Genomic DNA, 72,089 nt, shown 5'->3' with positions numbered 1-72,089 from the left:
TGATGCCAGCATTTCTTCATTCCTTGAAAATGAACACTCCTTTGATGGACCTACACCCCCCACACACCCACCCCACCCCAGGTCATGTTCTGTGGTCTATCTGTAGAATCAATTTCTTATGCACAAAAATGGATCCTTTTTTAAATTCTGCTCTTTGTTACTCCCTTGAAAAACTCCCAATCCTACTGAACTTGAACCCTGCCTGCTGCATTCTCTAACTCATGCAGTTCCAAAGGCTGGAGAGGCATGCCCCTCCCCCAGTGCTTGTTCTCACTCTCTCTTTATGGTGACTCATCTCCAAGGATGCCGACCTCTGCCTGAAAACCAGACCAGCTCCTCCATTCACTCCTCCTCCACTGAATGCCTACTGTACACCAGCTTTCCTATCTTTTAACCACCAACTCTTTCCCCACTGTCTCTTGATTCCATTTCCCATATGAAAGTAGCAACAGGAAGAAAATATTTTTAATGATGTTCAACAGAAAATGAGATATAGTTGTTATTCGTATCCTTTGGACCTATTCTATTCCCAGTAACAAACCTGGCACCAGCAGAGACCCACACTTCAGGTCTATTTTTTCCACCACACGACAAAGAGTTTACATTCCAGTGTAGGGAAAGATGTAAACAGGAAGACACTAAAAGAAGCATCAGCCTCATGATGAAACCAAAGCATGTGCTCTGGGGTCAGCAGTCAGGGAGGTCTTTTTTCTGAGAGGTGACTTCTGATCAGAGCCCTGAATGCAGCCAGGAAGAAGCCATGTGAAAACTAAGGTTGGCAAAGAAGCAGCACACGCAAAGGTCCTGAGGTTGATTCATTCCAGAGAAAGAGAGAGGTTAGTGTGACTGAAGTCAAACTCTTTGCCTCTCTATTTCTCTCCTAGAATCTCCTCTCTAAATGTGCTTTTCTCCTCCTCTTTGACTTTCTCTTTCTCCTTCTCCAATATTATACCCCCCTATTTTCTCTGCTTTTTTCCCCATTTTCCTTATTTCTTTTCTTCTCATCCATCCTTCAATACAGTCTGATTTTTCAGGATCTCCAGAAAGCCCATTTGTTTAGCAATCAACACATTTTATAGACAGGCCCTGTTTTAGACCATTGGGGAAAGAAGAATATGAACACTTTAATATTCAATTTAGTAGCTTTAGAAATCCTATAAACCGTTAGGCATGTTGAATGCAAAGATCATATATGCATTATTTCTGCTCTGTTTCCTCTGTTCTCAGCACTGTCCCTAACATATAGTGTATGATACATGCCTATTGAATAGTGAAATAAATACATAACCACTCTTTATGTGGGACTGTTAGTAAGGCATGATCCAATTGAGGCTATCTCTTCTTGCTTATAAAACAACAAAGCTTCGTTTCCTTGTATCTCATAAATGTAGTTTGAGGTCACCTTTGCACAAGTTAGTTAGCATTAACTGCCTCCCTCACCTGTAAAGGATTCCATAGTGGCATTGTTTTACATTTCTCAAATCCATTTAGTGTCCTCCTTAAAAAAGAACAGCTGGTTCTCATAACGGCTTCTTAATTCAAATACTTGCAAAATTACATCACACAGAGAAAATGAGAAGGAAAAAGACAAATAAAATCTTAATTTTTTAGGAAAATAGTTTGGAAATTGTGAACCCCCTTAAAGGGTCCTTATTTCCCCAGAAGTCCTTCATGACATTTTGGGAACTACTGGCCTGGGATATACAAATAATACACATGAAAATATAAATGGAGATCATCTACATATGTAAATGAGAGGTTATTAATTAAAGAAACAATGGGACATCCACATTACTTTCCTCAGCTTAGGTCAGAACAGACCCTCCCCCACTGCCTGTTCTCACTCTAATTCCTTGCTGACTCATCTCCAAGAACACTGAGAGTTTCTCAGCAACAAAACCAGCTCCTCCATTCTCTCCCCCTACCATGAATACCTACTGCAATCCTGCTGTTCTATCTTCATACCTGCAGCTGTCTGCACAGGTACCCTGGATATTTCAAATTTGATGGAAGCACAGTATTCCACATCTGTCTAGTACCACATGAACTAACAGGTCTAGTGGTTCACAGTTTCAACATTAGATCTCTCTACATTCCCCTGCTGACATTACATCTTTGTGATGCTGGGTTGTCAGTGGTTGCTGTGAAGAAATCCAGGCATTACATGAAAATCAATGTGGATGAGGGAATAAGGGTGGCATAGTCCAATCTGATGCCAAGGTTCGAGAAGCTGTGCAGTACCCAACAGGAACATATATCCCATTATTAAGTATTCATCATTATTAAAGAATAAAAAAAATTGTTTTTTTCAATTCAAAAAGAGAAACCACCCTCATACCCAATACAATGGCTACTAGCAAGAAAACAGAAAATAACAAGAGTTGGTAGGATTTGGTGAAATTGAAACACTTTTGCACTGTTGATGGGAATGTGACATGTTGCAGTCACTGTGGAACACAGCATGACAGCTCCTAAAAAAGTTAAAAATAGCATTACCAAATGATCAGCAATTCCAATTCTTTGCATATATCCAAAAAAAAATTCAAAGCAGCACCTTGAAATTATATTTATACACCATGTTTATAGCAGCATTATTCACAATACTCAAGCCTGAAAACAACGTAATTGTTTATCAAAAAATAAATGGATAAACAAAATGTGGTACCTACATACAATGGAATTTATTTCACTTTTAAAAGGAAGGAAATGGTTATTAGCAAAGTATTGTGTATTACATTATGGCTAGAAGAGGGACTCTGAATGTTCTGGCAACAAAGAATACTGATGGCGAATGATGGAGATTGTGCCAGAACGATGTGAACGTATTATAATCAATGAACTGTACACTTAAAAATAGTTAAAATGGTAAATATTAAGTTATGTATATTTCGGGGCCGGCCCTGTGGCGCACTCGGGAGAGTGCAGCGCTTGGGAGCGCAACAGCGCTCCCGCCACGGGTTCGGATCCTATATAGGAATGGCCGGTGCACTCACTGGCTGAGTGTTGTGCAGACGACACCAAGCCAAGGGTTGCGATCCCCTTACCGGTCACAAAAAGACAAAAAAAAAAAAAAAAAAAAAAAAAGTTATGTATATTTCACCATATTACAAATAAATAATAATAAAGCATTTGAGTTATTATTAGGAAAAATAAATACCTAGGATGATAAATTTTGTGGTATGTTTATTTTGCCACAGTTAAAAATTGAAAAGTTAAAAAAAAATGTAAATGCAGATTTGCTTTTTCATAATTCAAGTGCCACCTAGTGACATCAAAGGCACTTGACAAATTCATAAATTGCCTCAAACTAGAGAAGAGAAAACAAAATAAGATACTTTCAGAAGACACAACAATCACAACAATGCCTTGAACTTTTTAAGACACGTGAACAGATATGATGTAGTGGGGGAGGGGAGGGCCGGAGGAAGAGGAACGGGTAAAGGATCATGAAAATCAACTACAATGTATATTGAGAAGTTAAAATAAAAAATAAAAAAATAAGATACTTTAAAAATGGGTATATTTATATATGTTTGTTTTTAGTTTAAGTTCCTTTTCCCAAATTACAATAATTTCCCACATTGCTAGGAAAGGCTGTAGAATTTTGAATGGACTAATGTGATGCTCTCATGGGATTCCTCAGGCCTCACATAAAAATAGCTTGTGAAGAGATAGCAGGCTGAATTATACTTCCTGCTCATGTCCTTGGATGCATGCCCAGGTGCACAGTAAAATATGCACAGCTATCCCCAGCAACCCTGGCTGTGAGCGAGGTCTAGGAGGGTCTACATTTTACAGAGAACACTGCACTCAGAGAGGAAAAGTGTCTCCACGCTGTCTGTCCCTGATCCCAGCCTCCATCACCAGCTCCCCATCCTGTCTCTGAGCATCCAAGGAGAGGTGTCCTGGGCACCTCCCAGAAGAGCGACTCCAGAGCTGCTGTCTTTCTCAACCCACAAACTTGTGCACTGAAGTTATGCAGTCTTAACAAGGTAGATACGGGGCAGAAAAAGTGGTGAGACTCCAATTTGGTTGTCCATGGAGCAGTCTCCCAAATTCCTCTTCAACCACACACACACACACACACACACACACACACACACACACACACACACACACACACACACACACACACACACACACACACACACACACATGAGAGAAAGAGAGCGCAAGCATGCGAAGATGTTTCTATGTTCCTGTGGGACTTGCACAAGATGGAGCTTATAAATATTGAATCAGAAAGTTTCACACAAAATAGGTAGTAGGATTAAGAGTTGACTATCACTGAAAAGATAGTCTGTTACTCACATTCATATAGAAAGTAGGTTCATCATGCCAGTACAGTCGACAAGAGAAGGGCCAGAGCTGGTCGGAAAGCAGAGGGGGAAAACGAAGGCAAATTCTTCATTGTGGTGTCTTCAGGGAAGAACAGGTAGAGCAGAGTAAGCAGGCTTAGGATTGCCTAGTTTAAACAATTTCAGGGTCCCTAGTTGTCTGATGACTGGTCCTTGAGTGATGAGAGTGGATAATGGCCCAGAGTATGCAAGCTCAATAGAGAAGGTGGTTGGAAAGTGAACTCTGGATTGAGTGGTTTGAATATAAAAGACTTCCTCTAAGGTGAATTGTTTACTTCACCTAGGAATTAATTGACTAGCCCTGGGAGGGGCAGTCCCTCCAGGGTCAGCAAGACCCCAAATGTCAAAGCATCAAATACAGAGAGTAATAGACATGGTTGAAACATACATCCACATGAAAGTCCCCTACGTCTTGTGAATCTCAGCCCTCTGTGGTTGTGATCTGTCACCCTTACCAACACCACTTCCATCTAAATTCCAAGCAATTTTAATATTTATGTAGATGAATATTTCTATATCAGGAGTAGATTTGCCCCCAAGGCACAAAAAAAGGACATCTTCCTCCCAACACAAAGAATTATCCAGGCCAAATTTTCAACATTGCCCAGGTAGATAAGCCCCAATATACATGATCCTCCCAACACTCTTGACTATCTACATGTCGACCTCCTCTTCCACAGTGCTAGTGTCCGACCTTTTGTAGCTGTCCATTCCCGTTAGCCTTGTCGTTACCAATAACTGAAATTGTTCCATCTCTTCATTTCAAGAATCCCCTCTTTGATCAAGATGGTGGAACAGACAATTCTCAGTGTTACTCCCCCCGCACACACACACATACAAGCAATCAATTTACAACTATTAAAAAGCTAAGACTGCCAACCTGGGACTGCTGGAGCTGGGGGAGGAGGATAGATTCACAGAATTTGTGAAAGTGCTAGAGGCCACAGTGAGAGAGAGCAGAAACAGCTCTGACAGTTCTAAGCCCCGGTCACTTCTGAGCCAGCCTGGTACAGGGCACAAAGTAGCTGCAGAACACCAGCTGGTCCCCGGGAGCCAGCAAAAGCACAGTGACACACTTCATGTGAACTTGTTTGGAGTCTGCGGGGGAGAGGAGGGCTTTGGAGTGTACCATATCAGCTCACAAGCCAGAAAGACCACTGGCAGAGTTCCCCTGGGCCAGCATAGGAGTGAGGGGCTACAGCCAATCAGAGAAAGAAGCCACTCAGAGGCCAGTGAGTCATCATGAGGGCCATGTGCATGGCATGCCCTGTGGAAAGCATTTGGGGTGCAGGAGAAAAGCTGGCCCTCTGGGGGAGTATTTGCATGCAGTGGGGGCAGCTGGTCTCAGTTGAGATTGGCCAGGGCAATAGAACTACAGCGGGGACAGTCTGCAGGAAAGACTAAGTCCTGGGCCAAAATTTCCAAACAGTCCAGTGGTATCTATGGTGAATTCACAAGACCCGGACGTGATTAAAATGCCAACAATTAAAATCAGATTCTCGCAAGGAGGATTCCTCAGAGAATCAACAGCAAAGCAGCAATTTAGCTTAAACACAGAGCACAAGTTCTGGTCCCCACAAGAAGTTCCCCTGATTCGGAAATTAACAGGACAGCATATTAGTTCCAGGGCAAAGTCTAAGTGGTAGTGGTAGCTATTAATACCCCACAGAATGGGGGGAAAACCACCAACCAGAGACAAAGCTCTGATATTAACCAGTAAAGGTCTAATACCACCAAAGAACACCTACAAAACACAGAAGAGGTAGCAGCCAGCCTCCTCAATGTCCAGAGATCAACATAAAGACACAAAGATCGAGAAAGAACAGAGAGATATGTTGTCACTAGAGGAAAGCAACAAAGTAATAGCAATGGACCCAGAGGAACAGCAAATCAATGAAAAGTCTGACAGAGAATTCAGAATAACCCTCTTAAGGATGTTCAAGGAGTCACAAGAAAATACAGACAGATAATTAAATGATATCTGGAAAACCATTCAGGAGCAGAATGAGAAACTTCCCAAAGGAATAGAATCAATTTTAAAAACCAAACAGAAATTCTAGAAATAAAGAATACCTTATCTGAATTGGAAAACTCCAACAGCAGACTTAATCAGAGGAAAGAATCAGTGAGCTCAAAGATAGAACATATGAAAGTATTCAATCAGAGGAGAAAAAAGAATAAGAAAAATGAAACAGAAATATAGCAAATATGGTACTCCATCAAGCAAAATAACCTCCACATAATTGGCATACCCAAAGGAGAAGAAAAAGGAAGAGATCTAGCATGCAATGCATATGCAAGGAAATAATTACTGAAAATTTCACAAGTATGGAGAAAAAATGGCATCATCCAGATGCAGGAAGCTCAGAGGTTACCAATTAAATTCAGTCCTGTTGCTCTGCCTCACACAGATTTGTCACCTCTCTTCCCCTGGGTGACAGAGATGCAAAGAATCACTCAAAGCCCATTTCTTCTGAGCAGTGAGAGATCCCAAAGGGGTTAATTTCCTGGAACCCTCAAGAGAGAGGCATTCCTTCCTTTGGAAATTAACCACGAACTGCGGTTCTTTCCCCGCATTTATTCTCCAGACCAGGAAGTTACAGGAAAACATAGGTGGGGTTATGACTAATTATAGTTTAACAATAGAGGCTGGTAACATCAGTGAAACAAGCAAAGTGACATTCCATAATGCAATTTACAAAAGGTTGAGTTGATCCACCAACAAAAGCTTGATCTTAGCAAACACTGTTTTTCCCTACAGCAATTTCCCCAGTATTTTTATATATCAATCAAGTGACTTGTCTGTCCTTGAGCCAGCAACTTTGCTGTGTTACAAAGACTTTAGCCTGAGGAAAGTTTCCTGTCTTTTGCAAGGTTAACATTTCTATATGTAATTCCAAAAGGATAGGCTGAGAGTACAGGGCTTTGGAAAATAGGCCCCGTGAGATACATTTGCTTTATAAATGTTGGTGCTCTCTACAAATCCGAAGAGGAACACCCCAAGACACATTATGATAATAGTACTAAAAACCAAAGACAAAGAAAGAATACTGAATGCAGCAAGAGAAAATAAACACATAACATTCAATGGAACACCAATACATCTCTCAACAGGTTTCTCAGTAAAAATCCTGTAGTGCAGAAGAGAAATGGGGTGATATATCCAAAGTGCTCAAGGGAAAGGACCGTCAGCCACAAATTCTGTATCTAGCAAAACTAACCTTCAAATATGAAGGAAAAATAAAGTCTTTCCCAGACAAACGAAAGCTCAGAGAATTCATCAACACTAGATCTACATTACAAGGAATGCTAAAGGGAGTTCTTCAATCTGAAAGAAAATAATGCTAGAGAGTAGCAAGAAAACATTTGAAGAAACAGTAATCATTACTAAAGAAAGGCACAGACAACTTCAGAATACTCCAATGTTGTAAGGGTGATGAATAAACCACTTATATCCTTAGTGTGAAAACTAAAAGACAAACCTAACAAGACAATAACATATAGAACAACCATGTAAGAGAATGGCAATATTCAAAGATGTAACCTGGAACAACAAAATATCAAAAAGTGGAGGTGAACGATGCCAAAGCATACAGTTGGCTTTGGTTCTTCCTTTTTTCTTAGATATCAAAGTTAAGTTGTTATTAGTCTAAAATAATTTGTTATAACTGTAATATTTTTGTAAGCCTCATGGTAACCATAACAGAAAAAATTATGAGGCATACTAAAATAAATAGTGAGAAATCAAAATATACTGCTAGAGAAAACCACACAACCACAAAGGAAGAAAGTAAGACTAGAAAAAAGAAAAAAAGGATCTACAAAACTACCAGAAAAAAATAACAAAATGACAGTAACAAGTCCCTATATATTAATAATAACACAAAATGTAAATGAATTAAATGCCCCAATTAAAAGACACAGAGTGGCTGAATGAATTATTTTAAAGAACAAACTATGTGCTGCCAACAAGAAATTCATCTCACCTATAAAGACATACCTCAACTGAAAGTGAAGGGATATAAAAAGATATTTCATGCAAATGGAAACAATAAAGAACAGGAATAGCTATACTTACATCAAATGAACAGACTTTAAGCCAAGGAAAGTAAAAAAAAAGACAAGAATAATGGAATCAATTCAACAAGAGGATATAACAAATGTATACGCACCTAATTCCAGAGTACCAGCAATTACTATTAGACCTAATGGGAGAGAGAGACTCCAACACAATAATAGTTGGAAACTTTAATACCCCACTCTCAGCAAAGCACAGATCATCCAGACAGAAAATTAACCAGAAAAAATCAAAATTAATCTCTACTATAGGCCAATTGGACCTAACAAACATTTATAGGACAATGCATCCAACAGCTTCAGAATACACATTCTTCTCAACAGCACATGGAACATTCTCTAGAATAGACCACATTCGGTCAAAAATAAGTCTCAACAAATTTTAGAAAATGAAATCATATCAACTACCTTGTCTGACCACAATGGAATAAAATTAGAAATCAACAACAAAAGGGACACTAGAGACAGTGCAAATATGGAAATTAAACAGTATGCTCCTAAGCAATGAATGGGTCAAAAAAGACATCAAAAAGGTATTTAAAAATTCCTGGAGATGAATAAAAATAAAAACACAGCATACCAGAACTTTTGGGATACAGCAAAAGCAGTTCTAAGAGGAACATTTATAGCAAAGAATGCCTACATAAAAAAAGATTTCAAATAAAAAACCTAATGCTACACCTCAAAGAGCTAGAAAAACAAGAACAAACCAAACCCAAAATCAATGGAAGCAGAGAAATAACAAAGATCACAGCAGAAATAAATAAATTAGAGACTTAAAAAGCTTTACAGAAGATTGATGAAACAGAGTTGTTTTTTCCAAAAAGATAAACTAAATCAATAAACCTTTAACTAGACTGATGAAAAAAAGAGATAAAACTCAAATAAATAAAATTAGAAATGAAAAAAACATTACAACTGATACCAGAGAAATATAAAGGACATAAGAGAATACTATGAACAACTACATGCAAACAAACTGGAAAAACAGGTAAATTCCTGGACACATACAACTTATCCAAGATGAATTATGAAGAACTAGACTACCTAAAGAGATCAATAACAAATAATGAGATTGAAAGAGTAATAAAGTCTTCTAACAAAGAAAGCCCTAGGACCAGATGGCTTCACTGCCAAATTATACCAAACATTTAAAGAACTAATGCCAATTCTTCTCAAACTCTTCCAAAAAATTGAAGAGGAGGGAATATTCCCAAACTCATTCTATGAGGCCAGCATTACCCTTATACCAAAACTGGAAAAAGACACAAGAAAAAAAGAAAACTATAGGTCAATATCCCTAATGAACATAGAACAAAAATCCTCAACAAAATACTAGCAAACAGAATCCAATAACACATTAAAAAGATCAACACATTAAAATGATCAAGTGGGATTCATCCCAGTGTTGCAAAGATGGCTCGACATATTCAAATCTATAGTGTGAATACATCACATCAACAGAATGAAGAGAGGGAAAAAGCATATGATCATTTCAATAGACACAGAAAAAGCATTTGATAAAATCCAACACCCTTTCATGATTAAAAAAAAATTCAACAAATTAGGTATAGAAGTAAAGTACTTCAAAGCAATAAAGGCCATATACAGACAAACACAGCTAATATCGTATTGAATGGACAAAATTTGTAGGCTTTTCCTCTAAGATCTGGAACAAGACAAGGATGCTCACTTTCTGCACTCTTATTCCATGGTACTGGAAGTTCCAGCCAGTGCAGTAAGGCAAAACAAAGATATAAAGGGCATACAAATCAGAAAGGAGGAAGTCAAACGACCCTATCTGCAGGTGACATGATCCTATACATAGAAAACTCTAAAGACTCCACCAAAAAAATCACTAGAACTAATAAATGTATTCAGTATAGTGGAAGGATACAAAATCTACACATAAAAATCAATAGCCTTCCTATACACCAGTAATGAAATAGCTGAAGAAAAAAATCAAGAAAATAATCCCATTCACCACAATTACCAAAAAATGAAATACCTAGGAGTAAATTTAACCAGAAGTGAAAGACCTCTACAATGAAAATTATAAAACACTGGTGGAAAAAACTGAAGAGTACACAAATAAATGAAAAGATGTCCCATGTTCATGCATTGGAAGAATTAATGTAATCAAAATGTCCATATTACCCAAAGTAATCTACACATTCACATTCAATGCAATCCCTATCAAAATACCAATGACATTCCTCTCAGAAATAAAAAAAGCAATCTTAAAATTTGTTTGAAACCACAAAGACCCCATATAGCTGAAGCAATCTTGAACAAAAAGAACTAAGTTGGAGGCATCACACTTCCTTACTTCAAAATATACTATAAAGCTGTAGTAACTAAAATAGCATGGTAGTGGCATGAACACAGACAAAGTGACCAATGGAATAGAATAGAGAGCCCTGAAATTAACCCACACATTTACAACCAACTGATTTTTGACAAAGGTGCCAAAAATATGCACTGGAGAAGGTACAGCCTCTTCAATAAGTGGTGCTGGGAAAACTGGACATCCGCATGCAGAAGATTAAAACTAGACCCCTGTCTCTCACCATACACAAAAACAACTCAAAATGGATCAAAGACCTAAATTTAAGATCCAAAACTACTAGAAGAAAACATAGGGGAAACACTACACAAAACAGAAGTGGGCGGTGTTTTTTTGAACAAGACAACAAAGGCACGGGCTACTAAAGCAAAAATACAAAAATGGGACTATGTCAAACCAAAAAACTTCTGAACAATGAGGGACACTATCAACAAAGTAAAGAGACAACCTACAGAATGGGAGAAAGTGTTTTCCAACTACACATCAGACAAGGGATGAATATCCGGAATATATAAGGAACTCTAAAAACTCAACAGGAAAAAAAAAAAACCCCAGCAAATAACCCAATTAAAAAATGGGTGAAGGACCTGAACAGACATTTCTGAAAAGAAGACATACACATGTGCAACAGGTACATGAAAAAATGATCAACATCGCTAATCACCAGGGAAATGCAAATTAAAACACAATGAGATATCATCTCACTATAGTTAGAACAACTACTATCAAGACAAAAAGTAACAAATGCTAGTGAGGAAGCAGAGAAAAAAGAACTCTCTTACATTGTTGGTGGGAATGTAAATTGATACAGCTACTGTGGAAAACAATATTGAGGTCCCTCAGAGAACTAAAAATAGATCCATCTTACAACACAGCTATCCCACTACGGGGTATATATCCAAAGGAAATGAAATTAACATATCAAAAAGACACCTGCACTCCCATGTTCATCGCAGCACTATTCACAATAGTCAAGAGAAGGAATCAACCTAAATGTCCATCAAGGAATGAATAGATTTTTAAAACTGTGGTATATATACATGATGGAATACTATTCAGCTCTTAAAAAAAAAAAAAAAAAAAAAAAAGATATCCTATCATTTGCAGCAACATAGATGGAATTGGAGATCATCACGATAAGTGAAGTCAGTCAGGCACAGAAAGACAAATACCACATGATACCACTCATATGTGGAATCTGAAAAGAAAAAAGTGGTTCTCATAGAAGTAGAGAGTAGAATAATGGTTACCAGAGGCTGGGAGGGGAGGGGTATTGGGATGGAGTAGAAGTGGTGGACTGCTAGGTACAAAACTTTGCTATCTACCCTGACTGAATCATTGTGCAGTATATGCATGTACTGAAACCACACACTGTACTCCACAAATATATACAATAAATGTTTAAAAATTTCTTAAACTTTTAATTTAAAAAAAAAGAATCCCCTCTCCAACATCGCCTTCTACCTTCCAGGTCACTTTTCCTCCTCACCTGTTGCCAATGTACCTTCTTCACCCCTTGAAGACAAACACTCCATTGATTCAGACATTTTCCACTGACCTTTGCCTTGCCCCCAGGTGACCTTCTGTGCTTGATCAGCAGAATCAATGTCTTATGCACAAACATGAGTCTCTTTTTCATATTCTACTTCCCTTTTGGAAACCCCTAACCCTTCTGAACTTTGACTCTGCCTCCTCTATTCCCTCACTTATGAAACTGCACCTGGCTTGGGAGAGACAGCCCCTCCCCACCGCCTGTTCTCACTCTATTTTCACAGTGACTCATCTCCAAGCATGCTGACCTCTGCTTGGAAACTAAATCAGCTTTTCCATTTACTTCTCCCCCAATGAATACCTACTGCACATCAGCTTTCCTATCTTTTATCCTCCAACTCTTGTCCCCACTGTCCCTTGATTCCGTTTCCTATATGAAAGTAGCAATAGGAAGAGAATTTTTAGTGTTCCACAGAAAATGAGATATAGTTGATATTCTTATCCTTTGGACCTACTCAATTCCCAGCAACAAACCTGGCATCAGCAGAGACCCACACTTTAGATTCATTCTTTCTACCACACTCCAAAGAGTTTATATTGCAGCAGAGGGAGAGCAGTAAATGGGAAGAAAATAAAAGCATCAGCCTCATAATGGAACCAAAGCATGTGCTCTGGGAATGGCTGTCACAGTGTGCATTCCTGAGTAGTGAAATCTGATCGGAGTCCTGAATGGAGATAGAAAGGAGACACCTGAAGACCCAGGTTGGCAAAAGGAACAACACATGCAAAGGTCCTGAAGTTAATTCATTCCACAGAAAAAGAGAAGTCAATATGGCTAAAGCTAAACTCTTTGCCTCTATTTCTCTTTGAATCTCCCTCTGTCTAAATATACTCTTCTCCTTCTCTTTGACTTTCTCTTTCTCAAATGTTAAACCCTCCCTATTTTCTCTCTCTTTTTCTCCCATATTTCCCTCTTACTTTTCTTCTTATCCATCCTTCAATACAGTCTGATTTTTCAGGGTCTCCAGAAAGCCCATTTATTTAGCAATCAACACATTTATGGACAGGCCCTGTTCTTGTCCATTGGGAAAATAAAAACATGAACATTGTAATAGTTAGCTTAACACCTTTTAAAAACCCATAAACTGTAAAGCTTTTTTGTTTCAGCTGGCCAGTATGTAGGCCATTTTGAATGCAGGGACCCTATATGCATTATTTATTCTCTGTTTCCTCTGTCTCCAGCACTGTCCCTAACACATGGCATATGCCAATTGACTGCTGAGTAACAAATTAAATGTAGACTTTATGTGTGGCTGGATGCTGGGAGGGCATGATCCAATTGGAGCCCTCTCTTCTTGTTTGTAAAACAACAAAGCTTGGCTTCACTTGATTCCACAGATATAATTTGAGGTCATCTTTGTACACATTAGTTAGCATCAACTGCCTCCCTTGCTCGTCAGAAAGTCCATAGTCTTAATATGCCCTTCATCACTGTGGACAGGTCCTAGTCACTGGTGGGGCTTGATTCTTAAATCAAGAGTTTAACCAGGGAAACATTTACCTACTTTTGGAATGGTATATGGCAGCAGTGCAGGTCTAGTTTCATTCATCTGCATATGGATGTCCAATTTCCCAGCACCATTTACTGAAGAAGCAGTCTTTTCCCCAATGAATGTTATATGAGGCTGGCACCACCCTGATACCAAAACCACACAAAAAAGAAAACTACAGGTCAATATCTTTCATGAACATAGATGCAAAAATCCTCAACAAAATATTAGCAAACAGAATACAGCAGCAAATTTTAAAAGATTATACATTATGATCAAGTGAGATTCATGCCAGGAATGTAAGGATGGTTCAACATACATGAGTCAATAAATATGACACACCATATCAACAAAAGCAGGGACAAATCTATAAGATTATCTCAATGGACTCAAAAGAATGTGACAAAATTCAACATCCCTTCATGATAAAGACTCTCAGCAAATTAGGTATAGAAGGAAAGTATCTCAAGACAATAAAAGTCAAAAATGATGAACCCATCACCAATATCGTCCTCAATGTGGAAAAGCTGAAAACAAGTCAAGGATGCCCACTCTCACCACTCCTATTTAACATAGTATTGGAAGTACTAGCCAGCACAATCATGCAAGAGAAAGAAGTAAAGGGCATCCAGATTGGAAAAGACAAAGTCAAAATGTCCCTGTTTGCAGATGACATGATCCTTTGTATAGAAGAACCTAAGGCCTCTACAAAAAAACCTCTTAGAGCTGATAAATGATTTCAGTAAAGTTTCATAATACAAAATGAGCACAAAAATCAGTAGCATTTTAATACTCCAACAATAAACTAGCAGAAAAAGAAAACAAGAAATCAAGCCCATTTACAATAGTTGCCAAAAAATAAAACACCTAGGAATAAGTTTAACCAAGGATGTGAAAGATCTCTACAATGAGAACTATAAATCACTGCTGAAAGAAATCAAGAAAAGCCCAAAAAGATGGAAAGACATTCCATGCTCTTGGATTGGAAGAATTAACATTGTAAATGTGTCCATACTACCCAAAGTGACCTACTGATTCAATGCAATCCCCATCAAAATACCAATGATATTCTTCACAGAAATACAAAAAACAATCTTAACATTCATATGGGAAACAAAAGACCCCAAATAGCCAAAGCAATCCTGAGCAAAATAATAATAATAACAATAATAATAATAATAATAAAGCCAGAGGCATTATACTACCTGAATTCAAATTATACTACAAAGCCATTGTAACCAAAACAGCATGGTACTGGCATAAAACAGACAGACCAATTGGACAGAATAGAAAACCCAGAAATCAACCCATATACTTACAGCTAACTGATCTTCAACAATGGCACCAAGAACATATGTTGGAGACAGGACAACCCCTTCAATAAATGGTGCTGGGAAAACTGGATATTCATGTGTGGAAAAACAAAACTAGACCCATACCTCTCACCACATAGTAAAATCAACTCAAAATGGATTAAAGACTTAAAGATAAGACCTGAAGCTATAAAACTCCTAGCATAAAACATAGGGGAAACACTTCAGAAGTAGGACTGGGCAAAGACTTTATGAATATGACCCCAAAAGCACAGGCAACAATAGAAAAAATAAACAAATGGGATTATATTGAGCTAAAAGGCTTCTGTACAGCAAAAGAAACAATTAACAGAGTGAAAAAACAACCTACAGATTGGAAGAAAATATTTGCAAACTATGCATCTGACAAGGGATTAATATCCAGAATATGCAAGGAAATCAAACAACTTTGAGATATCATCTCACCCCTGTTAGACTGGCTATTATCAAAAAGACAGAATAACAAATGCTGGCAAGGATGTGGAGAAAGGGGAACTCTCCTACATTGTTGGTGGGACTGTAAATTTGTGCAGCCATTATGGACAACAGTATGGAGTTTCCTCAGCTTCAGATAGAACTGCCATACAATCCAGCAATCCTGCTGCTGGGTATATACCTAAAGGAATGTAAATCATCGTGTCGAAGGGATACCTGCACGCCCATGTTTATTGCAGCTCTATTTATAATAGCCAAGAGTAAGAACCAACCTAAATGTTCATTGATAGATGACTGGATAAGGAAACTGTGGTATATACACTCAATGGAATACTACTCAGCCATAAAAAAGAATTAAATTCTGCCATTTGCAGCAACATGGATGAACTTAGAGAAAATTATGCTAAGTGAAAGGCACAGAAAGAGAAATACCACATGTCCTCACTCATAAGTGAGAGTTTAAAAAATTAACAGATAAATAAAAAGAGAAAGAAAGATACTACAATCACAATAATTCTTTGAACTTTCAAGAGGAGAGAACAGAACTGAGGTTACCAGAGGTGGGAAAGGGGGAGTGGGAGGGGGGTTAGCAAGGAATTGGCAAAGGGCCATGAAAAATGATTACATTTTGTAATGTTGAATATGCTAATTATCCTGATTTGAACATCATATATTGCACACAGATATTGATATTCAACTCTGTACCCCACAGATATGCACAATTATGTTTCAATTAAAAAGAAAGAAAGAGACAACAATCATAATACGTTGAATTTTCGAAAGGAGAGAACAGAACTGTGGTTGCTAGTGGTGGGTTAGGGAATTATCATGAAATTGGTTAATGGACACAAAGACTGATTACTTTTTGTAATGATGAATATACTAATTATTCTGCTTTGAGCATCACATACTGTGCACAGGTATTGATATTCAGCTCTGTATACCACAAATATGTGTAATCAATTGTTTCAATAAAAAAAATTAAAGAAAGGAAGAAAAAGAAACTATGGGACATCTATGTTACTTTCCTCAGTCTTTGCAGCTGCACTTGGCTAGGGCAGAACAGCTCCTCCCCTACTGCCTGTTCTCACTCTAATTCCATGGCAACTCATCCCAGAAGACACAGAGTGTTGCTTGGCAACCAGACCAGCTCCTTCATTCTTTCCCCCTCCAATGAATACCTAATGCATGCTTGCTTTTCTATACTTACACCTCCCACTCTCTGTCATTGTCAGTTGATTTCTTTCTCCCTGATAAAAGTGGCAATGGGAAGAGAATATTTTTACTGATGTTTAATAGGAAATCAGTTATTGTTTTTATTTTTGTCCTTTGGACTCTTTCAGTCCCTACTAACAAACCTGGTACCAGCAAAAACCCAGAACCTTGAGTCTATTCTTTCTTCCACACTCCAAGAAGTTTATATCCCAGTGGAGGTAGAGTAGTAAACAGGAAGCAACTAAAAGAAGCATGAGCTTCACAATAGACACAAAACATGGGTGCATTGAGGGCCTCTGAGGGCAGCAATCATGGAGGGCTTCCCTGAGAGGTGAATTCTGCTCAGAGCCCAAAATAGAGACAGGAAGGAGCCAGGTGAAGACCCAGTGGAGTGAATGAAACAGCATGTGCAAAGGTCCTGAGGTTGCCTCCTTTGAGGGACAGAGAGAGAACAGTGTGGCTGGAGCTTTGTAATCAAGGTAGACATGATGTCAGCAAGGGCTTGAGGGTCACAGCAGGACCTGACTGGCCATAGAAGAAATTTAAATTGTATTCAGAGGAAAGAGAGAAGTCCATGGGGGGTTTAAACCAATGTTGTGCCTTCACTTCATTAACTCTGGAAAGCTTCCTCTGTCTGCTGAGAGGAGACTCAAATGAAACTGAAGTGTAGTGGAGGGGACAGGAGGTAAGTGAAGAAGGTTTGTGGTCATTCAGGTGAAAGAGGGAGGTACCTGGATAAAGTAATGATGAAGGTGGAAAATTGGATCCAAGGCTCAAGTAGAAGCAGCCACCTAGAATATGGAAGAGGCCTTCGACCTTCTCCTTGTGTGACTTCCCTTCCTCAGGGGGCACTTCCCCAAACCCATCAAGAGGGTTTCCCTCAATCCTTCTTTTTCTTTGCATTCACTCATTCTCTTTAGAGCACTGACTACAACTGCAATTAAATAATTATGCATATTTTTGTTCACACAGTAAAGCCCCTTATAAATTTTATCACCTCCAACACTCACAAGTTGCTTTCTAAATACGAAGCAAGTCTCATACTCATAGGACAGCACATAGGTGAGGCTATTCTACTCTTTGGGTAATTGTTTCCCATTGCCAATTAGCGCGTGGCATCCAGGACACATCTGCTATCTTATGTAGGTTTCCTGAGCCCAGGGGCATCTATCTAGCCTGAATAATTTCTGAAGAACTGACAAAATGGATTTCCTGGTTCTTTGGATTGAGGACACCAGTGTGGCCTGGAGTGAATCCCTCCCCTCTTTGCTTCCTTTTATTCATAATAATAATTATTTTATTCCAGGAATGGAATGGTTAAAACAATTCTTGTTCTTTCTTGAATGATGCAAGAATGCCACCTAAGGACTGTTAATAGCTAGAGGAGCTTATAAACACTCAGTAACAAATCTAATATCTGTTGTAAACCCATGAACAGCTTTTTTTTTTAACCATTTCAGATTTATTTTATTTGACTGTTAATCATTCTTCTATTTAAGATATATGGAATACAAAAAGAATCATTTATCTTTTTCTTATGCAAAGTAAATTTCAAGTTAGATACAGAAGTATTATGGCTCTAATTTTCCTCTTCACAAGTTAAAGTACCAATGATTCATTCATGAAGGTGCTGCACTCCCAAGATCACACACTTACAATGAGCTTTTTAAATCTTATTTTATTCTTAACTGACGAATAATAATTATATATATATTAAACATGTACAATGTGATGTTTTGATATATGCATACATTATGGAATGATTAAATCAAGCTAATTGACAGGTCCATCATCTCACATACTTACCATTTTTTTGTGGGAAGAACATTTAAAGTCTACCATTTTAGGGAATAAAAGACTTAAATATAAGACCTGAAACTACAAAACTCCTAAAAGAAAACATAAGGAAAACACTTCAGGAATTAGGATAGGGCAGACTTTATGAAAATGACCCCAAAAACACAAGCAACAAAAGAAAAATAAAGGAATGGGATTTTATCAAACAAAAAGGTCCTGCACAGCAAAAGAAACTATTAACAGGGCAAAAAGACAACCTACACAATGGAAGAAAATATTTGCAAACTGTCATCCAACAAGGGATTAATATCTAGAAACATACAAGGAATTCAAACAAGTTAACGGTAAAAAAAATATATATATATAGTAACCCAATTAAAAAATGGGCAAAGGAGCTGAATAGGCATTTCTCAAAGGAAGATATATAAATGGCCAACAGACACATGAAAACATGCTAGCATCACTAAGCATCACAGAAATGCAAATCAAAACCACATGGAAACATCTTCTCACCCCAGTCAGACTGGCTATTATCAAAAAGACAGAGAATAACATATGCTGGCAAGGATGCAGAGGAAGGGGAGCCCTTCTACACTGTTAGTGGGATTGGACATTAGTGCAGCCATTACAGAAAACAGTATGGAGGTTCCTCAAACAACTACACAGAGAACTGCCATGTAATCCAGCAATCCCACTGCTAGGAGCCTTACCTGTGAGGGAATTCCTGAATTTTACAGAGGAGAGAACAGGAGAACAGAGAGGGGAGGTCTCTCAGGATACCTGGCCACAAAGCCCATGTCCTTTTTACCACCATTCTATCTGGTCTCAGCTTAGGAAAGGTGCTGTGGTGCGGATATAATTTTCCCATACCAAAACTCATGCTGAAATCTGATCCAATGGGGCAGTATTGGGAGGGGAGACCTAGCGAGAAGTGTTTGGGTCACGGAAGTAGATCTCTTACAAATAGATTTATGCCCTCCCTCCAGGAGTGAGTGAGTTCTCGTTCTATTAGTTTCCACCAGAGCTGGTTGTTAAAAAGAGCCTGGCACCTCCCTTCTCCCTCTTGTTTCCTCTCTCAACATGTGATCTCCTTGCACACACCAGTTCCCCTTTCACTTTCTGCCACAAGTGGAAGCAGCCTGAGACCTACACCAGATGCAGTTGCCCAGTTGTAGATTTCCCTGCCTCCAGAATCATGAGCAAAAGGAACATCTTTCTTTATAAATTACCCAGTCTAGGGTATTCTGTTATAGCAACACAAAAATGGACTTAGACAAAAGGTAACCCAGCTACCTCTTGGGGGAGGGATTCTGTGCTTGGCAGCCCTTCACCACCTTCTGGCTAGAACCTTGTGGAATTAGCCTGGACCCTGAGAAGCCAGAGTTCAAAGCAGGGGAATGGCCTGAGACCCCATACCATCTGGTTGGCCACAAAACAGCACCCAGGATCCACCTCCAACCACACACTCACTTGCCCAGCCACACCTGCACACACACAGACACACAAAATTCTCTCTGCACATCCTCTAATCTGTTTCTGGAAGTCACTGACAAAAAATCAGCAAATTATCCTATATATTTAAATTTGTCTCTAAACTGTCCTTCACCTTCATAAATTCTGATTTGCCTTTGAGGGTGCTGGTCCCCCTTCAGCCCTCTCAAGTGGTGGTTTTCTATCCCATAGCCTGAAACTCACTGGGACTGAAGTGGGGCAGGTGTACTGCTACCCCTTCCATGTCAATGCACCTTCCACCTTTTAGCCACCCCAGCTGTGGTGCTCATGTTGACAGGTTATACCACCTGCTACCCTTGTTTGCCATCATTTTCTATCTATCAGGTTACTCTTCCTCTTCTTATTCCTTGAAGATTTCAGCCCTTGATGCACTGTCACTGTCTCTAAACAGCTCCTTTCATAATTTTTGATGAACCTATAAGCAGGTAGAGCACTGCTACTCATAGTGTGGTGTGGGGATGTCAGCATCACTAGGGAGCTTGCTAAAAATGCAAATGTTCAGGCTCTCCCCAAGTCCTAATGAATCAGAATCTCTGGGGGTGAGACCCAGTAATCTGTGTTTTTACCAGGCCCTCAAGGCAATTCAGATGCTCCCTTGGTTTTAAGAAGCCCTGAGGTGAATAATCCTTCTAATACCTTGACTTTCCCAAGTCTTGACCTCCTCTCCTCCAGTGATCTTACCCTGTAAACTAGCTCAGCTGCCCAGTCCCAGGTCATCCCCTAGACCTTGGTGTTACCAGAAACTAAAATCACTCCATCATCTTTTTAAAAGCATTTCATTTTCAAATAATCTGCTACCATCTTTTCAAGTCCATTCTTCTATAACTTGATTCCAATAATTCTTTGACCCCATTCGTGTCTAAAAACCATTGATCCTTCCACATTCCCACTTTTCCTTACTGCCCTCATATCCCACTTTCCTTCATCATTGATTTAAATACTTGACCAAAAATACAATAAATTTCTTTCTTATACCTAAGTCTTCTATTCCTATAGTCCTTCATTTCTTTCTCTTGGAAAGATCCAAGCATGATCCAGAACAGCTCCCTACCTTCTCTATTCTCTCATTCGTGCAGGTTCATATGGCTGTGGCAAAATACCTTCCTCACTGTTATGGGCTGAACTGTGTGCCTCCACCCCACCCCCATCCCCACCCCCAAAAAACAGATATTCTGAAGTCCTAACACCCAGTGCTCATAAATGTGACCTTACTTGGAAATTAGGTCTTTGCTGGAGATCAAATTAAGATGAGGAAATTAGGGTGGATTCTAAGCCAATATGACTGTGCCCTTAAAAAAGAGGAAATTTGAACACAGAGACACAGACAGACAAGGAGAATGCCATGTGAAGATGATGGCAGAAATCAGAGGGATGCAGCTACAAGAAAAGAAGTGGCAAATATTGACAGCAAACCTTCAGAAGCTAGGAGAGAGGGAGGGAACACATCCTCCCTCACAGCACTCAGAAGGAACCAACCCTTCGGACACCTTGGTCTCAGGCTTCTATCCTCCAGAACTGTGAGAGAATAAATTTCTGTTATTTAAGCCATTCTGTCTGTAGGTCTTTGTTACAGCAGCCCTAGGGAATGAAGACACTCGCCCTTACTGACTGTTGTCACTTTAAATTCATAACCATTCGTTTTAAGTGGGTTCTGAGTGCTGCTAGGCAACCAAGCTAGCTTTTCCTAGCCTACCACTCTCTTGCTTTCCCACTGTTTTTTAATAGATATTCATACCCTCTGTACCCTCCCACACATACACAACCTTCTTCCCCATTCTCACTCTCTGCAGATGAACTTGTTTTACTATTCATGGAGAAAGAAGCAACAAAAGACAATACGCTTAAGCACTCACCTTCAGTTCTACCCACGTGCTACCAGCTGTCTCACGAACTCCACCTGCCCAATTATTTGAGCTCCCATTTACAACCAACTCTCTACTTGTACTTAATTTCCCATCCCTTCTCTCCAGCCCTAGCAGACAGCTGTAGAAATCCTCTACTCTCTCCCCTTACATCAATCAAAGTCTCTCCACTAGATCATTCATATCAGTAAACAAACATATCTTTATTGTTCTGTGTTTATGTTGAATTGGGTCTCCCCAAATTTATATGTTGAAGTCCTAACCATCAGGATCTCAGAATGAGACCCTATTTGGAAATAGGGTCATTGCCCATGTAATTCGTTAAGATGAGGTCATACTGGACACTTTTCTACCTCATCTCCTTTATGTTTTTGCCTAATTAACACGTTCTCGGTGAGACATTCTTTAAAGAACCTATTTCTAAACAAAAAATGCCCTTCCAATGTCATTCCCTGCTTCTGTTCTGCTTGTTCTGCTTTATTTTCTTTCATAGCATGTATCAGTTGCCATCATACTAGATAGGTAATTTGTTCATTTGTTGAGTCTTTCTCCTTCCAAAACAATGGAAGACCTAGAAGGACGACATTTTCATTTTGTTAGTAGATGTATCCCCAGTGATTAGAGCGGTTTCTTGCACACAGTAGATACTGAAAAAATGGGCAAATAGATAGATAGATGAGTAACCTCTATAATTCTCACTCATCGTACATTTACTGTCTCTATCTTGCTAATGAGGAAATTGATTCTCAATGCATTGATGGTTTTTAAATATCAAATATTGTAATCCTAGGACCAAAAACAAGAACTCCTGATTTGGCAAATCTGGTTGGGAATTTGCATTTTTAACCAAATATCCTTGATGATTTGAATGCAAAATTTTAGATAAATCTTTAGAGAAATCCTGTGTTTATTCCAATGATGTGTCTTCTGAGGCATCAGCTAAGTTTTTCGCATATCTTCTCTATTGCCTCGTTTAAGATACGTGTGTGGCACTCTTCTGTGACTGAGATGGAATGCTAGGCTCTCTTGGTTATTAATGACTGCAGAAACACTTGGGACTCAAGTAAGGACTGAAGCCTAGAGACCAGATGTCTGTGGTTGTCATGAAGACTTAGAATGTGCTTGAAAGACCGGATCCGAATGGAATCATCTCTCTCAAGCTCTAATAAGATTGTGGGACACTGACTGACTTAGGGGCCAATGATTATAAGTGAGGGTGGTGGGAAACGGAAAAGAAAATATTGAGACTTTTGTAATCGGTAGCATTCTGAATTCTACCTCATGGCTACACTATATTTCTCAAATCCTTCATGACCATTGGACACCAGCTCTCTCTACCAGTGGCCAAAAAAGTAATGCCCAATCTCTTCACAACTCAGTCCTCCTGTGCATCCAGATTTGAATTTTGTGTTTCTTCCCCTGCAAACTGCTCCAAATCTAGCTTCACTTCTTACATTTCTCACTCAAGAAATGGACATCAATATCCACCCAGTTGTCCAAAACAGACATCTTGAATACTATGTTCTCCCCTCTCACATTTCCAATATTCAGTTGTACCATTTGAAAATTTTTGTGACAGCCAATTAAAGCAACAGACACTGAGGATGATTACAGCAAAATTTTCATCATAGGAGCTTAAACCAAGCCAGTGCAATGCATGGTGTGATTTGTGAATATCAGCATCACCTGGGAGCTTGCTGACATAGGCAAACAAGGAGAAGAGAGAGACAAAAATGGCCCTCGTCTCAAATTGAACTTTGCTCCTTTCTTGACATTCTATCTCTTTTTCCCTTCAAAAAAATTTTGCTTCCCTCTTGGTCTTCTGAGATTCTTTGGCTTTGAGCTCTCACACCCTCAAACTTGGTCTTAAGTCCACCGCCCATTCCAAATTGTTTGTGTTTCTGCTTCACATTTTTATTGGCAAATATCTCCAACTGGCATCTCAACGTGGCAGGACTAGTCATGTTTTTTCATCACCACCATCACCATTATCACCATCATCATCATTATCACCATCGCCATCATCACCACCATCATTATATCAGTCAGGGTTCTCCAGAGAAACAGAACCATTGGGATAGACACAGGGGTAGATGTAGCTGTAGATATAGATGTAGGTATAGATACATAACAAGGAATTGGCTCACACAAATATGGAGGCTGAGAAGTCCCACAGTCTGCTGTCCCCAAGCTACAGATCTGGAGAAGTCAAGGGTTTAATTCGGTTTAAGTCCGAAGGCCTGAGAACCAGGGGAGCCATTAGTGTAAATTTCAGTCCAAGAGCAAGAGAAGAGATGTTCCAGCTCAAGCAGTGAGGCAGAAAAAAAGAGAATTCTTCCTTCCTCTTCCTTTTGTTTCATTCAAGCCCTCAATGGATAATGCCCGCCGACACTGGGGAATACAACCTACTGTACCGAGTTCACCTATTTATATCTCTCTGGAAACACTACCGCAGACACACATGGGAATGTTTATCTAGGCATCCCATGGCCCAGTCAAGTTAACAAATCCCACTTATCACCACCATCAGCATCATTACCATGGCTCCTATATGGCACTTACCCCGTGTCAGGCACTGTTCTGTATACTTCAAACTGCACAACACTCATAAGAGGTGAGTGTTATTCCCAGTATCATCCCCATTTCACACATACGAAAAATTACGGCACAAGAGCTAAAGTCACTTGGCAGCTAAGAATGGCTCAGCCGGGAGCCAGAGCTCAGCAGTCTAGCTCCTTTGTCCACATCCTTAACCACAGAATTTTTCACTGGCTCTAAAGGAGGACCTTTGATCCATGGGATGGTACATATTAGGTGTTCATGTAATCAGTCCCATTTATTATGACCAGCATATTGTTAATGAAATAAAATAGAATAGGCCAAAATAATAATTTGAAAAATAGCAGTGTTCATTGCCAGATGTAATGTTTTACAAAACTTTCATTTTACACACACATGTCTGAGGATACTTCAAAACGTTTGTGGAAAAATAGAATTAAAAGACAATATGAATCTTTCCATGAACTTATTGAAATACTCTCATATATACTCATCAAATTACCAAAAAGAAAAAAAAAATGCTTTTTTTAAATGAACATATAAGCAGTTACTATGTGCTAAACATTCTTCTCAGTGCCTTATCAACACTAGTTCTTGTAACCTCCACAACATCCGTAGGAGAGAGAAACTGTTTTCTCCCCACTTTACAGGTGAGGAAACTGGAGCATAGGGAAGCAGCTTTGAACTTTGGCAGCTGGCTCCACACTGGGGGCTCTTACCCAGCCAGCTGTCCAGGCGGGCTGGTTACATGACAGCAGTTGACAGGATGGGCCTCAGACTCCAGTGGACATGGGCGTCAACATCAACTCCTCCATCTCCAAACTGTGAACTTTGGACAAGCCATCCAACCTCTCTGAGTCTCAATTTCCCCTTGTGTGAGATGGCAGTGGAAAATCACATGTCATTCGGAAGGCCATTGCGAGGATTAAATATAACTACATATGAATATATTTAAAAGATATATTAATATATTGTATATATAAAATAATGTCTTGTGTATTATACACCATATAATATATAAATTGTACATAATAAAGGTATGACATGTATTATATAAATAAAGTGTATAGTACACATTTGTAATGTAATGTAAATATATTTTATATTATACAAACATAAATCATATGTACATAATTTATATATTAACATACTATATATTAATTTATTATACGACATTACCATAATATTTTAATATATAATCTATTATATATAATACATATTTCACGTATATATATGAGTGCACACGGTAGGCCTTCATAAAAACTTTACCTATAGGTAAGAAAGCTGTAAACAAATAATTTATTTTCTAATAGAAATAACTTTTAGGAATTTCTGATGACCTCCTTCTGAAGGAGGCTTCCCTTTAGTCATTCCAGTAACACCATTCAAGCATGTTCACCCCTTTTAATGCTAAAATCAACGTATATTGATGGTATGCAGTGCCATGCTGCAGCAGATTGGTACCACAGACAAGAGGAAAAACCCACGGATCCTGATTTTGTCTTTATTTAAAACTTTCATCATTTGTTTTTTAAAATACTGCATTAAAATATGATTAATCTTGATTACTGAGTTTTTTTGGTGCCCCGTGAAGGTCATTTAAAGTGCCTCAACCTAGTCCTGGCATTGATACTTTGCCTACGGCTATTTCCATTAAAGCTTTCTAAATTGAAACCCATATCTTTATATCTTGATTTACAATTGGCCTATTTATTGACCTGTTTTGGTAAAATAACTCGTTTCTTTTTCTATGACAGTAATACCTTAGGTGATATTGTTGTAGAAAACGGACAGCAAGGAAACAACCCAACACTCTGAGAGTTGGAGAGCCACGAGTTTGTTATGCTAGCAGGACAAGATGGGCTCCAGCTCCAAAAATCTGGTCCCTGAACCTAGGTTTGACAAGGCTTTTTATAGGCGAACTATTCCAGGGCTCTTTACATATTTTTTTCTTTTCTCAGCATTTTAGCCAGAATATGTAGTTTGTGCAGAAAAGCTCTTGACACAAAAGCCAAAATAGCAAGCAGTGATTTACAGCCAGACCAAGCAAACATAGTTTCAAGGACAAGATATTACTTCAAGAAAAAAGCAGGCCTGTAAAAAAGGTATTTCAAACTAATGTGGTGGGCAAATATACTTTCAAGGACAAAACAGGTTTATGAGAACGTTACGTTGATATTTTCCAACAAAATAAGTACTTAGTAAAACCAACATCACATATTTTAATTCCTTTGTCCCTCTCTACAAGCAGTCATACCCATTTCACAGGTAAGGCACAGGGCGGTTAAGTAACTTGTCCAAGAACACTCAGCTATAAGGTAGTGGAAGCAGGATTCGAACCTGTGTCCAATCCAGCACAGGTGCAGGGGCCCCAAACCATCAAAAAACCCTGCCCCTTTATCACCACCATATGAGATAAATGCTGTGAGGGTTAAAGACAATGTCCCATGAGGATGCAGGCAGCTGGACGCAAGTGACACGCAGGGACAACAGATGCCTTCATCATCCCCACGGTCCTCATGACAACCTTCTAGCTCCTGCACCTTCCTACACCACAGATCTAGGCTCTGGAGATGCAATGGTGTCCTTTAGAAAATCAAATACCTTTCACTGTTACAAAATTGCATTCAGGAATGTGTGTACATTTCAAGCGTGTTCCTTGTGCTCCAAGGAGCCCTTTGGCAAGGACTATTCCTGGGAGTGACTAAAACTGCATTTCCTGGGCCTCCAGAGCTGAAGACTTCAATCTGGCTTAGAATGATTCTTCACTGCCCTTTCCCCCTGGATCTCGGAGCCTCCCACTGGAATCTTCTTTTTTGCTCTATTTTTTAAGGAAAGGGATTTGTTGGAACAGGTTTTGTTTTTCTTTCTGTGATGCAATAGTGCCCTCAAGTGACTCAAAGAAGCTTCACACACTAATTTATTCAACTGTGAAATGAATATGGGTAAATCTTTGCAGGTCTCTGAAGAATAAAATAATATTTATCAGGGTTTACATTTAGGGTATTTCCTTTTGTTTTCTTTCTTTTTCTTTTTTTTTTTTTGTAAAATAAGAGTTGGTATTTTTTTCTGATTATACTTAGAACCAACACTTGTCTCATCTCTCTTCCTCACTTCTCTCTCTCACACACCCCCTTCCTACTCACATTCTCAGATTCCTGCCATGGGGAGTCTTCTGTGTCAACTTGGCCAGGCTCTAATACCCAGTGATTGATTCAATCACATGCTAATCTAGGTGTTGCTGTGAAGGAAGTGTGTAGATGTGGTTATCATCTATGATCAGTTTGCATTAAGTGTAGAGTACTCTTGGTAATGCACAGGGCTTCATCCAAACAGTTTGAAGGCCTTAAACAAAAACCGAGGTTTTCCAGAGAAGAAGAAATTCTGCCTCTGGACTAGAACACCAACACCTGCCCAAATTTCCAGTACTGGCCAGCCCTACATACTTTGGACCTACCAGTTTCCACAATCATGTGAGCCAATTTCTTAAAATAAATCTCAATCTCTCAATAAATGAGAGAGTGAGAGAGATTTTACATATATATAAGAGAGAGAGAGAAAGATTTGTTTTAAAGAACTGGCTCACATGATCTATTTCTATCTATCTATATATACAACTATATAGAGATATATGGATATAGATGTAGATATGGACATAGATATAGGTACATAGATCTCTCCTATTGATTCTGTTTCTCTGGAGAATCCTGACTGAGACCACTCCCTGTTCTATTTATATTACAATCTATTTTTTTTTAACCGGGAAAAAAATAGAGGTTTACAGCAACATCATTTATTACAGCAAGAATCTGGAAATCACACAAGTGTTCTTCAGTGAAGGATTGGCTAAATAAAAGAGGGGTGCAATTTTTGCACATACCAACCCCAGACCTTTTTTTTCCAACAATTAGGAACAGAGAAATTCAAATCATACTTGGGAATAAATTTTAACACGATAATAATTGTACCTGAAGAGGGCTGGCCCTCATAGGAAAGGTCTGGAAATAACATCATTTGAGGAGTAGCTGAAAGATCTTTGCAGTTTTTATACGGGAGTATTTCTAATTATACACACCGACTGTATCCGATTCACCATGTTCATGTGTGTGTATGTGTGTGTCACCAATTGCAAAAATGGCCCTAATTTTCCACACTTTCTTCAGCCCACTCCTTTTGTAATGTGTCCATTTTCCCACCCCTTGAATCTGGACTGTATTCATAGTTTTCTTTGGCCAGTAGATTGCGGTGGAAGTAAAAATGTGTCCGTTTGGAGCCTTGGACTCCAGGGGCTTGGCGGTTTCCACTAATTCTCTTGGAACCCTGCCCAGCTGCCATGCGAACAAGCCCAACCTAGCCCATTGAAGGATGAGAGACCACGTGGAGCTGATATGCACCATCTCAGCTGTGGCCATTCCAGATGGGCCAGCCCCCAGTCATCTAGCAGCTCACCACTGATGCATGAGTGTGCCCCCGCCAAAAGCAGAAGAACTACGCAGCCCAACCCATTCCAAGTTGCCGGCCCACAGCTAATTAAAACATGGGTGCTGTTTATAGCCTCTGTAGGAGTCTTCTAGGCTGCCATAACTAAGTTCCACCAACTGTGTGGCTTAAACAACAGAAATTTATTGTCTCATGGTTCCGGAAACTGGAAGTCTGAAAACAAGGTATTGGCAGAGAGGGTTCCTTCTGAGGGATGTGAGGGAGAATCTGTTCCAGGCCTCTTCCCTTGGCTTGTAGACAGCTCTCTTCTCTCTGTAGCTCTTCACATTGTCTTTCTTCTGTGTGTGTCTGTCTCTGTGTCCATATTTCCCTATTTTATAAGGACACCAGTCATACTGGATTAAGGCCCACCCAGATGACTTCATTTTAATTTGATAAAAACCTTATCTCCAGGTAAGGCCACATTCTGAGGTACTAGGGGTCAGGATTCCAACATAACATTTGGGGGAGGTGGGGAGAGACATAGTTCAATCTGTAACAGCTTTCTAAAGAAAGTGGTTAAAATTTATACTTATTTTGTATTTATATTTTTAATTGACAAATCATAATTATATTGCATTTATGGAGTAGAGAGTACAATGGTGGTTACCAGAGGCTACCAGAGTCTGGGGATGGGAGGAAGGAATGGAGAGTTGTTGTTCAAAGGGTACAAAGTTTTGGCTAGACAGGAGGAATAAGTTTTGAGATCTATTGCACAGCAGAGTGACTACAGTCCATAATAATGCATTGTATATTTCAAAAATCAATTATAAAGCAAAGGAATGTTTGTTCCATTGTCCATTCTTTAAAGAAAATGTCCCTTCTCATCATTGCAGCAAGGGTGAATAAGTCTACATAAATGCTTAAGCATAAAGATAACGACTTTACTGTAGTAAAATAAACACTATTTCCACTAAAGGTCATTAAAGCAAAAAGTTATATTATTTTCCTTACTATGTATTTGGACTATATCTGCTTTTCTTTAGTAAAATTGTATTTGCTGTTTTCTGTGCATAAGATTAATTTTAACTAAGCACTTCCCATGGACTTATGCTCCTGACCAAGATGAAGTAACAGGGACCATTTTCCCTCCTTTCTGAAACAGCTATAAAAGGGACAAAATATAAAATGCAGTGATTTTAAGACAGTGGACATCAGGACAAAGGAGAGTGATTACTGAGACATGGGAAACAAACAAGGGGAGCCCTACAATTGCCTCAGTTTACAGCCTTATGAGAGTTTGCAGGTATTGGTGCAGAGAAGAAACCTAGCCAGAGCCCTTAGACTCTATGAGTTGAAGAGATGGAGCTGAGAGTCAGGGAGACCACAGTGGCCAGAGTTTATAGCAACGAGTACTGGAGAGGAGAGTGCTGCACAGAGAACTCCAGAGATCCTCAGACAACACCCCTGGAGCATTCAGCTGAGCAATGACCCCAGATCAAAAAAATACCCAAAAAGATTAGAGGAAACAATGCTCGGCATTCATACCAGGCTCGGACACACAGTACAATAAATGCAGACTCTTCCAGGTCTAGAAGAAGAAAAAACACAAGAGTGATTCCTCACCACCACCCTCAGGAAACCTTTCTTTACAAAGCCCAGAAGAACCTATGTTACTTGGCCTTCCTCTTCAGCTCCATCTCCTGACCCTCCCTCTATCCCAGTCAGCTATTGTCATGATACCACAGTACAACAAATAACCCTGCACTCAGTGACTTGCTCCTAGATTACTCCAATTGAAGCATGGTACCACCATATAAGAAATTCTGCTACTCTGAGCCCACCATGCTGTGAGGAAGCCCAAGCTAGCTCCACGGAGACGTCTATTCAGCCCAATAAGCACCATGTGTGGAACAACCCATGGTCAACTGAGTCATCCCAGCCACCTCCAGCTGTTCAAGCCACTCTTCATCATGGAACAAAGATGAAGCCCTCCCTGCTGTGCCCAGCCTGAATTTCTAAACCACAGCACAATAAAATGAGTATAATAAAACGCTTTTCCATATGATCTTTCCACATGATATGCCTGAGAAGAAAGGTCCTTTCTTGTCTTTTTTTAAACAGTCACAGATAATGCTCTTACTGTAAAAAAGGAAATTTATGCTAACAGAGCAGTGCTCATTCATAAATCCTTTAAAAGAAAATTATCAGATGCTGATTTGAAGTTATTTATAAAATATCTTTCGAGATTAAAGTAAATTGTACAAACTTCCTCTTCTAAGATTAAAAATGCATTAAAGTAGTTAAGGTTAATAAGAATACTATTAAAACATGATTATACATACATATCTTAGTTAAATCTGAAAAACATTTAGAAAATACTTTTTATTTATTTTTGATCAAAATTGTATGTATTTAAGGTGTACAACATGATGTTTTGATATATCTATACACAGTGAAACGTACGTGTATGTGTGTATGTCTTTGTGCGTGTGGGTTGAGAGTACTGGAAATCTACTCTTAGAAATTTCCAACAGACAATATGGTACTTGTATTAACTACACTATTGACTACAGTCATCATGCTGCACATTACGTCCCTAGAGTCGTTCATCCTACATAACTGCAACTTTGTGCCACTTGATATGGAAACAATCCAAGTGTCTGTCAAAGGATAAACGGATAAAGAAATGGTGGTGTGTATATCTGTATGTGTATATAATGGACTATTATTCACTCTTAAAAAACAAAGATCTTTTCCATTGTAACAACACAGATGAACCTGGAGGACTTTATGCTAGCTGAAATAAGTCAGGCTCAAAAAGAGAAATACTGCATGATCTTACTGACATGTGGAATCGAAAAATACATACAAGCAAGGAGTAGAATGGTGGTTACCAGGGGTGGGGAAGTGAGAGAAATGGGGAGATGTTGGTCAAAGGGTACTTACCAGTATTTGAACAGTTCCTGCTTTTTTCCTAGAAAGAAAAATCTTTTTAAAAAGCTTTTTAGTGGGGCCAGCCCATGGCTCACTTGGGAGAGTGTGGTGCTGATAACAGCAAGGCCAAGGGTTTGGATCCTTACAGAGGGATGGCCGGTTCACTCACTTGGAAAGCGTGGTGCTAACAACACCAAGTCAAGGGTTAAGAGCCCTTTACCAGTCATCTTTTTAAAAAAAAATTTTTTTTAAAGCTTTTTAATGATCAAAAATGCCACAGTCTTCTGAAGTTCCCAACACAGTCCATACAGAATAAGTAAGAGCTACTTTTTAAGCATTAAAATTAAAATTAAACCAGAAACAAAAGTTGAAACATTGGTGGCTTATAACAATTAACCTTTATTATCATGCTGATTGGGCTATGGATTAGCTGGGAAGTTCTGCTCCATGATCCCCAGGCTTGGAGGGGCACTGCGCATGCTCTCCTCATGGCAAGCCCAGAAGCTTCCAGAAGGATGAGGGGAAACACACAATGCCTCTACAGGTCTACATATAAAAGTCGGAAGTGTAAAGAAAGTATATGTCATGGTATAAGGGCAGACTTGGAGCTAGATAAAATAATGTGGCATCCAAAATCAATGGCATATTCATTTTGGTGAACTACATTTTCCTTCCAGTTCTAGGCTCACACGTATCTTGCTTTCCCAATTATCTAAATATGATCTTGTGCTCATTTTTCTAATGGCCAAGGAAATAATTTAGGAAGGCTAACAGAATTGCTTCATAGAAAGCACTTTAAAATAATGGTTGACTAACAGTAAATCCCACGTACATGCTATTTATTATAATTATTTACCTACGTCCATGGAGTTGTTATTTTCTTTGCTTTGAACTGAAAGGACATCAACTACTTGAGATTTAAAAAAAAAAAAAAAAAAAAAACCCCAAGTGTGGAAAGTGTGGATTGCAAACGCCCTTTCTGAGCTGTGTGGTCTGAGGTAAGTGACTTAAACTCTCTGAACCTCATATGCCTTCTAGGCCTGTGGACTCTGCCCTCTATCTTAAGAAAGAAACGTACCCCTGTATTAATGGCCACGCCGACCACACCGCGCGCAGGCCGTGGTGAGCTGACCTCCGGCCGACAAGCTCCAATTGACCGCCATGGAGACTCTGACCCTTGGACCTCTCGCTTGCGACGCAAGGTGTTTCGGGAGTTGTAGTTTTGATGACCCAGGGGACCCGGAAGCCTGTAGTCGCTGTACTGTCTGGCTCGCAAGGCCTTCTGGGTGTTGTAGTTCCTCAGGGCAGCCAGAGGCCCACGTCTTCCAACGCGCAAGCGCAGTCCGCGCCAGCCTGGGCACTTGATCCCGTCTGCGGCATCGGCAGGTTTGACCCCACGCCACTGAGGGCGGAGGGGTATTGGGGATCGCCGCGGCCAGAGGAGGTCCGAAGACCGAGGAGAAGCTGACCAGATTCCCCCAGATTCGGCGGGAACTGCCCAGGACGTTCAGAGGTGGCCCAGGGAAGCGGGGACGCTGATGTGTGGTATGCGCACGCGCGAGTGTGCGCGTGTCTCTGTGTGTACGTTTGTGGCTCAGCGGTCCCTGTCCGTGCAAGTGTGGGACTATGCATGTGAGTTTATCTTAGGTGTCCCTGTGTTTGCACCTGGTCAGGTCACTCCAGTGGGGTGGCGTGTGCCCATGCAGGTAAAGCAGCGTGTGTAACTGAGCCCGTGTCTGCATGCCTTTGAGGATCTCTGCATATTACACCATGTCACACTGTTGAGAACATAAATAATTTAATCAAGCCCCCTCCCTTAGGCGCGGTAGGGGGTGGTGCGGCGCATTCTTTCTAAATAAGTTTTCTGTGGGTGGAGTTAGTGCGCCTGCGCGGCGCCGGCTTGGCAGGTTGGCTGCCTCAGGCGTCAGCCCTCCTGGCCCTGCTCGCCAACCTATGGCTTCCAAGGACCTGTCTGCTGGTCACCTAGCTCATAGACCTGCGTGTGAGGGGTCTTGGGACCCAGCCTGGCGTGTGAAGGGTTTGTGACCCAGTCCGTGAATGGGCTCAAGGGGTCTGTGAGCACCAGACCCACCAGCCCTAGCTCGACAGTTGGCGTCGATGGCAGGATTACAGGCAGGTAAAAGAGCTCAACACACGTAGTCACACACATGTGACTGACTTTAAGCACGTATGAAACTCCTTCTCCTGGGTGTTAGGTGTTTGGCCCCACGTATGCGTGTCTGGGTGTGTGGGGGGAAGACGGGATAATTTAGTCAGGCCCCCTCGCCTGAGGTCGGGTTGAGGGTGGTGCAGCCCAGTTCTTGTAAACAAGCTGTGTGTGGGTGGAGTTAGTGCGCATGTGCACTCGTGTATCTTTTTGGTTTTTTGCTGTGTGTGTTCTTCAGTTAGTGAGGCAGAAGTTGGTCGGCAGAGCTCGCGTCTAAAAATAGAGCATGTTTATTCTGCTGGCAGCTGCTCGGTTTTCCAGTGGACTTTGCCAGTAGCGGTGGAGTTTTTGAGTTTCTGTTTGCACTGCCTAGCTCATAGTGTTGTGTGTGCTGAATAAAGACTATTCCTACCTCAACCAAGGCTCCAAGGACATCTTTGCTGGTTACCTAACTCATAGACCTGCGTGTGAAGGGTTTGTGAACGGGCTCGAGGGGTCTGTGAGCTCCAGACCCAGCCCTAGCTCTACACTGTGCAAATGGGTAGGATGGCTCGGCGTGTGTGCCTGGCAGCACAAAGCCGGGTGGCCTGGGTGTGCTTGTGTCATTCTGTGTGTGCCTGAGTGTGACTCACGTGTAGAGGTCTTTGTGGGTGTATCACGGGATGTTTGTGAGAGGTATCGTGCAGGCACTGGGATTGCTGTGTGTGCATCTGTGCACGGGGAAGATCTGCACGCGTGGACTTTAGTGGGGCAAGGGGGGTGCTCTCGCGTGCACTCTAGATAGCGTCTGGATGGGGACCAGGGAAACCAGTGCTGATTAGAGATTTGTGACCTTTAGCTCCACAGCTCCCCCGCCCCACCGCCAAAAGAGGAGAGAGGCTGGAGGTTGAATTCCTCACCAGTAGCCAATGCTGTAATCAGTGAAACCTATGTAATGGAACCTTCATCAAAACCCTAAACTATGGGGTTTGGACAGCTTCCAGGTTGGTGAACATGGAGTGGCACACCCAGAGAGGGCATGGAGCTCAGTGCCTTCCCGCACACCTTGCCCTATGCGTCTCCTGGATTTGGCGGTTCCTGAGTTGTACTTTGTGTGCATGGCCACTGCAGGTTTACCCGCTTGAGTCCATGTTCCCACACTCACACGAGAGAGGGAAATCCCTGCATTTTCATGCCACCCACCTGCCTCTGCCCCAGCGTCCTCCTTCACGAGTCCCCGTTGCTTTCTCTCACAGATGCTAACTAGAGGCACTGAAGCGCAGCTGCCAGAGCAGGGGCCACAATCTGAGTGACAGGGATGGGTCATGATGCTCTCCAGACAATGAGATGGGTACCACTGACTGCTCTGGGGACCTCAGTGGGCCAACATGGGCCTGGGGGCTGCCTGTGGAGGTGGCACCCAAGGCCCAGTCCCCACTGCTGCCACAAGGCCCTGCGATGGTCGACCCTCACTCCCCCCACTGAATGTCGTCTCCCCTTCTTTGGGCACAGTCACCCTGCTCCACTCCCACCCTCACCCCAGCCCCTTTATCTTTAATCTACCGCCCCTGTCACAGTCCTGCCTCATGACCACTGCACTTGCTAATAAAGGAGCTACTACATGGAGGGAGCTAACAGGGTGCTGGGCACACAGTTCTGTGTTCACGGAGTGCTGGTTGTTTTTGCTACTACCATATTCTCTGTTAGCTTTAGAATGGCCGAACCAGTGTCTCCAACATTTCTGTGCCCACAGATCTCCTGGGACTCTTGTTACCAGAAGCAGATTTCAGGTTGCTCATCTTGGGGAGGGGCCTGTGCTCTATGTTTGTCACATGCTCCCGGGCGATGTGATAACTTTGGTCCTGAGCCAAAGCAGGGCAGCACTGAATTCAGAGTGGAAATTATGGACAATGTGTTCATGTCTTCAAGACTCACCCCTGTGATGTTGTGATATAATGATATATATATACATGGTCTCTGCACCCAGTGTCTGACACAGAGCTCCTAAAATCTTGCAGATAGGGGTGTAAAGAACGTCTTTTGTTCTAATGTTTGGGCTTTGACTCCAATTCCTACCACAGAGCTCTTAATCCTTTGGAATGTCCTGCATGAGAGCAGTGTCTTTTGGTCTTTTGTTCTTTTGTTCTAATAAAATAAGGTGATTCTTGCTGGGTTCCTGAGTGGCCTCAGGATGGGTGCTGGTTGCCAGGGTTACCAACCAAGTGATGAGGGGATTAGAACCTTCAGCCTGACCCCCAACCTCTCCCCTCCTGCCTCAGCCCCAATCTCTGGGGAGGGGGAAGGGCTGAGGAGCTGGAGGTTGAGTTGATCACCAGTGGCCAATGATGTAATCAACCCTGTCTATGTAATGAAGCCTCCATAAAAACCCAAAGGTACTGGGTTTGGAGAGCTTCTGGATAGCTAAACAGGTGGAGGTTCCTGGGGGTGGTGCGCCACGGAGGGTACGGAAGCTCTGTGCCCCCACACCTCACCCTATGCGTCTCTTCATCTGAATCCATTGTAATGTCCTTTATAATAAACCAGTAAACGTGTTTCCCTGAGCTCTGTGAGCTGCTCTAGCAAATTAATCGTACCTGAGAAGGCGTCGTGGGACCCCATCTGGCCTGTCGGTCGGAAGTACAGGTCACAACCTAGTACTTGAGATTGGCATGTCAAGTTGGGGACAGTCTTGTGGGGCTGAGCCCTTAGCCTGTGGGATCTGCAGTGGCTCCAGGTAGATAGTGTCAGAATTGAGTTGAATTGTAGGACACCCAGCTGGTGTCTGCGTGAAGTGGGTTTTGGTGACCACAGTGAAGTATTCTGTATTGAGAGGTGAGTGTTATGTGGAGAGTGTGAGAAGAGAAAAAACACTGGTATTTTTCTTGTATCTCCTCAACAGCTGCAGGACTCACTACACCCCGTGTGCTTATCTAGAAGCTGGAGAGGTCGGTTTACAGCCTGGACGCATGACCCGCCCAACTGTGGGTCTTCTCCGGAGTTTCCTGTCCTTGGTGTGTGTTCTATGTTCCATACACATCCGTGTCTCCCTGTCTCTGGCTTGTCCTTGCTGGGGTTGGGGGCGGGGAGTTCCAGGGAGGTGCGAGGAGCCTGCTTTGGGAGACTGCAGTGCAGGGCACAGGCGTTGATTGGGGGTCTGTAGGCAGTGGGATGTATTAGACCCCGGGTGGCAGACATTGGGCCCTCCAGATCCAGATTGATGCAATTTTTCAGGGAAGTGTGTGGGTGAGAGGGTGGTGTTTGGTCGGGTAGTTCTTTACTACTAGGGGGAGCCAGAGAGGGCCCCACTTAGCCTGCCCACCCCAGAGGACTTAGCCCAACCCTCCGCACAGTCTGCTGTACCCACAGCAGCCTGCTGGCCAGTTCAGGGAACACCTGTGTGCTGGGGAGCCCAGCCTCCCACAGTTCCTCTCGGAGGAGGAGGGGAGATCGGAGACTCAGAGCAGGTAGCCACTGACTTGCAGCCTCATGGCTCAAAGAGAACCCCACTGAGGTGTGAACCCACATCTCTGGAGCCAGCTTCAGCACCGACGAATTCCCACGCAGCTGCCTTCCTACCTTTCTTGGAGACAGGAAGTCATTTGTCCGTCTGTCTTCCCATTTTGTTACAACTGAAGTATTGGAAGTTGGTGCTGAGTTGCTGTTCAGCGTTGCGGGTCCAACGCAAACTGGGGAGTTAGTGTAAATCCTTCAGCCCCCACAGCCCCGTTGGAGATAATTAAATGTATAACTTCCTTTAGGGCTTTAAAAAAGAAAGGACAATGATTTCCTGGACTCATGTAAAAACAGATCCCCATTCTCCTCTAAGAACATGCAAAACACAGACTGGGTGACCTGCAGCAGCCTGGGGTCAGATCACCATCTCCAGGAAGGACCCTGAGTCTAGGGGCCAGAATGAACCCCTGAGCCTGGGAGACCCCAGGCAGCCAGCTTCACCTGAGCCCTTTAACAACTCACTGCAAGTGAGTTGAATAGTATCCACCCAAAATGTGTGCTCACCTGTGTCTTAGCCCAGGCTGCTATAACAAAATACACAAACTGCATGGCCCAAACAACAGGAATTTACTTTTTACTGTTCTAGAGGCTGGAAGTCCAAGGTCAAGGCACCAGCAGATTTGGTTCCTGGTGAGGATCTGCTTCCTAGTTCATAGATGCTGCCGTCATGCTGTTTCCTCACATGGCAGAAACAAGCTCTCTGGTGTCTTTCCTTGTAAGGGCACAAATCCCATTAATGAGGGTGACCTCATGACCTAATGACCTCCCAAAGGCCCCACTTCCAAACACCATCACATTGGGGATTAGAGTTTCAACATGAATTTGGGGGCAGGGAGGGAAGCACACGTTCATGCTATGGCAACCTGGGCACCTTGGAATGTGACCTTATTTGGAATTAGAGTTTTTGCAAATGAATTAGTTAAGATGAGAAACAGTGGGCCCTGAACCCAGTGACTAGTGTCCTTGTAAGAAGAGAAGAAGACACACACAGACACAATGGAACCCCATAACAGTATTGGTTCAATTATGCCCCCCAAAAAAGATATATTGAAGTCCTAACCCCGGGTACCTGTGACTGTGACCTTATTAGTTAACAGGTTCTTGCCAACCCGTGGTGTCCCCTTGGCTTGTGGCTGCATCAGTACAGTCTCTCCCTGCCTCATCACAGGTATACATGGAGTCTGCAGGGCCAGGGGCTTGGAGACGTTGATGGCCAAGTTATTCCAGCCATTCTCACTGCCTAGCTCACTGAGCCATGTGAGCCAGACCAAGGGTTCTGAAGATATATGGGGGTGTCCACCAGGCCTGGGGTGATGGGAGCAGGGGGAGGGTTTAAGAGCAGGGTCTATTCTAGGGAAAGGGAACAGTCTGTAAAAAGGCCTGGAGGTGAGAGAGGAAGGGAGAATGGGAGGGAGGAAGGGGAGACCAGCAGGGCTTCTCAGCTGCTGTAAGGACTTTGGCTTTCCCTCCAAATGAGCTGGGGCTGTGAGAGGCACTTCAGTAGAGGAGGGACACAGTCCGCCTTAAGTTTTAATAACAGTTGGCCGGTGCGTTCACTGGCTGAGTGCGGGTCACGAAAAAGACAAAAAAAAAGAATAACAGGATCCCTCTAGGGAATTAGGCGTGTCCTGTGTGGCTCTACTGGTGGCGTGCTCCTGGGAGGTGAACGTGGTTTCCTCCTGACTTTGTCCCCATGTGCCTTTTCTGTTTGCTGATGATGCTTTGTGTTTCTTCCATGTAATATATGTCATAGCCATCAGTACAGCTATAGGCTGAGTCCTGTGAGTCCTCCTTGCAAGTCATTCAATGTAGAGGTGGTCTTGGGGATCCTGGACACAGGTACAGATCCCATTGTTGAAATATCTCATTCAGAAAAAGCACAGTTTAGCAAATAACCAATTGTTTGCCAGGTAAGGTGAGAAATGTTGATTTTTAAAAAGACAATATGGATGAAACTTACGAAATTGAAAAGCTTTGGGTAGAAAAAAACTAACCCTTGGGATTTTTCCTGTGTGTTCTGGGACACTGAGTTTTTAGTTTGTAATGAAATGTTTTGGGACATATAAAAAACATTATAGAAAAATACGCCAGTACCCACATACCCAACTCCAGTTTAAAAAGAAAACATTTTCCTATCACCAGAGCCTCCTGGGCACCCCTCCCAAATTTCATTCTCCTTGACCCCCCTCCCACCTCCAAGAGGAAATGACTCTGAATTCAGTGCTTTATCATTCCCACACTTGTCTTTATGAACCTTTGCCACAAATGTCTGTAATCCCTAAAGAACAAATGGTTTAATTTTGCCTGTTTTAAGCCTAAATAACATCATATCTGAGAGATTTCTTTTGCATCTCACCTTTCTGGTCAATTCTGTGTATTTAGGTTCTGAACTGATGCAGTAGCAGACAGTCGGTCATTGGTGTTTACTGCTGTGAGATATTTCCTTGTATGACTATGCCCCCGTTTATTTATCCTTTCCCTTGTTGACAGACAGCAGGATTGATTCTAGTATGTATGAGCAGTCCTGGACAGGCCTCCTGGGACTCACGTGTGAACATTTCTCTGGCTTGCATTCAAGAGGATGTGATTACTGGGCGATCGGAGATGTGTGTCTTCAGCTTTCCTAGGAAATGTCAAACAGTCTTCGAAGCTGGTTTTCCTAATGTGCACTCCCTCCACCAGTATATTTTGCAAGGAATTTGGAGGCTGCTTTTTCCTCTGTGTACAAAGTGAACTGATTGTTTTCTCCAACTATCTTTCCTGATATCTTAGTCAGCTCCATCTGCTATAACAAAATACAACAGACTGGGATACTTAAACAGTGGACATATTTATGCCTATTTTCTCGTGGTTCTAGAGGCTAGAAGTCTGAGATCAGGATGCCAGCAAGTTTGGGTTCTGGCGAGGGCTCTCATCTGGTTGCAGACAGCTGCCTTCTTATTGTGTTCTCACTTGGCAGACAGAGTGAGGTCTGCTAGTTTCTTCCTCTTCTTATAAAGACATTAATCCCATTGTGTGGGGCCCCCACTTTCATAACCTTATCTAAATCTAGTCACCTTCCAAAGGCCCTACCTCCATGTAGCATCACCTTGGGGGTTAGGACTTCAAAGTATGAATTTGGGGGGAGTGGGGGAAACATGGTTTAGTCCATTGCACCAGATTAGAAGTCTCTATTTAAGAGCTGATTTATTCGTGGTTTTTTGCAAGGATGTCTTTAAATTGTTTTCAGTTCCATTAAATCAGTGACTCCCACCCAGAGGCAATTTTGTCCCCAGGGAACACTTGGCAATGTCTGGAGACAGTTTTGATTGTCACACTGGGGAGGGTGGCAGGGTGCTCTTGGCATCCAGTGTGTGAAGACCAGGGATGCTGCTCGACATCCCAGAAAACGCAGGATGGGCCCTATGACAGTTATCTCACCCCAAATGTCAGTAGTCCTTCTCAGACCAGCTGTTAACCCTTTTTCCAGCTCACGGCAAATGACAAACCTGTTTGATTTTTTTTTTTTTTCTTTCCTTTCTTAACTTTGTTTTAGATCCAGAGAGATGTGAGATCAAGGCAACAGCTCAGAAAGCAAGGATAGAGGGATTTTGGAGCATCTCCCTCTAGGGCTCCGAGTTGGGAGAAACCTGGAAACACCACAGTGGGTTCGAGGACCCACAGGAAAACCGGGATAACTGTCTAAAGCCAGAAGCGATGGCCCACAAGGGAGACCCTGCAGAGGACTGTGTCCAGGAACTCAATGAACTCAGCCAAACCCCAAGAACCACATTGAATACTGCTGCTACCCAAGCAGTCTTCCCTAGGGACAGCAGGCCCCAGAGGTGCTGCACGCCAAGGAAGAGCCCGAAGAAGAAGCATGCGGAGGCTGGCGAGGGGGAGAAAGCTGGCAGCCACAAGAAGAAGTGGAAATGCAAGGACTGTGGGAAGGCCTTCAGCTACTGCTCCTCAATCATCTTGCACCAAAGAATCCACACCGGGGAGAAGCCGTTTGCATGCCCCGAGTGCGGCATGGCCTTCAGACAGAGTGTACACCTGACCCTGCACCAGCGCACGCACACAGGCGAGAAGCCCTATGCGTGCGGCCAGTGCGCCAAGGCCTTCACACGGGTGTCCTACCTGACACAGCACCAGCGCATGCACACGGGTGAGAGGCCCTACGTGTGCCGGGACTGTGGCAAGCGCTTCAGCAACCGCTCACACCTCATCCAGCACCACATCATACACACTGGGGAGAGGCCCTACAAGTGCCTGCAGTGTGGGGCCACCTTCAGTTACGTGTCGTCCCTCATTGATCACCAGAAGATCCACACCACAGAGCGGCCCTACAAGTGCGGCGAGTGCGGCAAGGCCTTCATTCAGGGCTCATCCCTCACATTGCATCAGCGCACACACACAGGCGAGCGGCCCTACACCTGCCATGAGTGCGGCAAGTCCTTCAGCAACCGTTCCTACCTGATCCGGCACCACATCATTCATACCGGGGAGAAGCCCTACGATTGCAGTAGCTGCGGCAAGGCCTTCAGCCGGGCCTCAACCCTCGCGCAGCATCAGCGCACGCACAGTGGCGAGCAGCCCTACACCTGCCAAGGCCAGCGGCCCTACACCTGCCAGGAGTGCGGCAAGGCCTTCATCCGAGGCTCGTCCCTCACCCGGCATCAGCGAACACACACAGGCGAGCGGCCCTACAAGTGCAGCGAGTGCGGCAAGGCCTTCATCGAGGGCTCGTCACTCACGCGGCATCAGCGCACGCACACAGGCGAGCGGCCCTACACCTGTCAGGAATGCGGCGAGGCCTTCAGCAACCATTCCCATCTGATCCGGCACCGCATTATTCATACTGGGGAGAAGCCCTACAAGTGCAGTGTCTGTGGTAAGGCCTTCAGCCGGGGCTGGTCTCTCACGCTGCATCAGCGCACGCACACGGGCGAGCGGCCCTACACCTGTCACGAGTGTGGCAAGGCCTTCAGCAGCCGCTCCCACTTGAACCAGCACCACATCATTCATACCCGGGAGAAGCCCTACGAGTGCAGTGCCTGCGGCAAGGCCTTCAGCTATTCCTCGACCCTCATCCGACACCAGAGGACACACGCAGACAAGAAGCACTACTCGTGTGGCCCCTGTGGGGACACCTTTGCTCAGCTCCCACACCTGACTCAACACCTGGGCTCTCACAGGGAGGAGAAGCCTGGTCACAGTGGTGACCTTGCAGAAACCTGTGTGGACCAGCAGAAGAGCTGAGGTGTAACGGGCCTGTTATATACCAGGCACTCCACTAGGCATTTTTATGCCTCATTCCCAACCTCACGACACTATGGGGGAGATATAGCAGATGGGTCATCCCTATGCTACTTGTGAGGAAACCAAGGCTCAGAGTAGCTCAGTAACTTACCTGAGGTCACACAGCAAGGAAGACACAAGGCTGGGGCTGGACCCAACACCTGCCAGACTCCCCTCCACTACCTCCCTGGAATTATAAATGTGGCATGGGTAAGTAGACCCACAAAAATACCTGTGGGTCTCTGGCTGGCCTTCTAATTTTTAATTTTATGATTTAGTTGGCGCTTGCTTAATAAATTTAATTGAATAGAAAGGAATAACAGGTTGCTGAAGTTGGCATATTTACTAAAAGAGCAGGGTCTGAAGAAGAAATCTGGATCTGCTAAGATACAAACAGTGCCTAGAGAAAATGAGCAGGAGAAATCTAGAGCAGGAAGAGTTGTTCTAGAAGAAGGAAAATGCCTCTCCCCTGACACATCTGAAAAGAAGGAGTTTTAGAGTGGAGCCAGTCATTTTACAATATGAGGAAACACCACTGCCACCCCAGCTTTTTTTCCCCCAAATCTAAAAAAACCTGAATAATAGTTGCATTAGATAGCCCTTGCTGTGTCACAAATCATTCAGAACCCAGTTGTCCATTGAATATTTCTTATGCTTCTACAGATCAGCTGGGTGGTTTTGTTGGTCTGAACCGGGCTTGATTGGTCTTGGCTGGACTCACTTATGCATCTGCAAACACCTAAGATGGGGGCTGGATAGTCCAGTAGGCTCTGCTGGGCCAATTCATCTTTCCTCCTGGTGACTCACATCTAACCTGGGTGTGTTCTCAGGGTGGTAGCAAGGGTCTGAGATAGAGTGGACACACACAAGTATAGTTTCAAGCTTCTGATATAGTCAAGTTTGCATCTAGGCCCATTGACCAAAGCAAGCCTCATAGCCAAGCCCAGGAGCAGTGTAGGCAGAGCCTGTGCGGGAGTGTGGCCGGAGGGAAGAGTGAGAGTGAGAATCATTAATGCAGCCCAACTACTATAATGGTGAAATAAAAGTTATAATCACATAACTTTCCAAAACTAGAATCTTGACAAAATTATGGGAATACATCCATGTGGTCCACAATTTATAAACAAACAAAAATCTTGTGTCCCCTTGCTACCAAGTTCCTTTCACTAGAAGCAATCACTTACTGTGTGTGTGTGTGTGTGTGTGTGTGTGTGTATATATATATATATGAATATTTCTTTGTATGTACAATATGCTGGAAAGATATATAGCACACCTTTCTACACAAGTGGTATCGTATGGTACTCACGTTTTTCTGTCTGGCTGTTTTTCGTTATTTTTTGTTCTGAGACATCTTGTGTTAGTAGACAAAGGGTTAGATGTTATTCCTTTATGAAGTATAGGCATAAGATTTCTTATGTAATAGAATAATTTATGATTGTTTTGGTCTTCCCCTGTTACTCAATTGGCTCCAGAAAAAAAAAAATCCCTGAAAAATATATTTCAGTTAGAAGAATGCTTTTCTTACAAGGTTGACCAATAAATTGTCCTGTGTCATAGGACAACATAGGTCCCTTCTGCATAGAAAAAGAACCCACCACATTTTAAAATTTTGTAACAATATTTTTCAATTATACAGAAAAGTATAAAGATAATAAAAGCTCATATATATATGTATCCACCCAGACTGAATACTATTTTTTAAAAACCATAATTTTAATAAAAATACAATATTTAAAAAATTTCCTGTTTACCATATGTTATAATTTATTTACTTTAAAATAGGTCATGAAAATATCTATTTTCCTGAACTATTTAAAAGTAAATTACAGATGTAATCTCCCCTCACTGCTAAATACTTTAGCTTGCATCTCTAAGAAAAAAAAGGTATCTTCTATACAACCACCATACCATTACTAAACATAACGAAATTAGTAATTTCTTAATATCATCCAGTGTCCAATCTGTAGTCATATTTTCTTTTTCACCTCTGTTCTGGCATTGCCTGCACAGGTCTTGGCACATAGTAGGTCCTCAGAAAATGTCAGGCTAATAAATGAATAGGTGAAAAGACCCTGACCCGGCCCTGGTGCTCCTCAGGGCCAGGGACCACGGAGTTGGTTCTGTCCTGAGCTCTGGATATCACCCAGGCCTCAGAGTACAGTAGGTCCCCAAGAATTATCGGTGACTGAATGAATAGTCATATATCTCCAGCACCAGCCCTGGAGTCATTCAGGGACAAGGACTACACAGTTCCTATGCCCCATACATTGCCCAGCCCAGGCCTGGTGCACAGTAGGTCCTCAGGAGATGCCAAGTAAATGAATGAATAGCTGAACATTCTCAGCACCAGCCCTGGAGCCCCGCAAGGTCAGGAATCACTCATTCTGGTTCCTTCCTGTGACCCATACTCCTAGCCCTGGCCTCAGCACAAAGTAGGTCCTCAAGAAATGCTAAGTGACTGGATGAATAGTTGAACATCCCCCTCACCAGGCTTAGCACCACTCAGAGTGAGAGACCACGCACTTATGGTTCCTCCCTCTGATCCAAATTCATCCAGCCCAGGCCTCAGCACACAGAAGGTGCTCAGGAAATGCCAGGTGAACAAATGAATGAGTGAAGTGCGACCCTAGTTTACAGTCATAGGGTAGAGTATAATCACCCAAAAGAGCAAGAGAAACAGGCTCTCAGCAGAAGGCGGCAGGTCAGACACTCCCCAGCCCCAGCCCCAGAACTGGCGGGTCCTTAGGCAGGTGCACTGATCGCTTCCCCCAGGACTTCAAGAGAGTAGACCTAGTCAGAGTGTGTAGGCACAAGGTGGCTCGCGCCCCTCTCCAACTGTGCAGGCGCTGAGCTGTATCCGAGGTGAGGTGTTTCCACTTTTAGATTATGACGTTACTGTTCAGGCACTGTCTTGGGTGTTGACTTACTGACAGGCAGTGAGCTTCTGTCCCTGAGGTGGAGCTGGAATGGGCGCTAGGGGGTGTCCAGAATCTGCTCCGAATCACTCCTGCTGTAGAAAGAGGACGGCGCCCGGAAGGTTAGAGTCTGCCCTGAGTCTCTACAGCTGCAGAAGGAACTGAGCCTCGGGAGGAGTTACCAAAATATATTTGTTTCAGAGCTTTTGAAATTTAAAGATTGACAGATAGGATGAAAATGCCGAGGAATTGGCATTCAGTGAACCCCCAGAGCACAGGATACAGAAGTCGCACACCTGGTGGCAGTGTGCAGCAAATCCATCAAACTTCCGTCACCCCAAACCATCACTCCCACAATCAGAATTGCCTGACCTTGGGGTAGGCAGTTCAATAACGAGAATTACAAGCCACAGGCCACATGACTGGGTAGAGAGATGTCCCAGTTATTTCCCTATGACTTTAGATTCGCCATATTTGCCAACTTATTTAAGTTATTTCCCTCTCCACCATATTCCCCAGATACTATACAAGAGTGATTCCTCACCACCACCCTCAGGAAACCTTTCTTTACAAAGCCCAGAAGAACCTATGTTACTTGGCCTTCCTCTTCAGCTCCATCTCCTGACCCTCCCTCTATCCCAGTCAGCTATTGTCATGATACCGCAGTACAACAAATAACCCTGCACTCAGTGACTTGCTCCTAGATTACTCCAATTGAAGCATGGTACCACCATACAAGAAATTCTGCTACTCTAAGCCCACCATGCTGTGAGGAAGCCCAAGCTAGCTCCACGGAGACGTCTATTCAGCCCAATAAGCACCATGTGTGGAACAACCCATGGTCAACTGAGTCATCCCAGCCACCTCCAGCTGTTCAAGCCACTCAGATGAAGTCCCATCATGGAACAAAGATGAAGCCCTCCCTGCTGTGCCCAGCCTGAATTTCTAAACCACAGCATAATAAAATGAGTATAATAAAACGCTTTTCCATATGATCTTTCCACACGATATGCCTGAGAAGAAAGGTCCTTTCCTGTCTTTTTCTAAACAGTCACAGATAATGCTCTTATTGTAAAAAAGGAAATTTATGCTAACAGAGCAGTGTTCATTTATAAATCCTTTAAAAAGAATATTATCAGATGGTGATTTGAAGTTATTTAAAACAATATCCTTCGAGATTAACAAGTAAATTGTACAAACTTCCTCTTATAAATTCTAAGATTAAAAATGCATTAAAGTAGTTAAGGTTAATAAGAATACTATTAAAACATGATTATACATACATATCTTAGTTAAATCTGAAAAATATTTAGAAAATACTTTTTAATTATTTTTTAATCAAAATTGTATGTATTTAAGGTGTACAACATGACGTTTTGATATATCTATACACAGTGAAACGTACGTGTATGTGTGTATGTCTTTGTGCGTGTGGGTTGAGAGTACTGGAAATCTACTCTTAGAAATTTCCAACAGACAATATGGTACTTGTATTAACTACACTATTGACTACAGTCATCATGCTGCACATTAGGTCTCTAGAGTCGTTCATCCTACATAACTGCAACTTTGTGCCACTTGATATGGAAACGTTAGTGTCTGTCAAAGGATAAACTGATAAAGAAATGGTGGTGTGTATATCTGTATGTGTATATAATGGACTATTATTCACTCTTAAAAAACAAAGATCTTTTCCATTGTAACAACACAGATGAACCTGGAGGACTTTATGCTAGCTGAAATAAGTCAGGCTCAAAAAGAGAAATACTGCATGATCTCACTGACATGTGGAATCGAAAAATACATACAAGCAAGGAGTAGAATGGTGGTTACCGGGGTGGGGAAGTGAGAGAAATGGGGAAATGTTGGTCAAAGGGTACTTACCAGTATTTGAACAGTTCCTGCTTTTTTCCTAAAAAGAAAAAAATTTTTATAAAGAAAATGTCCCTTCTCATTTTTAGTGGGGCCAGCCCGTGGCTCACTTGGGAGAATGTGGTGCTGATAACAGCAAGGCCAAGGGTTCGGATCCCTGCATTGGGATGGCCAGTTCGCTCACTTGGAGAGTGTGGTGCTGACATCAAGTCAAGGATTAAGATCTCCTTACCCATCATCTTTAAAAAAAAAAAAAAAAAAAAAGCTTTTTAACGATCAAAAATGCCACAGTAGCTCTCAGATGTGTGTGTGCTGAATAAAGACTACTCTTTCTTCAGGAAAAAAAAAAAATGCAACAGTCTTCTGAAGTTACCAACACAGTCCATAGAGAATAAGTAAGAGCTACTTTTTAAGCATTAAAATTTAAATTAAACCAGAAACAAATTTAGACCTTGGTGGCTTATAACAATAAACCTTTATTATCATGCTCATAGGTCTATGGATTAGCTGGGAAGTTCTGTTCCATGATCCCCAGGCTTGGAGGGGCACTGCGCATGTTCTCATCATGGCAAGCCCAGAAGCTTCCAGAAGGATGAGGGGAAACACACAATGCCTCTACAGGTCTAAGAGAGTATATGTCATGGTACAAGGGCAGACTTGGAGCTAGATAAAATAATGTGGCATCCCACAATGAATGAGTGGCATATTCATTTTGGTGAAATACATTTTCCTTCCAGTTCTATGCTCACACGTATCTTGCTTTCCCAATTATCTAAAAATGATCTTGTGCTCATTTTTCTAATGGCCAAGGAAATAATTTAGGAAGGCTAACAGAATTGCTTCATAGAAAGCACTTTAAAATAATGGTTGACTAACAGTAAATCCCATGTACATGCTGTTTATTATAATTATTTACCTACGTCCATGGAGTTATTTTCCTTGCTTTGGACTGAAACGGCATCAACTACTTGAGATTTAAAAAAAAAAATCCCCAAGTGTGGAAAGTGTGGATTGCAAACGCCCTTTCTGAGCTGTGTGGCCTGAGGTAAGTGACTAAGACTCTCTGAACCTCATATGCCTTCTAGGCCTGTGGACTCTGCCCTCTACCTTGAGAAAGAAACGTACCCCAATATTAATGGCCACACCGTCCACACCACGCGCAGGCGGTGGTGAGCTGACCTCCAGCCGACAAGCTCCAATTGACCGCCATGGAGACTGTGACCCTTGGACCTCTCGCTTGCGACGCAAGGTGTTTCGGGAGTTGTAGTTTTGATGACCCAGGGGACCCGGAAGCCTGTAGTCGCAGTATAGTCTGGCTCGCAAGGCCTTCCGGGTGTTGTAGTTCCTCAGAGCAGCGAGCGGCCCACGTCTTCCAACGCGCAGGCGCAGTCCGCGCCGGCCTGGGCGCTTGAGGCGGTCTGCGTCAGCGCAGGTTTGACCCCTCACGCCACTGAGGGCGGAGGGGTATTGGGGATCGCCGCGGCCAGAGGAGGTCCGAAGACCATGGTGAAGCTGACCCGATTCCACCAGATTCGGCGGGAACTGCCCAGGACGTTCAGAGGTGGCCCAGGGAAGCGGGGACGCTGATGTGTGGTATGCGCACGCGCGAGTGTGCGCGTGTCTCTGTGTGTACGTTTGTGGCTCAGCGGTGCCTGTCCGTGCAAGTGTGGGACTATGCATGTGAGTTTATCTTGGGTGTCCCTGTGTTTGCACCTGGTCACTCCAGTGGGGTGGCGTGTGCCCATGCAGGTAAAGCAGCGTGTGTAACTGAGCCCGTGTCTGCATGCCTTTGAGGATCTCTGCATATTACACCATGTCACACTGTTGAGAACATAAATAATTTAATCAGGCCCCCTCCCTCAGGCGCGGTAGGGGGTGGTGCGGCGCATTCTTTCTAAATAAGTTCTCTGTGGGTGGAGTTAGTGCGCCTGCGCGGCGCCGGCTTGGCAGGCGTTGGCTGCCTCAGGCGTCAGCCCTCCTGGCCCTGCTCGCCAACCTATGGCTTCCAAGGACCTGTCTGCTGGTTACCTAGCTCATAGACCTGCGTGTGAGGGGTCTTGGGACCCAGCCTGGCGTGTGAAGGGTTTGTGACCCAGTCCGTGAATGGGCTCAAGGGGTCTGTGAGCACCAGACCCACCAGCCCTAGCTCGACAGTTGGCGTCGATGGCAGGATTACAGGCAGGTAAAAGAGCTCAACACACGTAGTCACACACATGTGACTGACTTTAAGCACGTATGAAACTCCTTCTCCTGGGTGTTAGGTGTTTGGCCCCACGTATGCGTGTCTGGGTGTGTGGGGGGAAGACGGGATAATTTAGTCAGGCCCCCTCGCCTGAGGTCGGGTTGAGGGTGGTGCAGCCCAGTTCTTGTAAACAAGCTGTGTGTGGGTGGAGTTAGTGCGCATGTGCACCCATGTATCTTTTTGGTTTTTTGCTGTTGTGTGTTCAGTTAGTGAGGCAGAAGTTGGTCGGCAGAGCTCGCGTCTAAAAATAGAGCATGTTTATTCTGCTGGCAGCTGCTCGGTTTTCCAGTGGACTTTGCCAGTAGCGGTGGAGTTTTTGAGTTTCTGTTTGCACTGCCTAGCTCATAGTGTTGTGTGTGCTGAATAAAGACTATTCCTACCTCAACCAAGGCTCCAAGGACATCTTTGCTGGTTACCTAACTCATAGACCTGCGTGTGAAGGGTTTGTGAACGGGCTCGAGGGGTCTGTGAGCTCCAGACCCAGCCATAGCTCTACACTGTGCAAATGGGTAGGATGGCTCGGCGTGTGTGCCTGGCAGCACAAAGCCGGGTGGCCTGGGTGTGCTTGTGTCATTCTGTGTGTGCCTGAGTGTGACTCACGTGTAGAGGTCTTGTGGGTGTGTCACGGGATGTTTGTGAGAGGTGTCGTGCAGGCACTGGGATTGCTGTGTGTGCATCTGTGCATGGGGAAGATCTGCACGCGTGGACTTTGGTGGGGCAAGGGGGATGCTCACGCATGCACTCTAGATAGCCTGTGGATGGGGACCAGGGAAACCAGTGCTGATAAGAGATTTGTAACCTTTAGCTCCACAGCTCCGCCGCCCCACCGCCAAAAGAGGAGAGAGGCTGGAGGTTGAATTCCTCACCAGTAGCCAATGCTGTAATCAGTGAAACCTATGTAATGGAACCTTCATCAAAACCCTAAACTATGGGGTTTGGACAGCTTCCAGGTTGGTGAACACGGAGTGGCACACCCAGAGAGGGCATGGAGCTCAGTGCCTTCCCGCACACCTTGCCCTATGCGTCTCCTGGATTTGGCGGTTCCTGAGTTGTACTTTCTATAATAAGTAATAGTAAGGAAAGTGTTTCTCTTAGTTCTGTGAGTTATTCCAGCCCAAGGAGGGAGTCCCGGAGGAACTTCCCCCACACCAAACACACACACACACACACACACACACACACACACACACACACACTCTCTCTCTCTCTCTCTCTCTCTCTCTCTCTCTCTATGGCCAGCTGGAGAGAATTGGAAAATTTGTTGTTGGTGTGTTTTCTTTTGCTGCCCCTGAGCATGTCTTTGTCCCTTCTGGGGCTCTTATGTGTGCATGGCCACTGCAGGTTTAACCCGCCTGAGTCCATGTTCCCACACTCACACGAGGGAGGGAAATTCCTGCATTTTCATGCCACCCACCTGCCTCTGCCCCAGCGTCTTCCTTCACAAGTCCCCGTTGCTTTCCCTCACAGATGCTAACTAGAGGCACTGAAGCGCAGCTGCCAGAGCAGGGGCCACAATCTGAGTGACAGGGATGGGTCATGATGCTCTCCAGACAATGAGATGGGTACCACTGACTGCTCTGGGGACCTCAGTGGGCCAACATGGGCCTGGAGGCTGCCTGTGGAGGTGGCACCCAAGGCCCAGTCCCCACTGCTGCCACAAGGCCCTGCGACGGTCTGACCCTCACTCCCCCCACTGAATCTCATCTCCCCTTCTTTCGGCACAGTCACCCTGCTCCACTCCCACCCTCACCCCAGCCCCTTTATCTTTAATCTACCGCCCCTGTCACAGTCCTGCCTCATGACCACTGCACTTGCTAATAAAGGAGCTACTACATGGAGGGAGCTAACAGGGTGCTGGGCACACAGTTCTGTGTTCACGGAGTGCTGGTTGTTTTTGCTACTACCATAATATTCTCTATTAGCTTTAGAATGGCCGAATCAGTGTCTCCAACATTTCTGTGCCCACATATCTCCTGGGACTCTTGTTACCAGAAGCAGGTTTCAAGTTGCCCATCTTGAGGAGGGGACTGTGCTCTATGTTTGTCACATGCTCCCGGGCGATGGTGATAACTTTGGTCCTGAGCCAAAGCGGGGCAGCACTGAATTCAGAGTGGAAATTATGGACAACGTGTTCATGTCTTCAAGACTCACCCCTGTGATGTTGTGATATAATGATATATATATACATGGTCTCTGCACCCAGTGTCTGACACAGAGCTCCTAAAATCTTGCAGATAGGGGTGTAAAGAACGTCTTTTGTTCTAATGTTTGGGCTTTGACTCCAATTCCTACCACAGAGCTCTTAATCCTTTGGAATGTCCTGCACGACAGCAGTGTCTTCTGGTCTTTTGTTCCAATAAAATGAGGTGATTCTTGCTGGGCTCCTGGGTGGCCTTAGGATGGGTGCTGGTTGCCAGGGTTACCAACCAAGTGATGAGGGGATTAGAACCTTCAGCCCCACCCCAACGTCTCCCATCTGCCCCAGCCCCAATCTCTGGGGAGGGGGAAGGGCTGAGGAGCTGGAGGTTGAGTTGATCACCAGTGGCCAATGATGTAATCAACCCTGTCTATGTAATGAAGCCTCCATAAAAACCCAACGGTACTGGGCTTGGAGAGCTTCTGGATAGCTAAACAGGTGGAGGTTCCTGGGGGTGGCGCGCCACGGAGGGTACGGAAGCTCTGTGCCCCCACACCTCACCCTATGCGTCTCTTCATCTGAATCCATTGTAATGTCCTTCATAATAAACCACTAAACGTGTTTCCCTGAGCTCTGTGAGCTGCTCTAGCAAATTAATCGTACCTGAGAAGGGGTCGTGGGACCCCATCTGGCCTGTCGGTCAGAAGTACAGGTCACAACCTAGTACTTGAGATTGGCATGTCAAGTTGGGGACAGTCTTGTGGGGCTGAGCCCTTAGCCTGTGGGATCTGCAGTGGCTCCAGGTAGATAGTGTCAGAATTGAGTTGAACTGTAGGACACCCAGCTGGTGTCTGCTGGAGAAGTGCGTTTTGGTGACCACAGTGAAGTATTCTGTATTGAGAGGTGAGTGTTATGTGGAGAGTGTGAGAAGAGAAAAAACACTGGTATTTTTCTTGTATCTCCTCAACAGCTGCAGGACTCACTACACCCCGTGTGCTTATCTAGAAGCTGGAGAGGTCGGTTTACAGCCTGGACGCATGACCCGCCCAACTGTGGGTCTTCTCCGGAGTTTCCTGTCCTTGGTGTGTGTTCTATGTTCCATACACATCCGTGTCTCCCTGTCTCTGGCTTGTCCTTGCTGGGGTTGGGGGCGGGGAGTTCCAGGGAGGTGCGAGGAGCCTGCTTTGGGAGACTGCAGTGCAGGGCACAGGCGTTGATTGGGGGTCTGTAGGCAGTAGGATGTTATTAGACCCCGGGTGGCAAACATTGGGCCCTCCAGATCCAGATTGATGCAATTTTTCAGGGAAGTGTGTGGGTGAGAGGGTGGTGTTTGGTGGGGTAGCTCTTTACTCCTAGGGGGAGCCAGAGAGGGCCCCACTTAGCCTACCCACCCCAGAGTACTTAGCCCAACCCTCAGCACAGTCTTCTGTACCCACAGCAGCCTGCTGGCCAGTTCAGGGAACACCTGTGTGCTGGGGAGCCCAGCCTCCCACAGTTGCTCTCGGAGGAGGAGGGGAGACCGGAGACTCAGAGCAGGTAGCCACTGACTTGCAGCCACATGGCACAAAAAGAACCCCACTGAGGTGTGAACCCACATCTCTGGAGCCAGCTTCAGCACCTATGAAATCTCAGGCAACTGCCTTCCTCCCTTTCTTGGAGACAGGAAGTCATTTGTCCGTCTGTCTTCCCGTTTTGTTACAACTGAAGTATTGGAAGTTGGTGCTGAGTTGCTGTTCAGCGTTGCGTGTCCAACGCAAACTGAAGAGTGAGTGTAAATCCTTCAGCCTCCACAGCCCCGTTGGAGGTAATTACATGTATAACTTCCTTTAAGGCTTTAAGAAAAGACACAATGATTACCTGGACTCATGTAAAAACAGATCCCCATTCTCCACTGAGAACATGCAAAACACAGACTGGGTGACCTGCAGTGGCCTGGGGTCAGATCACCATCTCCAGGAAGGACCCTGAGTCCAGGGGCCAGAATGAACCCCTGATCCTGGGAGACCCCAGGGAGCCAGCTTCACCTGAGCCCTATATAAATAGGGGGTGCGGTGAGATGAATAGTGTCTGCCCAAAATGTGTGCTCACCTGTGTCTTTGCCCACGCTGCTATAACAAAATACACAAACTGGGTGGCCCAAACAACAGGAATTTACTTTTTACTGTTCTAGAGGCTGGAAGTCCAAGGTCAAGGCACCAGCAGATTTGGTTCCTGGTGAGGATCTGCTTCCTAGTTCATAGATGCTGCCGTCTTGCTGTGTCCTCACATGGCAGAAACAAGCTCTCTGGTGTCTTTCCTTGTAAGGGCACAAATCCCATTAATGAGGGTGACCTCATGACCTAATGACCTCCCAAAGGCCCCACTTCCAAACACCATCACATTGGGGATTAGAGTTTCAACATGAATTTGGGGGCAGGGAGGGAAGCACATGTTCATGCTATGGCAACCTGGGCACCTTGGAATGTGACCTTATTTGGAATTAGAGTTTTTGCAAATGAATTAGTTAAGATGAGAAACAGTGGGCCCTGAACCCAGTGACTAGTGTCCTTGTAAGAAGAGAAGAAGACACACACAGACACAAAGGAACCCCATAACAGTATTGGTTCAATTGTGTCCCCCAAAAAAGATATATTGAAGTCCTAACCCCGGGTACCTGTGACTGTGACCTTATTAGGAAACAGGTTCTTGCCAACCCGTGGTGTCCCCTTGGCTTGTGGCTGCATCAGTACAGTCTCTCCCTGCCTCTTCACAGGAGTCTGCAGGGCCAGGGGCTTGGAGACGTTGATGGCCAAGTTATTCCAGCCATTCTCACTGCCTAGCTCACTGAGCCATGTGAGCCAGACCAAGGGTTCTGAAGATATATGGGGGTGTCCGCCAGGCCTGGGGTGATGGGAGCAGGGGGAGGGTTTAAGAGCAGGGTCTAGTCTAGGCAAAGGGAACAGTCTGTACAAAGGCCTGGAGGTGAGAGAGGAAGGGAGAATGGGAGGGAGGAAGGGGAGACCAGCAGGGCTTCTCAGCTGCTGTAAGGACTTTGGCTTTCCCTCCAAATGAGCTGGGGCTGTGAGAGGCATTTCAGTAGAGGAGGGACACAGTCCGCCTTAAATTTCCCTAGGATCCCTCTAGGGAATTAGGCGTGTCCTGTGTGACTCTACTGGTGGCGTGCTCCTGGGAGGTGAACGTGGTTTCCTCCTGACTTTGTCCCCATGTGTCTTTTCTGTTTGCTCATGATGCTTTGTGTTTCTTTCATGTAATATATGTCATAGCCATCAGTACAGCTATAGGCTGAGTCCTATGAGTCCTCCTTGCAAGTCATTCAATGTAGAGGTGGTCTTGGGGATCCTGGACACAGGTACAGATCCCATTGTTGAAATATCTCATTCAGAAAAAGCACAGTTTAGCAAATAACCAATTGTTTGCCAGGTAAGGTGGGAAATGTTGATTTTTTAAAAGACAATGTGGATGAAACTTACAAAATTATAAAGCTTTGGGTAGAAAAAACTAACCCTCGGGATTTTTCCTGTGTGTTCTGGGGCACTGAGTTTTTAGTTTGTGATGAAATGTTTTGGGACATATAAAAAATATTATAGAAAAATACACCAGTACCCACATACCCAACTCCAGCTTAAAATGAAAACATTTTCCTATCACCAGAGCCTCCTGGGCACCCCTCCGAAATTCCATTCTCCTTGACCCCCCTCCCACCTCCAAGAGGAAATGACTCTGAATTCAGTGCTTTATCATTCCCACACTTATCTTTATGAACCTTGCCACAAATGTCTGTAATCCCTAAAGAACAAATGGTTTAATTTTGCCTGTTTTAAACCTAAATAACATCATACCTGAGAGATTTCTTTTGCATCTCACCTTTCTCGTCCATACTGTGTATTTGGGCTCTGAGCTGATGCAGTAGCAGACGGTTGGTCATTGGTGTTTACTGCTGTGAGATATTTCCTTGTATGACTATGCCCCCGTTTATTTATCCTTTCCCTTGTTGACAGACAGCAGGATTGATTCTAGTATGTATGAGCAGTCCTGGACAGGCCTCCTGGGACTCACGTGTGCACATTTCTCTGGCTTGCATTGAAGAGGTTGTGATTACTGGGCGATCGGGGATGTGTGTCTTCAGCTTTCCTAGGAAATGTCAAACAGTCTTCGAAGCTGGTTTTCCTAATGTGCACTCCCTCCACCAGTATATTTTGCAAGGAATTTGGAGGCTGCTTTTTCCTCTGTGCACGAAGTGAACTGATTGTTTTCTCCAACTATCTTTCCTGATATCTTAGTCAGCTCCATCTGCTATAACAAAATACAACAGACTGGGATACTTAAACAGTGGACATATTTATGCCTATTTTCTCGTGGTTCTAGAGGCTAGAAGTCTGAGATCAGGATGCCAGCAAGTTTGGGTTCTGGCGAGGGCTCTCATCTGGTTGCAGACAGCTGCCTTCTTATTGTGTTCTCACTTGGCAGACAGAGTGAGGTCTGCTAGTTTCTTCCTCTTCTTATAAAGACATTAATCCCATTGTGTGGGGCCCCCACTTTCATAACCTTATCTAAATCTAGTCACCTTCCAAAGGCCCTACCTCCATGTAGCATCACCTTGGGGGTTAGGACTTCAAAGTATGAATTTGGGGGGAGTGGGGGAAACATGGTTTAGTCCATTGCACCAGATTAGAAGTCTCTATTTAAGAGCTGATTTATTCGTGGTTTTTTGCAAGGATGTCTTTAAATTGTTTTCAGTTCCATTAAATCAGTGACTCCCACCCAGAGGCAATTTTGTCCCCAGGGAACACTTGGCAATGTCTGGAGACAGTTTTGATTGTCACACTGGGGAGGGTGGCAGGGTGCTCTTGGCATCCAGTGTGTGAAGACCAGGGATGCTGCTCGACATCCCAGAAAACGCAGGATGGGCCCTATGACAGTTATCTCACCCCAAATGTCAGTAGTCCTTCTCAGACCAGCTGTTAACCCTTTTTCCAGCTCAGGGCAAATGACAAACCTGTTTGGTTTTTTTTTTTTTTTTTTTTCCTTTGTTTTAGATCCAGAGAGATGTGAGATCAAGGCAACAGCTCAGAAAGCAAGGATGGAGGGATTTTTGAGCATCTCCCTCTAGGGCTCTGAGTTGGGAGAAACCTGGAAACACCACGGTGGGTTCGAGGACCCACAGGAAAACCAGGATAGCTGTCTAAAGCCAGAAGCGATGGCCCACAAGGGAGACCCTGCAGAGGACTGCGTCCAGGAACTCAGTGAACTCAGCCAAACCCCAAGAACCACATTGAATCCTGCTGCTACCCAAGCAGTCTTCCCTGGGGACAGCAGGCCGCAGAGGAGCTGCACACCAGGGAAGAGCCCCAAGCAGAAGCATGCGGAGGCCGGCGAGGGGGAGAAAGCTGGCAGCCACAAGAAGAAGTGGAAATGCAAGGACTGTGGGAAGGCCTTCAGCTACTGCTCCTCAATCATCTTGCACCAAAGAATCCACACCGGGGAGAAGCCGTTTGCGTGCGCCGAGTGCGGTATGGCCTTCAGACAGAGTGTACACCTGACCCTGCACCAGCGCACGCACACAGGCGAGCGGCCCTACAAGTGCAGTGAGTGCAGCAAGGCCTTCAGCAACCGCTCCCACCTGATCCGTCACCACATCACTCATACTGGGGAGAAGCCCTACAAGTGCAGTGCCTGTGGCAAGGCCTTCAGCCGGGGCTCGTCCCTCACGCGGCATCAGCGCACGCACACGGGCGAGCGGCCCTACACCTGCCATGAGTGCGGCGAGGCCTTCAGCAACCGCTCCCACCTGCTCCAGCACCACATCATTCATACTGGGGAAAAGCCCTACAAGTGCAGTGCCTGTGGCAAGGCCTTTAGCCGAGGCTCATCTCTCACACGACATCAGCGCACACACACGGGCGAGCGGCCCTACGTGTGCCAGGACTGTGGCAAGCGCTTTAGCAACCGCTCACACCTCATCCAGCACCACATCATACATACCGGGGAGAGTCCCTACAAGTGCCTGCAGTGTGGGGCCACCTTCAGTTACGTGTCGTCCCTCATTGATCACCAGAAGATCCACACCACAGAGCGGCCCTACAAGTGCAGCGAGTGCGGCAAGGCCTTCATTCAGAGCTCATCACTCACGCTGCATCAGCGCACACACACAGGTGAGCGGCCCTACATCTGCCATGAGTGTGGCAAGGCCTTCAGCAACCGCTCCTACCTGATCTGGCACCACATCATTCATACCGGGGAGAAGCCCTACGATTGCAGTAGCTGCGGCAAGGCCTTCAGCCGGGCCTCAACCCTCGCGCAGCATCAGCGCACGCACAGAGGCAATCAGCCCTACACCTGCCAAGGTGAGCGGCCCTACACCTGCCAGGAGTGCGGCAAGGCCTTCATCTGGGGCTCATCCCTCATGCGGCATCAGCGAACGCACACAGGCGAGCGGCCCTACAAGTGCAGCGAGTGCGGCAAGGCCTTCATCGAGGGCTCGTCCCTCACGCGGCATCAGCGCACGCACACAGGTGAGCGGCCCTACACCTGCCAGGAGTGTGGCCATGCCTTCAGCAGCCGCTCCCTCCTGAACCAGCACCACATCATTCATACTGGGGAGAAGCCCTACAAGTGCAGTGCCTGCGGCAAGGCCTTCAGCTGGGGCTGGTCCCTCACACTGCATCAGCGCACGCACACAGGTGAGCGGCCCTACACCTGCCACGAGTGTGGCAAGGCCTTCAGCAGCCGCTCCCACTTGAACCAGCACCACATCATTCATACCCGGGAGAAGCCCTACGAGTGCAGTGCCTGCGGCAAGGCCTTCAGCTATTCCTCGACCCTCATCCGACACCAGAGGACACACGCAGACAAGAAGCACTACTCATGTGGCCCCGGTGGGGACACCTTTGCTCAGCTCCCACACCTGACTCAACACCTGGGCTCTTACAGGGAGGAGAAGCCTGGTCACAGTGGTGACCTTGCAGAAACCTGTGTGGACCAGCAGAAGAGCTGAGGTGTAACGGGCCTGTTATATACCAGGCACTCCACTAGGCATTTTTATGCCTCATTCCCAACCTCACGACACTATGGGGGAGATATAGCAGATGACTGTGTCATCCCTATGCTACTTGTGAGGAAACCAAGGCTCAGAGTAGCTCAGTAACTTACCTGAGGTCACACAGCAAGGAAGACACAAGGCTGGGGCTGGACCCAACACCTGCCAGACTCCCCTCCACTACCTCCCTGGAATTATAAATGTGGCATGGGTAAGTAGACCCACAAAAATACCTGTGGGTCTCTGGCTGGCCTTCTAATTATTAATTTTATGATTGAGTAGGTACTTGCTTAATAAATTTAATTGAATAGAAAGGAATAACAGGTTGCTGAAGTTGGCATATTTACTAAAGGAGCAGGGTCTGAAGAAGAAATCTGGATCTGCTAGGATACAAACAGTGCCTAGAGAAAATGAGCAGGAGAAATCTAGAGCAGGAAGAGTTGTTCTAGAAGAAGGAAATGCCTCTCCCCTGACACATCTGAAAAGAAGGAGTCTTAGAGTGGAGCCAGTCATTTTACAATATGAGGAAACACCACTGCCACCCCAGCTTTTTTTCCCAAAAATCTAAAAAATCCTGACTAATAGTTGCATTTGATAGCCCTTGCTGTGTCACAAATCATTCAGAACCCAGTTGTCCATTGAATATTTCTTATGCATCTACAGATCAGCTGGGTGGTTCTGTTGGTCTGAACCAGGCTTGATTGGTCTTGGCTGGACTCACTTATGCATCAGCAATCAGCTAAGATGGGAGCCGGATAGTCCGGTACGCTCTGCTGGGCCAATTCATCTTTCCTCCTGGTGACTCACATCTAACCTGGGTGTGTTCTCAGGGTGGTAGCAAGGGTCTGAGAGAGAGTGGACACACACAAGTATAGTTTCAAGCTTCTGATATAGTCAAGTTTGCATCTAGGCCCATTGACCAAAGCAAGCCTCATAGCCAAGCCCAGGAGCAGTGTAGGCAGAGCCTGTGCAGGAGTGTGGCCGGAGGGAAGAGTGACAGTGAGAATCATTAATGCAGCCCAACTACTATAATGGTGAAATAAAAGTTATAATCACATAACTTTCCAAAACTAGAATCTTGACAAAATTATGGGAATACATCCATGTGGTCCACAATTTATAAACAAACAAAAATCTTGTGTCCCCTTGCTACCAAGTTCCTTTCACTAGAAGCAATCACTTACTGTGTGTGTGTGTGTGTGTGTGTGTGTGTGTGTGTATATATATATATGAATATTTCTTTGTATGTACAATATGCTGGAAAGATATATAGCACACCTTTCTACACAAGTGGTATCGTATGGTACTCACATTTTTCTGTCTGGCTGTTTTTCGTTATTTTTTGTTCTGAGACATCTTGTGTTAGTAGACAAAGGGTTAGATGTTATTCCTTTATGAAGTATAGGCATAAGATTTCTTATGTAATAGAATAATTTATGATTGTTTTGGTCTTCCCCTGTGACTCAATTGGCTCCAGAAAAAAAAAATCCCTGAAAAATATATTTCAGTTAGAAGAATGCTTTTCTTACAAGGTTGACCAATAAATTGTCCTGTGTCATAGGACAACATAGGTCCCTTCTGCATAGAAAAAGAACCCACCACATTTTAAAATTTTGTAACAATATTTTTCAATTATACAGAAAAGTATAAAGATAATAAAAGCTCATATATATATGTATCCACCCAGACTGAATACTATTTTTTAAAAACCATAATTTTAATAAAAATACAATATTTAAAAAATTTCCTGTTTACCATATGTTATAATTTATTTACTTTAAAATAGGTCATGAAAATATCTATTTTCCTGAACTATTTAAAAGTAAATTACAGATGTAATCTCCCCTCACTGCTAAATACTTTAGCTTGCATCTCTAAGAAAAAAAAGGTATCTTCTATACAACCACCATACCATTACTAAACATAACGAAATTAGTAATTTCTTAATATCATCCAGTGTCCAATCTGTAGTCATATTTTCTATTTCACCTCTATTCTGACATTGCCTGCACAGGTCTTGGCACATAGTAGGTCCTCAGAAAATGTCAGGCTAATAATGAATAGGTAAAAAGACCCTGACCCGGCCCTGGTGCTCCTCAGGGCCAGGGACCACGGAGTTGGTTCTGTCCTGAGCTCTGGATATCACCCAGGCCTCAGAATACAGTAGGTCCCCAAGAATTATCGGTGACTGAATGAATAGTCGTATATCACCAGCACCAGCCCTGGAGTCATTCGGGGACAAGGACCACACAGTTCCTATGCCCCATACATTGCCCAGCCCAGGCCCGGTGCACAGTAGGTCCTCAGGAGATGCCAAGTAAATGAATGAATAGCTGAACATTCTCAGCACCAGCCCTGGAGCCCCGCAAGGTCAGGAATCACTCATTCTGGTTCCTTGCTGTGACCCAAACTCGTAGCCCTGGCCTCAGCACAAAGTAGGTCCTCAAGAAATGCTAAGTGACTGGATGAATAGTTGAACATCCCCGTCACCAGGCTTAGCACCACTCAGAGTGAGAGACCACGCACTTATGGTTCCTCCCTCTGATCCAAATTCATCCAGCCCAGGCCTCAGCACACAGAAGGTGCTCAGGAAATGCCAGGTGAACGAATGAGTGAAGTGCGACCCTAGTTTACAGTCATAGGGTAGAGTATAATCACCCAAAAGAGCAAGAGAAACAGGCTCTCAGCAGAAGGCGGCAGGTCAGACACTCCCCACCCCCACCCCAGAACTGGCGGGTCCTTAGGCAGGTCGACTGATCGCTTCCCCCAGGACTTCAAGAGAGTAGACCTAGTCAGAGTGTGTAGGCACAAGGTGGCTCGCGCCCCTCTCCAACTGTGCAGGCACTGGGCTGTATCCAAGGTGAGGTGTTTCCACTTTTAGATTATGACGTCACTGTTCAGGCACTGTCTTGGGTGTTGACTTACTGGCAGGCAGTGAGCTTCTGTCCCTGAGGTGGAGCAGGGATGGGCGCTAGGGGGTGTCCAGAATCTGCTCCGAATCACTCCTGCTGTAGAAAGAGGACGGCGCCCGGAAGGTTAGAGTCTGCCCTGAGTCTCTACAGCTGCAGAAGGAACTGAGCCTCGGGAGGAGTTACCAAAATACATTTGTTTCAGAGCTTTTGAAATTTAAAGATTAGCAGATAACATGAAAATGCCGAGGAACTGGCATTCAATGAACCCCCCGACTGCGGGATACATAAGTCGCACACCTGGTGGCAGTGTGCAGCAAACCCATCAAACTTCCGTCCCCCCATACCATCACTCCCATAATCAGAATTACCTGACCTCAGAGTAGGCAGTTACATAACGAGAATGACAAGCCACAGGCCACATGACTGGCTAGAGAGATGTCCCAGGTATTTCCCTATGACTTTAGATTTGCCATATTTGCCAACTTTTAAGTTATTTCCCTCTCTACCATATTCCCCAGATACTATACCCACATACCTCCCAGGGTCAAGATGTCGTGACTGAGGAAGGGACAGAGTAGCTTCAAGCACATGGGAGAGGAGGTAGGATAGGGTGGGGATCCCACAAGCTGGTGCGGACGGGCGAGGAGTTCCTGGGAGGCACAACCAGAACTCCACAGCCCCTTCCTTCCCCAATTCCACCTTCACAGGACTCCACGGAGAGCCACCAAAGGAGCACGAATGGCCACTGAGGATGCAAGACAGGAACTACATTAACCTATAGTTTGTCAGATGGTGATACAAGCCTAAAGACAAGCGTGACCTGCGGAGAGTAGGGCTCCTTAGGGGTGGTCAGGGGAGGCTTCTCTGCGGAGGTTTCATTTGAGACCTGATGCAGATGAGGGAGCCATGTGAGCTTCTCCCAGAAGAGCATTCCAGGCAGAGGAAACAGCCAGTGCAAAAGTCCTGAGGCATGCGCATAACGGACATATTTGAGAAACAGCAAGGAAGCCAGTTTGGCTGGGTGCAGAGAGCAAGAGAAGGAGGGATGGGAGTGGAAGCAGTGCCAGTCGAGCTGCATGGCCACTGGGGGAACTTTGGCTTTCACCCAGTGAAGTGGGAGGATTTTGAATACTCATAAGTTTTAATGGGATCTGCCTGGCTATTGGGTGTAGAACAGAATATCAAGGGCTTGGGTGGATACTGCTATCATCAATGAAATGAGGTTCCTTGGCACATGAAAGAGCCCAAATGAATGACCGCTGTTAATATAATTTCTGTTACTATCATGATTATTTTTGATGTCTCAGAAAATTGATAAGACGTGTCACACTGCCCGACTAGTCACAAACCACTCAGTCCCCACATCATCCCCGCTTGACTGAACATCTAAGGCATTCTCCACATTCATCTCCCTGCTTCCAGTTTTGCCCTGTGTGATTCATTCTCCTCCTGTTACTTGGACAGTCTGTTTCTGCCTCAAGGCCTTTGCAGTGGCTGTATTCTCTGCCTCTTATTGCAAGACTCCTGTCCCAGTAGCAAAGGAGGGATGGGAGCTGCAAGTGTGTGTCATAAGAATCTGCCATGTCCCTCCATTTCTCGAATGCAAGGCTGGTGGTAGCCATCCCCCAGCCATGTGGGAAGGCAAGAGGGAGGTCAGAAGGGGACACAACTGTGAAGTCAATGCAGAGGAAAAGCCCCAATGATGTTTTTGGGTCCCCAGAACCAGCTATGCATGAAGCCAATTTCATCCCAACATTTGGTGTATCATGAATGAATAATTTTTTTGTTTAAGCTCATTTGCATTGAGTTTCTCTTATTTGCAATTAATTAAATTCCAACAAATGTTAACAGTCAAGGCCTGTGTTTTTTTCTTTTAAGGACCAATTGCTTTTTGGATACAATCAGCCTGAGAGGAATGAAGAGTTAATCCCATACTTCTCCCTGCTAATTTCTCTAGCAAACCTCACACACATCGAAGAATTTTAGAAGATCAGGATGGTAATATCAACCAGTATTAGACAAGGTAAATTTTAAGGCAAAGGACTAAATTGGTTAAAGACAACATTTTATATTTGGAAAAGGATTCAGAATCAGGTTTGAACTAATGTTTATTGAGAGCCTACTATATGCCTGGCACTGTGCTTGGTGTTTTACACATATTATTTAATTGGCCAAGACACAACAATGCTCACTTAAATGAATCAGATTACACAGCTGTTGAATAAGTAAAGAAAAGATTATAAAAATATGTTGAACAAACATGATCATACCAACATAATCTTATTGAGTCTTGACGTTTTGGCAGATAGGTAGGCTACAATTAAATAACACATAAATCTGAACAATATAAGTGATGAGGCTAAGTTAACAGACACGTAAAGTTTTGAATTCTATAGACAGAGAATACATGTTCATCTTAAACATCCATGAAACAGTTACACAAATTGGACATGTTCTATGCCACGATAAAAGCTTTTTAAAAGGTTTTGAAAGTAGATACATCATAGGCCACATTCTCTGTTCACAGTGCACTAGAACAAGAAAACAAATTTAAACAAGATAAACTGAATCACTGAGTTCCAAAGCACGCTTTAGAAGCACTGCAATATGATATTTAACAACATAAATTATCAAACTTTAAGATGTGGCCAAGGCTATATTCAGAAGTACATTTCTATTATTAAGTATGCCATTATAGCCAATATAGAGTGAATATAAATTAAGTATTCAACTTAAAGGTTGAGACAAGGAATAAAAACAATAAAAAATAAACTACATATTAAAGAAAAACAAAATAACAAATAAGAAAAAATAAATATAAATAAACCCTTATGCTGACTCTTTGGAAAAACAATAATAAACTTTTAACAAATCTAGTGAGTAAACCACAAATTGAAGGGGGAAAGGAAGTAGAATATAATGAAGAGAAGATTTTTGTTTAATTATAAATAGTACACATAATTAAGCTAATAATCTGAAAAGCTGTATGGATTGGAGAATTTTCTAGGGAATAAAAGAACACTGTAAATTATCAAAATAAATCCAAGAAGTAAAAAGTATTAGTAAACTGATATCATGGGAAAAAACTGAGAAAGCTACCCAAGAATTAGCTCAAACTTCTCTCCCTGACTCTAGGACCTGATTACTTTATTGGTGAATTATTTTAAAAAGTCAAGGATTCATACTTCTCAAGCTACAGAAACTAGTCAAAAACATAGAAAAGGGTAAAAGTTACTCAAGTCTTTCTATGACACAAGCTTAGTTGTAAAACCACAACTTCACAAAGATAGCACCAATCTCATATATGAAGATAGAGGCAATAATCCTACGTGAAATATCAAGAAGTAGAATTCAGAATATGAACACACTGGTGCACCACCATGCTAAGAATGCAAAGATTATTTGATATTCGGAAATCTACTAGATTTCATCAATCCTGAATTGCACATTATTTTTACTTTCTTGAAGACAGGAGGGATCTTTCAGTTGATGGCATCTTACAATTAATTAGCACTTTTCTTTCTCGGTGGTATATAAAATAATATGTGTTTTACTGTCAATGTCTTAATTTTAATGAAATACAGTAATGCAAAACCTCACACCAAAACGTTTTTAAACATCATCTCAATGAATGTTTGAAAGGCATTTAATAATATTCAATACCTATTCCTGATTTTCAACCAGGACACTTTCTTTACGTGACACACGGCATCTATTTCAAAAGAACAGCCACCATTATAGTTAAATGTGAAACATCATAGGCATCCCTGTTAAAACCAGGAACAAAAAGAGCACACACACTACCAAGACAATTGTTGTTTGTTGTGGAGCTTTTGACCACTCTACAAAGCCCTGAAACAGAAAAAAAAAAAAAAAAAAAAAAAAAGGTATAAATATTGGAAATAAAACAGCATATCAACAGAAAAGCTGTTGGAGTTAGAAACTGTACAACAGAGTAACTGAATTATAAGATAAATATACAAATGTAAGTAACACACCTGTGCTCCATCAGAAGAAAATTCAGAATAATGAGATGAAAATTTCAAAATGTCATCAGTATATAAAGTCTCACAGTTTTAAAATACCATCTATACTTGAATGACTCAAAATATATATGCGGGGGGGGGGGGCGTGCACATGTGTGTATTCCTTAACCCAACCTCTCTCTCTTGAATTCCCAACTATGTATCTCACTGTCTATTTGCCGTCTCCACTTGGATATCTAATGGGCATCTGAAATTTTACATGTGCCAAACAAGTATCCTAATATTCCCCCTTGACGCCCCTCTTTCTCTTACCACCTACATTCAAGCCACCATCAAATGCTCTTGACTTTATCTTCAAAACATATCCAGAAGCTGACCACTTCCTCCACTTTGACCCTGGTCAAAGCCACCATTATCTCTTCTACTCTTGCTGCAGGCTTCTGTTTCTTATCTTGATACTCTCACCCAGTTTCTTCTCCATGGATCAGCCAGAGTGTTCCTTCTAAAGTTGAAGTCACTCCTTGCTTTTCTCACTGTGCTCCAGCCACACTCACTCCCGAGCCTTTGTACATATGGTTTCTTCTGCCTGGAATGTCCTTCCCTTAGATACCCCTAAGGTTTGCTCTGTCACGTTCTTAGAAAACCCTTCTCTCACCACTCTATTTAGAAGAGTACACCCTCCCCAAACCCTTTCAACAAAGATTATGGCACTACCCATGCTGCTTACCCAACTTTCCTTCTCTGCACTTATCATCATCTGACGTACTATACATGTTTATTGTCTCTTCCCCCAATGATATTGTGAGCATCGTGAGGGAAAAGACTTTGCTCTCTTGGCTTCTGTGTCCTCAGTGCCTGGAACAGTGCTTGGCACAGAGTATGAGCTCTGTAAATATTTCTCAAGTGAGTAAATGAATGGAAGGATGTACTGTGATTAAGGATGGGAAGACAAAATGTTTAACGATGACAATTCTCCAAATTCACAGTAAGTTTAATGAAACTGCATTGAAATATCAGGGAAGTTTTGAGAATGGACATGACATAATGAGTTATTTCGAAAGCTAGTTAACAGAGAACACTGAAAAAAATCCTGTAAAAGAAGAGAAATGGAAGGGACACAGACTAGATGTTAACGTATACTATAAATCATTAAAGTCATTCACATTTCTAATCTTTGGAACAAGAGAAATTTCTCCTTCTAGCCTGCTGTTCCTCTGGATGAAACCTGATTTCAAATCATCCCTTTACAACCAGGTACCTGGAAAGAATAACCACATAAGCAGTTCCCAAACCTGGCAGAGCATAAGGAGCAGAAACCAAGAATGGGGGAGTTTTTCAAATATCTCGAGCTCCCCCTTGGGTTTTCTGATTCAGTGGATCTATAGTAGTACCAGAGAATGTAGATTTTCATACAGTTCCTCATAACCCATGCTACAGAAAATGGGGCCCACTGACAAACGTTCGCTGCATTATTGCCTTCTGTGACAATGACAACAATTGCAACCTAACAATTCCTCAGTTGAGGAAATGGGTATGACACAATCACACTGTAGAATGTTTGACAGCTATAAAAAGTAAATTTGAGAAAGAACGAAGATGATCAATATGTATTAACATGGAAAGATGTCAGGAATATATTGTTAAGTAAAAACACCAAATGGCAGAATAATACAAGGACACTTCAAAATGTTCATAGGAAAGTAGAATTAAAAGAGAATACGAATCTTTCCATGAAACTTTTTAAAGGCCTTCAAAATTTTTCTATAATCTCATTTTATGGGGGCTAAAAATATATATGTAGTTTAGTGTATGGCTCTACTTAGATGAAGTTCAACAACAGGCAAAACCAACCTATGCAAGTAGAAGTCAAGGACTGGAATTGCCTCTGGGGTGGGGAGTGAGATAAACTCAAAGAGGAGAGAATTGTCTAGGATGACATGGCTCCATATCTTGATTGGAGTGTGGGTTACACGGGTGTACATGTGTCAACACTCTCTTCTGATATGTGCATTTTATTCAAAATAATTATTTCAGTTATAAAAAGCACAATATGAAATTAAGAAAATGTAATAAATACAGGTCCTATGAAATCCAAAAATTTTACACACACCACATGTAATAGACCCCTAGGCGCCTCACCTAGTTCCCCTTTGTTTCTGTTAAGCAGGCTGCTGTAGCTGTCTCCCAGCTGCTAGGAGTATTGTCTCCTAACTTATTGGTTTATGGGCTATGTTGTGGTCGCCCCTTCTCTTCTGAGAAATGCCCTTTGCTAACAGGAGTCACCTACCTACAGAATTACCTAGGAGGCTACTCTCACCCTCTAGGGCAGTCCACAGTCAATGATGGACTCCTATGGGGTATAAAAGGCTAAAAGACCATCCCATTGGCTTACAGGAGGACAACTATGTGGTGCTATTCATACTCTAGGGCTCCCCATGGGATCAGACTGAGGCTGGACTTCATTTAAACCCAAATATTTACCTGGCTCGTCCTGCCATTTCCAGCTTCCCTCACTCCTCTTCACCTGAGATCACATCCCTCAGTAACTCCCTTGCACAGAAATCTCAGCTCAGTCTCAGCGACTAGAGAAACATGTCTGGAAGTATATACAGTGACTTCTTAAAAACATTCTGTTGAAGTAGAACATGCAAAGGAAAAGTTGCACACATCCTTTGTATACAGCCTGAGAAATCTTAGACGGTAAACACCCTGTGTAACTAGCACCCAAAACAAGAAGCAGTTTGTTATCAGCACCCCAAACTCCTCTGCCTCAAAGATAACTACTGTCCCTGCTACTTTTACCAGAGGGTATTTCTGGAGATTACTATTTCTTTTTTTTTTTCTTTTTTTTTCTTTTTTTTTTTACCTCATATGCTTAGATGCGGTTTGCATTTGTTACACATGCTTATATTTTATGACTGGTGGTGAAAGATCATTTTCTCCTCCCTGCTTTGCTCTGAGTCCACAGAGTGGAAATGTCTGCTCTCTTGGAAAATAACTCCTTTCTTCCACTCCTTGACTCATTCTTCCCCACGAGAGGTGTAGTGACATAATGACTAGTGGGACAGAGCAAGGCCCTCATAGGCCCCCAGTCCTCTTTTGGAAAGAAGATCGAGTCCTACAGAGGCAGGACACCTAGTGTTTATGAGAAATACTGGGTTTAAATCCCAGCTCTACCACTTACATGCTGAGTGATGTAGGGAATGTCAGTCTGTGCCTTAGTTTGCCCACCTGTAAGATGGCATAGTAATAGGTCCTACCTCAAGGACTGATAAGAGTACTAAATAAATTGAGGTAGGTAAAGCACGAAGTCCAGCTTCTGGCACACAGAGAGGGCTATGGAGCCTGGCTATCATTATCAAATGTCTCTGGTCCCACATGGCCTGCTTCTCTTTCTTGTTTGAAAGGCTGCCTGCAGGAAGGAAGCTGTGTCCATGCAGAAAGCTTAGCTGGGTCAGGGCCCAGGGCCTATCAATGAGAGGTCCCACTCGCTCTCTGATCTGTGCTTCATCAATGCTGGTTCAATAAACCGTGACTGGGCAAACAAGTGAATGAGTGAACAAATACATGAGTCATGTCACAAAGGCCTCTTCCAAACAGTATGTCTAATAAGTGATGAGTTAATAAATGAATTCAAAATGAGACACACTTAGAATAGCACCAAGCTCATAACATACATGAGATAGGTGGCAACTCTTATCTATATTGTTTCCACCATTTTTTTCTAACTGGATGCTTCTGACTGGCTCCTGCACACATCCCCAAACCCCAGTCCCCGCCACATCCAACACACCTTCCTTTTACATGGGCTATCAGAGTGATTTCTGAACATCCTCAGATCCTTTCCTTGGCACCCCAATGTCTACAAGATACACACAACTTCCATGTCATTGAACTTGGCAGTGAGAGGGGTCCTGTTAAAACATTAATCAGGACATGGTCTTCTCTGTCCAGAGCTCTCCTATGGTTCCCATCCCACTTAGAGTAAAAGCCAAATTTTTACTGTAGCCCACAAGACCCCCCATCATCTACCCCATCACCTCCATGATCTCATCTCCTTCTTTCCCTCTCCCTCTTCTCCAGCCACACTGACCCCTCCTGATGTTCCTCAAACATGCCAGGAATGTTCCTACCTCAGGGCCTTGCACTTGCTGTGCCCCTTTGCCTAGAACCCCTTCACCCTAGATACCTGCCAGTCTCACTTCCCGACCTCCTTCAGGTCTTTACTCAGTATCTCCCTCTTGGTACGGGCTTCCCTGGATGCTCTTCTTAAAATAGCAACCCTCATTCCCAACAACATACTCTCAGCCTTTGTCCTGCTTCATTTTTCTTCATAGCACTTACTACCACCCAGCATAATTTATATTTTCTCTTCTTATTTTGCTTATTGTCTGTCTGCATCGGTGACTGTAAGCCCAATGAAGGCAGGGACCATTTCTGTTCCACCCACTGTTGCACCCTTCATGCATTGAATACTGCCTGGAACACGGTAGGTGCTCAATAAATGGTTGTGGAATAAGTTAATGATTTCATCCCAGCCAGAGTTTCATCCACATCTACTGCTCTGCTCTTAATGTTTTCCTAAACGTGCCTTGCTGTGTCATGCCTCCTCAGATTTGTACATGCTTCATGGGAAGAAAACGTGCTGTTTCCTCCACTGTCCGCCTGGGAATTCTCATTCATCCCTACAACCCAGGTCTGGTGTCTCCTTCTCTCTGGAATCTTCAAGAATAAACTTCCTGCTATGCAGCGTTAAATTCTTCTTCCCACTGTAGCCGGCACTTATTTTTGCACTGTCCTGGTTTGTTTTCCAGTTTGCCTTCCCCATGACCTGTGTGTCAATAAATCCCTCTTCTAGACTGAGCCAGTCGAAATTGGATTTCTGACACAGGATTGGGAGGAGAATGGGACCCTCATGTGCTACTGAGAATGGTCAAGTGATTTTTCTCATGTATAAGATAAATGTAAATAAAAGAACCCCTGTTATTATTTTGTACACCGATGTCTTAGGCATCAAAATAGAAAACATTACGTTTTGAGTGAAAGGAATGTGCTTGATAATTCTGTTTGGTTTTACTCATAGTATTTGGATTAAAACCCCAATAGGTGGCCAGTGAATTGATAGATTTATGAATGAATGGATGGTTGAGTGGATGAATGGATGAGTATGCCTATGGGTGAATGAATAGCAGCCAAATTCTTACCACAGCCAACAGGTAGTAGATGAATGAACTGGTGGGTGGTTGGATGAGTGGATAGATGAATAGATAGGTAGGTTAAGTAGATGGATTGGTGGCATATGGATGAATGGGTGGATAAGTATGTTTATGGATAAGTGGATATATGGCTGGAAGGAATGCTATAGAGATGAGTAAGGGATAAAATGTTGGGTCGATGAATGAGTGGATGGATAAATGGTTGATGAATCTTCAGTAAGTACATGGACGAATAGATGCTTGGGTGAATGGACAGGTGAATAAATAGGTGGGAGGGTGGAAGGGAAGTTGATGAATGGATGGATAAGTGGATGGAAAGGGTGGATGGATGGATGGATAAATGGATGGATGAAATAAAGAATAAGGATAAACACTGTATAATTAACCTGATTTGAGCATCACATATTGCACACAGGTATTGATATTCAATGCTGTACCCCACAGGTATATACAATCAATTATGTTCCAGTAAAAAAGAAAAAGAAAAAAGAATAAACATTCTGGTGTGCAGAGTTAACTTCTTCCTTTGGTCCATCCTACCACAGCCAGCATATTTCTACACTATCATGGTTTGTTGTCCAATTTTGCCTTCCTCCCACAACCCACTGTGAGTCAATAAGTCCCTTTTCTGGGAGGGACGAATGTGTCTATGGATAAGTAGGTAAATAAAAGTTTAGGTGGATAAATGAGTGGGCAGAGGACTGAATGGTTGGTGAATGTTTGAGGAGTGGATAAATGGATGTATGAATGAATGGATGGGTGGATGGATGGATGGATGGAGTGGGTATATAGATGAGTGGGCAAATTAAATATTGAGTGGGTGAATGAATGGTCAATGTCTAAGGCAGTGCAGGATGGATTAATAAATGGATAATGAATGAGTGAATAAGTATATGGATGAAGAGGTAAAGGAAATGTTG

General features: G+C 43.4%; 3 protein-coding genes and 1 long non-coding RNA gene across 15 annotated transcripts in view; 2 read left to right on the top strand and 2 right to left on the bottom strand.

Moving 5' to 3' along the window:
• Window positions 1–29,187: 29,187 nt before the first annotated feature.
• Window positions 29,188–33,071, bottom strand: LOC134371801 (uncharacterized). The gene is made up of 4 exons (XR_010022879.1): window positions 32,990–33,071; window positions 31,924–31,951; window positions 30,523–30,565; window positions 29,188–29,365 (listed from the first exon to the last, which is right to left on the bottom strand). It is a non-coding gene; the product is annotated as an uncharacterized LOC134371801 (long non-coding RNA).
• Window positions 33,072–33,292: 221 nt separating this feature from the next.
• Window positions 33,293–46,716, top strand: LOC134371794 (zinc finger protein 835-like). 7 transcript variants are annotated; one of them, XR_010022878.1, is made up of 5 exons: window positions 33,293–33,456; window positions 34,917–35,061; window positions 36,957–37,068; window positions 41,106–43,060; window positions 46,288–46,716. XR_010022878.1 is itself a non-coding variant. In XM_063088623.1 (4 exons), the coding sequence occupies exon 4, from the start codon at window positions 41,267–41,269 to the stop codon at window positions 42,809–42,811; it is 1,545 nt and encodes a 514-aa protein (XP_062944693.1). In that variant the 5' UTR covers window positions 33,293–33,424; window positions 34,917–35,061; window positions 36,957–37,068; window positions 41,106–41,266; the 3' UTR covers window positions 42,812–44,554. The 7 variants fall into 7 exon arrangements, 6 of the variants coding, with proteins under 6 accessions (XP_062944693.1, XP_062944692.1, XP_062944697.1 ...); XM_063088623.1 differs by lacking the exon at window positions 46,288–46,716 and having other exon boundaries at window positions 33,293–33,424; window positions 41,106–44,554; XM_063088622.1 differs by lacking the exon at window positions 46,288–46,716 and having other exon boundaries at window positions 41,106–44,554.
• A 2,316-nt stretch (window positions 46,717–49,032) lies between these two features.
• Window positions 49,033–60,801, top strand: LOC134371795 (zinc finger protein 835-like). 6 transcript variants are annotated; one of them, XM_063088631.1, is made up of 4 exons: window positions 49,033–49,201; window positions 50,688–50,832; window positions 52,990–53,101; window positions 57,056–60,801. In XM_063088631.1, exon 4 carries the CDS (start codon window positions 57,217–57,219, stop codon window positions 59,011–59,013), a length of 1,797 nt encoding a protein of 598 aa, XP_062944701.1. In that variant the 5' UTR covers window positions 49,033–49,201; window positions 50,688–50,832; window positions 52,990–53,101; window positions 57,056–57,216; the 3' UTR covers window positions 59,014–60,801. The 6 variants fall into 6 exon arrangements, with proteins under 6 accessions (XP_062944701.1, XP_062944699.1, XP_062944700.1 ...); XM_063088629.1 differs by having other exon boundaries at window positions 49,033–49,233; XM_063088632.1 differs by lacking the exon at window positions 49,033–49,201 and adding an exon at window positions 49,734–49,822.
• Window positions 60,802–65,708: 4,907 nt separating this feature from the next.
• Window positions 65,709–72,089, bottom strand: part of SMIM17 (small integral membrane protein 17) — a 10,281-nt gene continuing 3,900 nt past the window's right edge. The window contains exon 3 of the mRNA XM_063088646.1: window positions 65,709–65,819. Within this exon, the coding sequence (XP_062944716.1) occupies window positions 65,709–65,819 (111 nt within the window). The remainder of the gene's footprint in view (window positions 65,820–72,089) is intronic.

The sequence above is a fragment of the Cynocephalus volans genome, chromosome 3 (genome assembly GCF_027409185.1).
Source record: "Cynocephalus volans isolate mCynVol1 chromosome 3, mCynVol1.pri, whole genome shotgun sequence".
Lineage (NCBI taxonomy): Eukaryota > Metazoa > Chordata > Mammalia > Dermoptera > Cynocephalidae > Cynocephalus > Cynocephalus volans.
The sequence above is the reverse complement of the archived record's forward strand: the minus strand, read 5'-3'. Positions and strand labels throughout refer to the sequence as shown.

Excerpts from the sequence above, each read along its gene's own strand:
- LOC134371794 (XM_063088623.1), top strand. The coding sequence starts at position 41,267 with ATGGCCCACAAGGGAGACCCTGCAGAGGACTGTGTCCAGGAACTCAAT.
- LOC134371795 (XM_063088631.1), top strand. The coding sequence starts at position 57,217 with ATGGCCCACAAGGGAGACCCTGCAGAGGACTGCGTCCAGGAACTCAGT.